This window comes from Thunnus maccoyii, chromosome 7, assembly GCF_910596095.1.
Source record: "Thunnus maccoyii chromosome 7, fThuMac1.1, whole genome shotgun sequence".
Classification (NCBI taxonomy): Eukaryota; Metazoa; Chordata; class Actinopteri; order Scombriformes; family Scombridae; genus Thunnus; species Thunnus maccoyii.
In genome coordinates, this window is record NC_056539.1 from 12,172,538 (window position 1) to 12,244,626 (window position 72,089).

Genomic DNA, 72,089 nt, shown 5'->3' on the forward strand with positions numbered 1-72,089 from the left:
CTGTTTCCAGCAGAGCTCTGCAAAGCTGCAACTGAGGCATTACAATATCATGAGGAAGGTGTTCACAAACAGCAGAGATGAGGTGGAGAGGACTCTGACGTAAAGGGAATTTCTGTCAAGATTCAGGTAAGATATGCTTTAAGATATTTGATGAATGATAAATATTTTAACAGCACTGAACAGATATAAATCTGTGACTTGATGCATTTCAAGGGTTATGGAGGTAATAAATGTGTTGTCAAATGTTGCCTAACAATTAACTGTCAGATATTAAAAATACAAAGTTGCAAGTATATAGCACAGTGTGGTGAATAACTGGATATTTTTCTAACATAGTGACTTAAATTGCATGAACTTTTATCATCTCTACAATAACTGATCTGAACTGAAGAACATCTCTAAAGTGAGGCCATTTCTCTTTCTGTGCAACACAGAGAGAATGATACACGCTTTTATAACTAGCAGGCTAGACTATTGTAACACTCTCCTTTCTGGTCTACCGAAGAATCAGCAATTAATTCAAAATTCTGCTGCATGAATGCTGACTAAGACCAGACGGAGAGCACACATTACGCCTATTTTAAAGTCATTACACTGGTTACCTGTTAGTTTTTGTATTGATTTTAAAAAATCTTATATTAGTTTATAAGACTCTACATGGTCTTGCACCAGACTACCTCTCAGAAATGTTTTTGCTTTATGAACCAGGAGGGCCCCTCAGAGCCTCCGGTTCTTTTCTTTCAGCTGTTCCACAAAGCAGAACAAAAACATTTGGTGATGCTGCTTTCAGCCATTATGCTCCAAGCTGCTGGAACAGCCTCCAGAGGATCTGAGAGGAGCTGAAAATATTGATATTTTTAAACGTGAACTAAAATCCATCTGTTTAGTTTGGCTTTTATGTAGTGTTTCATAATTTTATGTTTTTATTATTTATACTTATTTTATTTATTATCATCATTATTATTATTTATTTTTATACTATTTTGTTTTATCAACACTCTCCTGTTGATCATTATGATTTATTTTATCCTAGTTTATTCTATTAACATTTTACTGTTTTGCTATAATCTATTAACTTGTAGGCTATTTCACAGTTGTATTTATTGCTATTTTTATTGCTTGTATTATCTTGTATTATGTATCTTTTATTATCTTAACTACACATTTTTTTGTTGTGGTCTTATTCAATTAACTGTTTTTTTGCCTTTTTAATTGTTTCAGTGTGCGTCAGTCTCTTAATCCACTTTTAATACATTTGATTTGTTTGAAATGTGCTCTATAAATAAAGTTTAATTGATTGATTGAATCTGTCTCTGCATAAAGATCAATTTGTTGATTTTAAATAGAATCATAGCTGATAAAAGTATTTTCTAATCTGAGTAGAGTATTTCATCAAAATGGAAACGTGTGTGTGTGTGTGTGTGTGTGTGTGTGTGTGTGTGTGTGTGTGTGTGTGTGTGTGTGTGTGTGTGAGAGAGAGAGAGAGAGAGAGAGAGAGAGAGAGCATGTCTGTCTTCCTGTCTTGACTGTATGTCTACAATTGCACACAGAATGCAAATTGACTCCCTTAGCAGTCTTTGTCTCCCTCTGGACCTTCCAAACTTCCCCAAGCTGAACAGATCGAGTCAGGCTGCCTCCCTCTCAGGGTCCAGACTGGTTAACAAACAGCAGAATAAACGCCAGCCAGTTAAATTGTATGTAACTTTTTAGTTCACACTATGCACACACACTGTGTATGTGTGTGTGTGTGGTCTGTCATAGGCTACTTTTGGGGACAAATTTCTGATTTAGGACCAGTTGACTGGGGACGGCTTGTCCAATTGGGGACAAAAGTCGTGTCCCAACTGGAAAAAGGCTGATTTTTGTGTCAATGGTTACGGTTATGGTTAGGCAAGTAGTGGTGATGGTTAGGGTCAGGGTAAGTATCCAGGAAATGAATGTAAGTCAATGTAATGTCCCCAACAGTGACTATGGTCTGGTCAGACACTGACAATTCATATCTAAATAGAATTGCTCCACAACAAATAACGATCATGTTGACATGTTGTATGCCTCGATGGTGAATAAGAATGAAATGGAAAGAAATTGAATAGCATGAATTCATTCTAGCTACCTTTTTTCATACTTGGGAGAGATTAGAATGGAGATTGGATTACAGATAATGAAAAGTAAAAAGGCAGTGTAATCTGAAGTTAAAATTGGGAAGCTAAGAGTCGCACTGTCAAAATAATGGTGTTGCCAAGACAGAGGTCCAGAGGTTTTCAAAATGGGAGGCAGGCCTCCCCAAGGGGGCTCCAAACAGTTTCAGGGGAGGCTCAGTGAATGGAAGTGAAAAAATATTACATTAGTTATCAAAAGGAGATCACATAGAATAGCCAAAATGTGTGTGATTTGAAGAGATAGTTCAGATATATCGTAAGTTTGGGGAATTTTTCTGTTTTTCCCACTTCTCCAGAGTCAGAAACAAATAAATGCCTTCAGACAGACTTTTTTTTATGCATTTGGTGTAATCTGAAGTAGGTCAAACAGCAATATCAGGCTATCTTGGCTCTTTCTCTCTTGGTGGTAAGTGTCTATATTGTTTAATAGGAGCCATTTTCACTTTATAATTATTGCACTTTTCTATTGACAGCAGGTGGCGGTGAAGAGGCAAAACAAAATTATGGGTGACAATCCTGTGATTTCATCCAATAGGAAACCCCCAAATACACATGATTTCTTCACACTAGAGTGTAGACTGGCCAAGTCTAGCAGAATTCTACCTCTGATAAAATCACAACTGCGGTGTTTGTTACAATACATTTATTATTGTTTTTGTTTTGTTTTTTTCCAGGGAAAAAATGAATACATGTGTAAAATGATGGCCCATGCTGACATGGAACAGTATCAAACAGGTCCACCACAAATACTTTTCCCAAACTGATATAACACATTAATTATGTCTCTAGTCTCTACTTGCTCTGGCCAGGGCGGACAGAGAGCAGTTGCTGGCCGAAAATGGCAAGATCCTGCAGCAACAGCCAGGACCAAGACTGCGAGGTCCCCAGTCACCTCTTGTACCTCACATGGCAGCTCTCTCCCTCCCCAGCCACAGAAGACTGTCCCCCATGGCTGCTCCCACCACCAACTACCCTCCATCATCTGTCTCTCAGCTGCCTCTTCACCCTCCTTCACTCGGCTGCCTGCCTGCATGCACTCCCCTGTCAAAGTATTAACGTGATGATTCACTATTGTTCAAGCAGTGTCCTAATACCTTATCTCTTCTCTGAGCAGGTCACAACACCCCTGAGACTAGAAGATTAGAGAGGAAGATGTAGCTTGTGAAAGCAAGCCGGCCCTCAGGACTCAGAGGGCTCGGTGTCTTGGGTCCAGGGTGACAACTGTCACAAGTGATTTCACACCACATGCATGAAATAGAAGGTGGCAGAGGGGGACAACACATTCTCAAATTTGACATTATCTAAATTTACCTCTATCAATTTTTGTTTTTTTCATGTATTTTTTACAAATTATTAATTGTCATTGCTTAGATACATACTTATGCAATTAAATTAAATCATGGCCACATCTACTGAAGTCTACAGATTTAATATGAGTAAAATTATAGATAATTACATTTAACCCTTGCATTAAAAGGAATTACAGAACTGATTTCTAGCATTCATTTCACTCTTTTGTTGAATCACATAATGTCATTTTATTCAAAAAAGCTTTTGAAATGACATGAAACAGGGATTTTAACTGAAATTGTCTTAAATGAAACAGATAGTTGAAAAAGAATTTCTAATTCATGTTTTTTTTTTAAAGTCCAGTAGGTGGCAGTGTTGTCTTAAAAACAAAATTAACACCTCATCTCTGCGATTACTGCTGCTGCCTGTTTTTGTGGTGCATTTGAAAAATAAATATCTTGAATTTGAACCCAGTCACTTTGTAACATTACCCATGGTATTGTCAATGTACAACCAGCATGAATACATGTGTAATATTTTAAACTGGATTATAACATGGTATTATATATGTGCAATGTTAGAACCATGGAGATACTGTGGTCAGTACCATGGTACACAGACTAGTACTATAGTAAAACTGACAATACAATCTTGCACCATCATACTTATCATGACCCTTTTTATAGGGGGTTGTCCATGTTTTATTTGTATTGGTAAAGTAGAAGTACAAATGTGTGAACAATGAGGTCGTTTGGCGGGAGATAATAGGCATATTCATTTTTACACTGTATGAAAGGAACCGAAACGGAGGGATTCATTGATAATCTGTCAGTAAAAGGTGCACCAGTGCACTGAAACTCCATGAACAGAGCCCTACATGATTTATTAGCAGGAATTGTGCAGTAGCCTAAATTTTATGTTTTGGATACAATTTATTTTCAATGTGGCTGTGCAGGTCAGGATCCAAGCAGATTTGTGAGCAAGAAACTTACTTTTCCTTTGTAAACACTTAAAATTCACCACCAGTGATGGTTTATGGATGCCATTTAATGTGCTCAAAGTCTGATATAATTTGGCAACTTACATATAACAAAAAAGTCCACTCACAAAGCACTTTCACCAGTGTTGTGGTTTGAGATATTAAAAGGAGAAATTGCTAGTAATAGTCTGTACCTACAGAGTAAGGACTGGGGAACATTGTGAACTTAATAATACAGCCCGCTCCCTGTTGTTACCATGTACTTATAGGGTAACTAGTCTGTACCTACAGAGTAAGACTGGGAGAACAGCACATATGTTGTGGTTTATGTGTAATTAAAGAATAAAATCATTTTGCATAACTTCCTGCGTACCTTATTATTGTGTGATTAAAGATATACTATGTATATTATTACATTACTGTATGAAGACATAAGCATAATAAATCTCTTGAGTGTGGGTGAAGCTTGCCTGTCAAACACACGTGCATAAAAAAATGATTGTCATAACTGCCACGAGCAAAAACATTTGATTTTAGTACACATGTAACGTACTGATTCATACGAGAAAATTACACCATAAATTCCGGGAAGTTACATGGTAAATGTTGGGAAGTTACACTTTAAAACCCCAATTGTTATTCCCTTGTTTCTCGTTGTTTCGTTTTCTTCCGCTGTACCCACATTTAAGTACTAGTAAGAACCGGAAAGTATTTTATATGTACGGATTCATACGAGGAAGTTACACTGTAAATTCCGGGCAATTACATGGTAAGTGATGGGAAGTTACACCGTAAAACGCGGGTTGTATTATAAAGTGTTACTGAAAAGAGTCCTGCCCTGAACACATCCATGTGTCAAAATTGGATCTAAGTCATAGCGCCACCTACTGGCAACAGGAAGTTACATGTTTTACACTTTGAAGCCCTGTGGGTAGCACGGTGATCGGATCCACCTCAAATTTACCCAGGATAGCCTCAAGACCTTGGAGATCGTATATTATGAAGTTGGTGACTTTTCGTCGAAAGGTGTTGCCATGACGACGTGGTGAATTTCGATGTCTCGCCATAAAATTTCAAAGCCCTATAACTTGACTCCACATGGTTTGATCTTTTCCAAATTTCATATGCTTGTTAAGAGTCCCGGTCTGAAGACATGTAAAGGCCCATATTTAGTGACAGTCATAGTGCCACCTACTGGCAACATGAAGTATTAAGCGCCACTCTTGCAAACTACTCCTAGCAGGTTAGTCAGAAACACATAAAATTTGGTAAGCCAAGGTGTAAGACCTTGATGATGATAACTCCTGAAGCCTTTGAGTTTTCATCAAAAGCCGTTGCCATGGCCACACATTGTTCGCCACAAAATACGAAGCTGTTTTTAAGGGCCAAGACATGCTTGAAAACTCCTTGCACACACGGCAGGTCTTATAGTCTATAATATTGTATCGGTGGCTGGCATAAGTGTGGCAGAATGGCTCTACAGCGCCCCCTAAATAACATATCACATGAATGAAAAATGTTTAATGTTGTAAAATATGATAAAGTGGTTGGTTTTCTCGATTCAATGTAATTAACAACCAAAGAATAACATTTTTTCAACCCCTCCCACCCCTGTATTGGGGTCCCCTCCAACCCCTTGGTTGCGTCCAACTCATCCTCCCGCGTTTTTTCAAGCAGTCGCGGTAACTGCCGGTACAAAATGAAAGGAGGAGCGGCAAAAGACCAACCAACAATTTTAAGTTGTTGGTTGGTCAACAACAGCAAAGAGAAAAACCTCTTCCCAACAGGAGATATGCTACTGCTATGGCTCTACCACTCTTGAATCAAATAATTGAATGAAAGTCTTATTTTTTGCTGTGTCATTGTGTTAGCTGAACTGTAAGCTAGCCAGGCTAACGTTAGCTATCATATAATCAGACTACTTTTACTGGAGCTACTAGCTAGTTGCGATTATCTCGCTAATATTGGATATAACTAGTTTTTATTTCTAAATTGCATCTTATATTTCATCAGGTCCAAGAAGGTGAATGTAGCAGCCGGGCAGGCAGGGTTACCAGGTAATGAGGTGAAAGAGTTAAAGGATGGTTTATTAAAAAGTAATCACTTTGAGTAAAAATAATGTTTTCCAAAGTAGCGCATGTATCTTAATCCTGATGCCTTCCTTCATCTTATTTCTACTCCTCACAGGTGACGACTACACCTGCTGATGAGTTCAGTCTCTCCCCATCATCCCAGGTCTCGCTGTGCTAGGTAAGATTTTTATGTCTTTATAAGTAAGTCTTTGAAAATCCACAGACAAAGTCAATTTAGTTAGCTCTTGTGGCAGTTGTGCTTGTTATTCTATGTGCCTGTTTTTGGACATTTTATATTTATATTCATTCATTTTTTTCAATTCATTCACCTCATCAGTCATCTGCTTACATCTGTTCTTTTGTACAAACTCATTCAAACAATGTTGTTTCTGTTGTGTACGTTTCTTAGTTTCCACAGAGAAAACAGTACTTTAAGGTAGTAGAATTGTTGTCAATTCAGTGTTTGATCATTACTCAACAGGAGAACCTGAATCTGAGATCCTGTGAGTGACCAAATGGATGCTGTTGATGGAGATCTGACTTCACCACCACCTTGGCTGTCCTCTTCACATTTTACTAAAAGTTCACCATTGAATATCAGGAGGAAACAACATCGCTGGAGTCTGTTCAAAAGGTATTACTCATTAACATTTTTACGTCACATCTCATTTCTTTTACTTTTTTTACTTGCATTTTCCCTGTTATTGCTAAGATTGCTATTAAGATATCTTTAAAAGTTTGTTACAATAGGTAATTAAAATCTTGTTAGGTGTACCTATTCTACTTCTATGTTTGACAGTCGTAGATTGGTTATTACACTGACAGTAATGGTAAAACATTTTTGTTTTTCTCTCATCTACAGTAGCTGTCATTCAATTTGCTGAAGAACACGAAGCAGCAGTGGAGGATCAAAGTGAAATCACGTGGCTCCAGGCCTGCAAGGATCCGAAGCCTTTTGGTCCAGCGGACTTGTGATGCAAAGTGGACTGAGGTGGGCTTTTGGACTCTTTACAGACAAGTACACATGCACAAACACAATTTTAAATACCGTATAGACACCTGAGTACCTGGTGACTTGACTTCTGCCACAATTGAATATCTATGTCTAGATTACTCAAGTGTCTTGTATCAAGGAAATTATATTTCTATATATATCATAATAGTATATTGTCAAGTTAAGTGATTTAATTTATTTATTTATTTTTATACTTGTCGTGGGCTTCAGAAATTATGTCAGTATTTTTTTCATGAGTATTTGTTGAACTGTGGCTACAGATTTAAACAAGCTTTTTACAGATTGGATTTTTAATGTTGTCTTTGTAACATGTGCTAATGTTTGTAATATATACACATTTGAAATCTTAGTTGACCTTGTTAGTTACAGAATGACTTTAGAGGACAGAAAAATGCACAAGGTCCCAGCTACTTTTATGTCCAGAGGGAACATGGTAGAATGTTTTCACAAATTATAAGAACTGGAAATTGAAAAGAAAAAATTCTTATTTGCTGTTTTAAGTTGGTGCCCATACAGTCCAAACATTTCCTGCTGTTGCTACTTCACATTAAAAGCTTCTCACTGGTTATTATGAAGCATGTACAGGAAATGCAAAACTGACTGCACTGGTGCCATTGGTCAGTAAATATTGGTCTACACAGAAAAATGTTTTGTGCTGTTTGGTCAGCAGATCAGTTTTGTGTATATATAGAAAATAGCAACAAAAAACTAAATTATTGGCCAAGATACATGTGACTATCGCTTAGCTATTGTTTCAAAACCATGGACAGCGCTGAGAAAGTTTTTATGCACCTGCCCCTGCTGATTTTGACAGAGAATCGTTCATAAATTCAAAAAATATTTAGCACTCTGCTACTGCTACGTTTAAATGTGAGTGCTCTGTCTGGTTAATAAATGTATTGATTTTGAAACACTGGCCTTAGGACTTGTGTCCATGTAGAGTTTTTATTTCTCACTGTACAAGCACTTCATCTCAGCGCTCCCCAGCACCCTGCCACCACTTTTCTGCCAGAGAAAAACAATATATGGAGAAATACCCTCATGCTGTTGTTATTTAGCCTTTCTGAGGCTATTGCGTGGCTAAATCAATCAGTGTTTAGACCAAACCTACGTCCCTGCTCCTGTTGGTTATGCTACAACACTTCATTTGGTGCTTTTGAATAATTTGGGGGAATTTATTCAATAACTTCACTATCATACAGTGTTGTGTCCCCAAAATCACATTGATAATGAAAATTTATTTATTTTATTGAAGACACCTGCACTTTCAAATACTTGTGTGTGTGTTTGATGTTTTATTTGCCTGTTCTATAGTTCTGTAGTGTAATATAAAGGCTACTGTCTTTTCAAAGTTTGTAAAGATTTGTGACTTTTCTTCTATTATGTGTGACTAATTGCACAGCTCTGTTTTTCTTATTTGTATTTATTTATTTTAACAATAATGGTGAGATTGATGATGACATTTAATTCTTTCTTTCATTCTTTCTTTCTTTCTTTAATAGTCATGTGACCATGCTGCTGAATTGGATGCCTGTTCCTGCTGAGGATCCTCCCTGCTGACGTCTTTAGACTGTGGTTTAGCCACTCGGTTAAGAGCAGCATGGTAGTGTTCATATGGACTTTTGCTCGGGACGGAGGCTGGAGAAGGACCCTGAATGGAGCTTGGGACGGGACAATCCAACACCTGCAGCCCTCTTTCCACCACCTACAAACCACTTCCTCTCTGGGCTACTACCTCCAGTGTTGCTTTCTGGCTTGGTTTATTTGATTGATCTTGGTTTTCTCACAGTTTCTTCTCTGTTGGTAAGGTTGGTCGACCTCAGTTGTACAGCTTTTTTTTTTCTGCTTGCACTTGACTCACTCTTCTCTGTGGAGATGCTGGGAGAGGCTATGATTTAAAGTTTTGAACCGGGTTCCTCTCGGCACCTTCTTCACAGTTATTGATTGTTATTTATTGGAACAGTGTATAGTTTTAAACATTAAAGATGCACTGCACCGGAGTTAGCTCAAAGGTACCCCGTATTTGGTAGTTGGGTTGAGTGTTTTGGAACCAGGGGCAGGATGCTTGGATGGTGATCACTGCACCAAACCCAGTTTAGGCAAATAGTGAAAGGAAATCATGGCCGAATTCCTGAGCTGAACTCCTGAGCTGAACTCCTGAGCGATGATCTGTGGAGTCAAAAGCTTTTTCATTCTGCATTTGAGGAAACGCTTGTCCAGTATGCTGCTGACTGAGGGCCTCTCTATGGGGTTGTGTTTAAACAGATCTGCCCAGAGAGATCTCAGTTCTGGAGAGTAGTGAATAGACACGGGACAGAATGAGCCATGGATGATTTTCAAAAGTAGGTCTCGAATATTGTCAGCTTCAAATGCACGCTTAAAAGTGCACTTTTCACATAGTACACATCCAAGAGACCAAACATCATTCTTGATTGTTTACCACAGTTCTGTTGATATAATATATTTTTTATGATTTATGTATTATATATTATTATATCAGGACATCATGCTGTGTTTTAATCAGCTCATATCATGGCAGACAAGGCAAAGCCATCCTTATCAAATCAAAAGAGGGATGACAATATATAACTAAAGAAATTGACGAATCACAAATGTCAAGAGAGAAAAGGGAGCAATCTGCGAAAGAAGTTAAAGTCCTAGAAAAAATGAATCACCCTTATATTGTAAAATATAAAGAGTCGTTTGAAGAGGGGGACTGTCGGTATATCGTGATGGAATACTGTGAGGGTGGAGACCTCTTCAAGAAGACCAGTTCTCAGAAAGGAGTCCTTTTCTCAGTGTTTCCTTGATGAGCTGCATGTAACACAAAGAGCAACTAAAAAGACAATAACTGGAAAATAACCAGTTGATTTGAGTACTGTTGAAGCCACATATTAGCTCAAGTATGGACAAGAGGAATGATTACAGCCACCAAGTATTTAATCAATAAACATGTGAATGTTTTATTAAGATAGACTTCAATAATCTGAATGTATCATTTAAGCCTTTTGATAGACGTACATTTGAACGACAGTATAAATACCAGTAATAGAAACTTTTCACAGCAGCATTTTGACTTGTCATAGCAGGAAAAGCACAGGTGAAAGTGAAAACATCAACAATGGCTCAGTTCAATTCAAGTTTCCAAGGAAGTCATACCGGTGAACCATCATGCACTAAACTAATGTAGTGAATTACTAAAGCTAAATGGGATTCAGTCATAATTTATGTTATTAATTGCACCTGTGCTTTTCCTGCTGCTGCTCAAAATGTCTGCTGCTGTGAAAAGGTCAGTTTCTCTGTGTCAATAAGCCTCTGTGATTTACACACTGATAATAGACAAAATGGTTATTCTCAGCATCCATGTTGATCTTGATGTCCACATGACAATTTATATCATCATAGTTTGGGAACTGATGGATTGTTACTTGAAGACTTACTTAATGTTTTATGTTGAGAAGCAAAGAAAGTAACTAAAGACATTTACTCAAGTACTGGACTTTAGCACAGGTGAGGTACTACTTTAATTCTGTGAGGCTTTCTAAGTTTTTCCACCATGTTTTACTTTACATCAGCATTTAAACTTCTACATAAAGTAGTAAGACTATGTTGTCACAATAACTGAAACAGTGTAGAACAACTTCTGTACACATTACTGCCAATACTTGATGTTTACTTGTATTCAGCTAAATCTTTAAATGAAGAGTTTTTACTGCTTTTTCACAGCAGACATTTTGACATGTCACAGTATGAAAAACATTTATTAACTTCATGATGGTTGTCACGGTTACTGAGACACTTGAATAGAAAGGAGTCATTGTTAATGTTATTAGTAACACTTGTGCTTTTCCCACTATGACAACTCAAAATGTCTGCTGTGAAAAAGGTCTTATGGAAGATTTTTTGACAGTGTTGCTTCTTTTACTCAAGTAAATGATTCTTCCTCGACTGTTGAGAAGGAAACTATTTTACAAACAGGTACAGATAATCCCTGCATGCTTTTTGTCCTAAATTGAAGTACTTGATAAATGGCACTGGGTGTCGCTCCAGAGTGTCTAATATCGCTCCTGAACGCTTATTTCACAACTATCACCCCCTTCTGCCTTGTGCTGTGTGTGTGCGTGTGTGTTGTGTGTCGGATAGAAAGTCAGCCTGGTTTCCAGCTGAGTGCTTGCTCTCTCACAGTGTGTGTGTGTGTGTGTTGTCATTATTATCCACTCTGCTCCCAGCTCAGAATGGCCAGATTCACGCAGACTGAAAGAAGAAGGCAGCAGCATCCACAGCAGCCCCAACCCGCTCACTCCAGCCTGGTTTTCACCGGACCGGGGGCACCACCGAGCCAACAACCACTTCTACTTATCCCACATCAGCGCCAGTACCCTCAGATCACATTTCCGAAACCCATGAACGGGTCAGAACCCATTTCAATTCATCCGGAGAGCGGCAACATGAAAGACCAAGATGCCATTAAGCTGTTTATCGGGCAGATACCGCGGAACTTGGAAGAAAAAGACCTGAAACCCCTGTTTGAACAGTTTGGTAAAATCCACGAACTGACAGTTCTCAAGGACCGATACACCGGCATGCACAAAGGTAACGTGTCGCCCCTCAAATGGCTGCGAAGCCCCCATATAGCTTCATAATTGCTTATTATTAGCTGAACCTTTTCAACCGTGTTGAAATAGTAACGCAGAAAGTCTGGCTATGACTCACTTTTTACATTTTATCAGCTTAATCCACAAATCATTTCAGTCTACTGTTCCAAACACTTCATCACTATCATGAGCATCAATGCTTACATATTTTCATCTTACATTCATGGGCTTTGGCATTTTGTCCCAATTATGACCGTTTTGCTCATAAAGCAGCTTCTTATTCATTTTTAACAACCTAATATTTTCTACAGCTTTTGTATTTCCATCTTGATTTCTGATAACGCGGGAAATCAACATGTAATGTTGTTAATATTCTGATTTTATTCATTATTATAAATGATAGGGTGGCAAACTGTGTTGGCTGCGTTGTTTATTTTATTTTATTTAAAGCAATTGAACAGTATTTTCTTAAAACGCTCCTAAGTGGGGCAGAGGCGCTTGGAAAGGATGCATTTTTAAAGAGCCTCCTCTTGCCAGTCCCATCTTTTACGGAGGGGCGGCATCATTTATTCATCCACATGCTTTCTTTAACATCTTTCCATGTGCGAATGGAGCTTCCTGGGTGCAAAGCCGACACATGGAAATCAGTTCAATACCTCGATGGCTCAAAAGGGCGCATGAAGTGTCATAAGATGACGGACGTCTCCACGGAGAGTGGGCAGTGAAGCTGCTGCTGCTGCTGCTGCTGAAATGGAAGCTGAGGGAGGCAGAGGGTGTAAATCCACACCGCTCACTGTACACAGTGACAACTTCCACCTTCCATAATGAAGTTGGTTATCAAAGATATATGGCGGAGATCACTGCCTGGGTGGGAAATTAATTTCATAATACGTGGTCCCCCTTACAGTCGATCACGCAGTGTAGACGTTATCATCATCATCATCATCATCATCATCTTCGCCCATCACAACACTTGCAACCAATTTTAAATTTCTTGGATTACATTTTATTGGTATTTGCATGTAGCCACTTTGGACAAAGACCTTCCAAGTAGGTGTGTATATAGGTTGTAATAATCTAATTAATAATAAGTTAGTACAGGAGATAAAGGCTTTTATTGTGGTGATATTTAGAAAAGACAAATGACAATCTGTTGCAGTGATGCAAATGACATTTATAAACATTGTTAAAGTCTGTCTCCTGCTTTGTTATGATGGCTTCTTTGCCCCAGTATTGATCCTTAAACATTGGCAGAGTATTTCAGAAATAATTTATTGCATTTGTCACACTCATTAGGCATCGCACGCTGCACCATCACACATATACACTCTATAAGTACACACATACATCCACACAGGCAAACAGACGGTCCTTTGTGATGTGCTGTCTATGGATCTGTTTGACTGCTGCTTGGAGGCTAGTGTAGTCTATGTGAGTGAGTAGCAACAAATCAATGGCTGAGGTCTCCTACTCAGGGGTCAGAGAGGATACCAGGGAGGGTCCGGGGACTATTTTTTGCCCTCATGATGGGCACCTCACCGATGTTCCTCTGTGCTCTGCAACGTTCCTCCTCCCCCAGCCATTGCTCAAGGTGAGGTGATGATGGGAGGGGTAGTGAAAGGAGAAATGGAGGAGGACTTGGAGCTGGATGCAGGAGACATGAAGGGATGGAGTGATTTATGAAGGTGTGATGGAAGGGTGTAGTCAGGATCAGGAGATGGTGACTGAGCACAGTCGTTGGCTCTCTTTAAGGTGGCTGACATAATTAAGGTTTACAGGTTACGCTAGGCTGCTGCTTATATTACAGCACTCATTACAAGCCCATTAGGCCTGGGCAGAGAAAATATTGTTGTCAGAACAATGAGTGAGAGCATTTTGTAAAGTCCCTGCCAACTCCATACTCCAGCACAGAGATTAAATCACTTATTAAACCATAATTGTTACAAAAGAATAAAGCTTATTAATTAGATTATTACAACCTATATACACACCTACTTAGAGGGTCTTTGTTCAACAGTGGCTACATAAAATACCAATAAAATGTAATCGAGAAATTTAAAGTTGGTTGCAAGTGTTGTGGTGATGGGCAAAGATGATGATGATGATGATGATGATGATAACGTCTACACTGCGTGATCGACTGTAAGGGGGACCACGTATTATGAAATTAATTTCCCACCCAGGCAGTGATCTCCGCCATATATCTTTGATAACCAACTTCATTATGGAAGGTGGAAGTTGTCACTGTGTACAGTGAGCGGTGTGGATTTACACCCTCTGCCTCCCTCAGCTTCCATTTCAGCAGCAGCAGCAGCTTCACTGCCCACTCTCCGTGGAGACGTCCGTCATCTTATGACACTTCATGCGCCCTTTTGAGCCATCGAGGTATTGAACTGATTTCCATGTGTCGGCTTTGCACCCAGGAAGCTCCATTCGCACATGGAAAGATGTTAAAGAAAGCATGTGGATGAATAAATGATGCCGCCCCTCCGTAAAAGATGGGACTGGCAAGAGGAGGCTCTTTAAAAATGCATCCTTTCCAAGCGCCTCTGCCCCACTTAGGAGCGTTTTAAGAAAATACTGTTCAATTGCTTTAAATAAAATAAAATAAACAACGCAGCCAACACAGTTTGCCACCCTATCATTTATAATAATGAATAAAATCAGAATATTAACAACATTACATGTTGATTTCCCGCGTTATCAGAAATCAAGATGGAAATACAAAAGCTGTAGAAAATATTAGGTTGTTAAAAATGAATAAGAAGCTGCTTTATGAGCAAAACGGTCATAATTGGGACAAAATGCCAAAGCCCATGAATGTAAGATGAAAATATGTAAGCATTGATGCTCATGATAGTGATGAAGTGTTTGGAACAGTAGACTGAAATGATTTGTGGATTAAGCTGATAAAATGTAAAAAGTGAGTCATAGCCAGACTTTCTGCGTTACTATTTCAACACGGTTGAAAAGGTTCAGCTAATAATAAGCAATTATGAAGCTATATGGGGGCTTCGCAGCCATTTGAGGGGCGACACGTTACCTTTGTGCATGCCGGTGTATCGGTCCTTGAGAACTGTCAGTTCGTGGATTTTACCAAACTGTTCAAACAGGGGTTTCAGGTCTTTTTCTTCCAAGTTCCGCGGTATCTGCCCGATAAACAGCTTAATGGCATCTTGGTCTTTCATGTTGCCGCTCTCCGGATGAATTGAAATGGGTTCTGACCCGTTCATGGGTTTCGGAAATGTGATCTGAGGGTACTGGCGCTGATGTGGGATAAGTAGAAGTGGTTGTTGGCTCGGTGGTGCCCCCGGTCCGGTGAAAACCAGGCTGGAGTGAGCGGGTTGGGGCTGCTGTGGATGCTGCTGCCTTCTTCTTTCAGTCTGCGTGAATCTGGCCATTCTGAGCTGGGAGCAGAGTGGATAATAATGACAACACACACACACACACTGTGAGAGAGCAAGCACTCAGCTGGAAACCAGGCTGACTTTCTATCCGACACACAACACACACGCACACACACAGCACAAGGCAGAAGGGGGTGATAGTTGTGAAATAAGCGTTCAGGAGCGATATTAGACACTCTGGAGCGACACCCAGTGCCATTTATCAAGTACTTCAATTTAGGACAAAAAGCATGCAGGGATTATCTGTACCTGTTTGTAAAATAGTTTCCTTCTCAACAGTCGAGGAAGAATCATTTACTTGAGTAAAAGAAGCAACACTGTCAAAAAATCTTCCATAAGACCTTTTTCACAGCAGACATTTTGAGTTGTCATAGTGGGAAAAGCACAAGTGTTACTAATAACATTAACAATGACTCCTTTCTATTCAAGTGTCTCAGTAACCGTGACAACCATCATGAAGTTAATAAATGTTGTTCATACTGTGACATGTCAAAATGTTTGCTGTGAAAAAGCAGTAAAAACTCTTCATTTAAAGATTTAGCTGAATACAAGTAAACATCAAGTATTGGCAGTAATGTGTACAGAAGTTGTTCTACACTGTTTCAGTTATTGTGACAACAGAGTCTTACTACTTTATGTAGAAGTTTAAATGCTGATGTAAAGTAAAACATGGTGGAAAAACTTAGAAAGTCTCACAGAATTAAAGTAGTACCTCATCTGTGCTAAAGTCCAGTACTTGAGTAAATGTCTTTAGTTACTTTCTTTGCTTCTCAACATAAAACATTAAGTAAGTCTTCAAGTAACAATCCATCAGTTCCCAAACTACGATGATATAAATTGTCATGTGGACGTCAAGATCAACATGGATGCTGAGAATAACCATTTTGTCTATTATCAGTGTGTAAATCACAGAGGCTTATTGACACAGAGAAACTGACCTTTTTCACAGCAGCAGACATTTTGAGCAGCAGCAGGAAAAGCACCGGTGCAATTAATAACATAAATTATGACTGAATCCCATTTAGTTTTAGTAATTCACTACATTAGTTTAGTGCATGATGGTTCACCGGTATGACTTCCTTGGAAACTTGAATTGAACTGAGCCATTGTTGATGTTTTCACTTCCACCTGTGCTTTTCCTGCTATGACAAGTCAAAATGCTGCTGTGAAAAGTTTCTATTACTGGTATTTATACTGTCGTTCAAATGTACGTCTATCAAAGGCTTAAATGATACATTCAGATTATTGAAGTCTATCTTAATAAAACATTCACATGTTTATTGATTAAATACTTGGTGGCTGTAATTTTCCTCTTGTCCATACTTGAGCTAATATGTGGCTTCAACAGCACTCAAATCAACTGGTTATTTTCCAGTTATTGTCTTTTTAGTTGCTCTTTGTGTTACATGCAGCTCATCAAGGAAACACTGAGAAAAGTACTCCTTTCTGAGAACTGGTCTTCTTGAAGAGGTCTCCACCCTCACAGTATTCCATCACGATATACCGACAGTCCCCCTCTTCAAACGACTCTTTATATTTTACAATATAAGGGTGATTCATTTTTTCTAGGACTTTAACTTCTTTCGCAGATTGCTCCCCTTTCTTTCTTGACATTTGTGATACGTCAATTTCTTTAGTTATATATTGTCGTCCCTCTTTTGATTTGATAAGGATGGCTTTGCCTTGTCTGCCAGGATATGAGCTGATTAAAACACAACATGATGTCCTAATATAATATAATGATATAATAATATATAATATATAAATCATAAAAAATATATCAACAGAACTGTGGTAAACAATCAAGAGTGATGTTTGGTCTCTTGGATGTGTACTATGTGAAAAGTGCACTTTTAAGTGTGCATTTGAAGCTGACAATATTCAAGACCTACTTTTGAAAATCATCCACGGCTCATTCTGTCCCGTGTCTATTCACTACTCTCCAGAACTGAGATCTCTCTGGGCAGATCTGTTTAAACACAACCCCATAGAGAGGCCCTCAGTCAGCGGCATACTGGACAAGTGTTTCCTCAAATGCAGAATGAAAAAGCTTTTGTCTCCACAGATCATCACTCAGGAGTTCAGCTCAGGAGTTCGGCCATGATTTCCTTTCACTATTTGCCTAAACTGGGTTTGGTGCAGTGATCACCATCCAAGCATCCTGCCCCTGGTTACAAAACACTCAACCCAACTACCAAATACGGGGTACCTTTGAGCTAACTCCGGTGCAGTGCATCTTTAATGTTTAAAACTATACACTGTTCCAATAAATAACAATCATTAACTGTGAAGAAGGTGCCGAGAGGAACCCGGTTCAAAACTTTAAATCACAGCCTCTCCCAGCATCTCCACAGAGAAGAGTGAGTCAAGTGCAAGGAGAAAAAACAAGCTGTACAACTGAGGTCGACCAACCTTACCAACAGAGAAGAAACTGTGAGAAAACCAAGATCAATCAAATAAACCAAGCCAGAAAGCAACACTGGAGGTAGTAGCCCAGAGAGGAAGTGGTTTGTAGGTGGTGGAAAGAGGGCTGCAGGTGTTGGATTGTCCTGTCCCAAGCTCCATTCAGGGTCCTTCTCCAGCCTCCGTCCCGAGCAAAAGTGCATATGAACACTACCATGCTGCTCTTAACCGAGTGGCTAAACCACAGTCTAAAGACGTCAGCAGGGAGGATCCTCAGCAGGAACAGGCATCCAATTCAGCAGCATGGTCACATGACTATTAAAGAAAGAAAGAAAGAAAGAAAGAAAGAAAGAATTATATGTCATCATCAATCTCACCATTATTGTTAAAATAAATAAATACAAATAAGAAAAACAGAGCTGTGCAATTAGTCACACATAATAGAAGAAAAGTCACAAATCTTTACAAACTTTGAAAAGACAGTAGCCTTTATATTACACTACAGAACTATAGAACAGGCAAATAAAACATCAAACACACACACAAGTATTTGAAAGTGCAGGTGTCTTCAATAAAATAAATTCATTAATAATTTTCATTATTAATGTGATTTTGGGGACACAACACTGTATAATAGTGAAGTTATTGAATAAATTCCCCAATATTATTCAAAAGCACCAAATGAAGTGTTGTAGCATAACCAACAGGAGCAGGGACGTAGGTTTTGTCTCAACACTGATTGATTTAGCCATGCAATAGCCTCAGAAAGGCTAAATAACAACAGCATGAGGGTGTTTGTCCATATATTGTTTTTCTATGACAGAAAAGTGCAGAAAAGTGGTGGCGGGGTGCTGGGGAGTGCTGGGATGAAGTGCTTGTACAGTGAGAAATAAAAACTCTACATGGACACAAGTCCTAAGGCCAGTGTTTCAAAATCAATACATTTATTAACCAGACAGAGCACTCACATTTAAACATAGCAGTAGCAGAGTGCTAAATATTTTTTGAATTTATGAACGATTCTCTGTCAAAATCAGCAGGGGCAGGTGCATAAAAACTTTCTCAGCGCTGTCCATGGTTTTGAAACAACAGCTAAGCAATAGTCACATGTATCTTGGCCAATAATTTAGTTTTTTGTTGCTATTTTCTATATATACACAAAACTGATCTGCTGACCAAACAGCACAAAACATTTTTCTGTGTAGACCAATATTTACTGACCAATGGCACCAGTGCAGTCAGTTTTGCATTTCCTGTACATGCTTCATAATAACCAGTGAGAAGCTTTTAATGTGAAGTAGCAACAGCAGGAAGTGTTTGGACTGTATGGGCACCAACTTAAAACAGCAAATAAGAATTTTTCCTTTTCAGTTTCTAGTTCTTATAATTTAGGTCAACTAAGATTTCAAATGTGTATATATTACAAACATTAGCAAATGTTACAAAGACAACATTAAAAATCCAATATGTAAAAAGCTTGTTTAAATCTGTAGCCACAGTTCAACAAATACTCATGAAAAAAATACTGACATAATTTCTGAAGCCCACGACAAGTATAAAAAATAAAAAAAAAATTAAATCACTTAACTTGACAATATACTATTATGATATATATAGAAATATAATTTCCTTGATACAAGACACTCGAGTAATCTAGACATAGATATTCAACTGTGGCAGAAGTCAAGTCAGTAGGGACTCAGGTGTCTATACGGTATTTAAAATTGTGTTTGTGCATGTGTACTTGTCTGTAAAGAGTCCAAAAGCCCACCTCAGTCCACTTTGCATCACAAGTCCGCTGGGCCAAAAGGCTTCGGATCCTTGCAGGCCTGGAGCCACGTGATTTCACTTTGATCCTCCACTGCTGCTTCGTGTTCTTCAGCAAATTGAATGACAGCTACTGTAGATGAGAGAAAAACAAAAATGTTTTACCATTACTGTCAGTGTAATAGCCAATCTACGACTGTCAAACATAGAAGTAGAATAGGTACACCTAACAAGATTTTAATTACCTATTGTAACAAACTTTTAAAGATATCTTAATAGCAATCTTAGCAATAACAGGGAAAATGCAAGTAAAAAATGTAAAAGAAATGAGATGTGATGTAAAAATGTTAATGAGTAATACCTTTTTAACAGACTCCAGCGATGTTGTTTCCTCCCGATATTCAATGGTGAACTTATAGTAAAATGTGAAGAGGACAGCCAAGGTGGTGGTGAAGTCAGATCTCCATCAACAGCGTCCATTTGGTCACTCACAGGATCTCAGGTTCAGGTTCTCCTGATGAGTAATGATCAAACACTGAATTGACAACAATTCTACTACCTTAAAGTACTGTTTTCTCTGTGGAAACTAAGAAACGTACACAACAGAAACAACATTGTATGAATGAGTTAGTACATAAGAACAGATGTAAGCAGATGACTGATGAGGTGTTTGTGGTTAAGCCAAATGAATATAAATATAAAATGTCCAAAAACAGGCACATAGAATAACAAGCACAACTGCCACAAGAGCTGACTAAATTGACTTTGTCTGTGGATTTTCAAAGACTTACTTATAAAGATATAAAAATCTTACCTAGCACAGCGAGACCTGGGATGATGGGGAGAGACTGAACTCATCAGCAGGTGTAGTCGTCACCTGTGAGAAGTAGAAATAAGATGAAGGAAGGCATCAGGATTAAGATACATGCACTACTTTGGAAAACATTATTTTTACTCAGAGTGATTACTTTTTAATAAACCATCCTTTAACTCTTTCACCTCATTACCTGGTAACCCTGCCTGCCCGGCTGCTACATTCACCTTCTTGGACCTGATGAAATATAAGATGCAATTTAGAAATAAAAACTAGTTATATCCAATATTAGCAAGATAATCGCAACTAGCTAGTAGCTCTAGTAAAAGTAGTCTGATTATATGATAGCTAACGTTAGCCTAGTTAGCTTACAGTTTAGCTAACACAATGACACAGCAAAAAATAAGACTTTCATTCAATTATTTGATTCAAGAGTGGTAGAGCCATAGCAGTAGCATACCTCCTGTTGGGAAGAGATTTTTCTCTTTGTTGTTGTTGACCAACCAACAACTTAAAATTATTGGTTGGTCTTTTGCCGCTCCTTTTCATTTTGTATGCCGGCTTGCTATTGTTGGCACAGGCAGTTACCGCGACTGCTTGAAAAAACGCGGGAGGATGAGTTGGGCGCAACCAAGGGGTTGGAGGGGACCCCAATACAGGGGTGGGAGGGGTTGAAAAAATGTTAATGCTAATTATGTTACATTGAATGGAGAAATTTATTTATTTATTCATTGTTGTGATATGATATTTGGGGCGGGGGGGCAAGCTAGTGCCAACTTGTCCCAGTTTAGGATACCAAGCTAGCGCAAATACCACTAAAAAACTAACGTTAGAAACTACATTTGCTACAACACATAACAGTACACTAAATATAAAGCCTACATTACTAACAAACGGTATAAATGCTTACATGACATTTACCCACCTGAAAGTATACCTAAAAACCCAATAGTGAGACGAGATGTTAAAGATACTAAGTGGCCATGTTATACAGTAAATGCTACTAGTTACAAGGGCATTCCTTATAAGAAAATGCTATCGGCAATCAGTCATTAGATTGAGTCAAGGGACCAGCAAACATTAACCACAATAAGGAGACTCACTGTAAGTACTTTTCAAATAGCAAGCAGACTAATCCCCCAAGAGAGGTTTTATTTGCATCATTTGCCGTCTCTTTGCAGACACTGTCAGCAGCACTCTGATCCAAATCCATCATCAACATAAAATTCTCATTTAACTGTTACTGAAATGAGAAAAACACTGACAAACCAATGCACCACAGACAGTGTAGTACAACTTAGCCACAACCCACTCTCTTACTAAAACACATCTACTGGACAGATATCTAATTATAGCTTACTTAACAGTGGATTAAATAAAGTGATATACTGTCTGACACTGTGTGACAGCAGGCTCAAGGCTGCAAGGTGATCAATACTGCTGCTGACTGCTGCTGCTTCTCTTACTGAGGAGGGATCCCACAGCCCACCCAGAACCTTGACTTACAAATGGCTGCGTCACTGTGTGAGCTGGCCCTGTTGCTTTGGATTGAGCAAAGTTCAGTAAGTGCAAGTGTAGAGGGAAAGACATCAGCAGGCAGGGATACACATTGACATTACCGGTCAATAAAACAGTGGGTGGCAGCTTCATAGACAAAGGGCATTTTTTATTGTAAACTTGTTCTTTTGAAATGTGAATATAATTCTTTCAAGCAGTAGGTCCCAGAGTACCTTGCAAGACATAGTTTCCAAACTGTTTCCAATTTGCGTGACCGAGTCGCAGTGTTATTTTATGCTCTGTTCATCGTGTTATAAATGTATTGATTAAAGAGGCAGGGTACTCGCTGAACGTGGCTGGCCATCTGAATGGGAGTTGGCGGGGACAGGATCAAAGTCTTTGGTGGATGGCTCAGCATGTTAGCCTGCTTACATCTGTAGTGAGGAAACAAACAGGGACGCGGGGCAGCTCATATCGAATAAGAGCACTGAGCTGTCATACTGTAGCACTGGCTCATCGGCCTCTGAGGGAAAGTTGAGAGGCTATTTTTAGGGATGTGGTCAACACAGGGGGAGGGGTATTGAGAACTTCCATTTCATGGGTTTTTATTGACCAATGCCATTAGTGTTTTGCCAAGCTGAAGGCAGAGACAAGAAATCAATGGAGGTCACACTATTAGTGCGAACTAAAAAGTTACATACAATTTAACTGGCTGGCGTTTATTCTGCTGCTTGTTAACCAGTCTGGACCCTGAGAGGGAGGCAGCCTGACTCGATCTGTTCAGCTTGGGGAAGTCTGGAAGGTCCAGAGGGAGACAAAGACTGCTAAGGGAGTCATTTTGCATTCTGTGTGCAATTGTAGACATACAGTCAAGACAGGCAGACAGACACACACACATGCTCACACACACATACACACACACACACACTCCCTAATTACCAAAATTCAACATTATTCTCCACAGCAATGCACATAGGCACAGAAAGCATACAGTGCATGTTTGCACACAATTTAACTTGCCATATGCCACGAGATGAAGTCAGTGAGTGAATGAAGAACTTGACAAAACAGGCTGTGCAACACTTCAGGGAAAGGTTCTTCTCTGCTTGGGCTGGCATGGTGAAGTTATGAAACTTTAGTTGTGGTTTAATAAGCGGTAAGACTTGGAGTTGTCCCCTGGTACCTAATTCACCATTGTGCTCTGGTTATGCATTGCAAAGCATGTCCGTTCAACTGTAAGGTGTTGTGCAAGAAAATTAGGGTGTGATGTGATGATGGCCTATCACACTGGAGACAGTTTTATGGACCACTGACTTAACAGGCAGATGTGACAAGAACAAGCTGAACTGCAGGGTGACAGTGCTGCACCTTTCTCTCCAGACCACCAAAGAGAGACACTCCAGCATGTTGTTTCTAATGTCGGGCCACAGACTGAAAGGGATAGGCTCTGTTAAATATGATGAGGAAACTTCCACTTAAATAACTGAAAAAGTTACTGTCCAGCATTAAGTGATATTCCACTTCAAAAGCTGGATTTTGTTCCAATGGAGCTTGGAGTCAAAATAGTAAGGAGCAGCACCAGCGAAGGATTTTAAATTCTGCTGTTTATATAAATGTATAAATATAATTGTCAGTGGTGTATAAATAATCAATAGATAATCAAATAAACAAAATGCAAAAGCATTTGAGCACCCCAATCTCACCCTTTCAATTCCAGTTTATGACATGTAAAATGTGAAGTGTTAACTTTTGTCTACACAAACACAACCTCAAATTAAGATGATTATCATGGCTATTGACTAGCATATTTACTGTAGTCTGTAGTCACTGTAGTCTACATTCTCACTATTATCACAACACAATATATAAGAAAATTAATAATCAAAGAGAATATATATAAGAAAAACAATATATATATTACGACTCACTATATAAGTGAGTCGTAATCTGAGGTTGAATTTGTACTTACAGGTTTTAACCACTAGATGGAAGCTACATTCCACTGATTCTCTTTCCTATCCTTACCAGTCATGTAAGGACGGTCAAGACCAAATAATGACTAACCTCCAATAAATTATTGCTGGTTCCCCTAAAGCTTAAATATCTCATTTGCTGTTGGTAATCCATATCAACAGAAGTCATACTCATACAGAAACTGTCAGCCAAACAAACAGGGCTTAGTAGATAGCTGTCGATATTTGGCCTTCTTAGCTGGCTGGTTATCTCTCTGCTTTGGCACAGTGTATGCAGATGAAGCTTTTGCACAACTTTTATAGTGTGTTACTAAAAGCTGCAGTGATATAAAACTTTATAATACCAAAGTACATGTGGAGGAAGGAATATTAGCGTATAAAAGTGTTGGTATTTGATAGCTTACATAAGTAACAATGGTGAAGTGTTTGTGTGGCTCTGTTGAGTTTAGGCAAATTAAGATGGGACTGTTTCAGGGCCACTGAGCAGCTGCTGGATCTTGGCCTCAAGGAGAAATCGGTGGAAGGTGCCCCAAACACTCCTCCCACACATATGTCAATATTTGACAGCATGTTTTGCAACTTTCATTATTTCTATTTATGTCCATTATTTCCACACAAGGTTTGGGTTATTCAAGTGTAGACTACTTTAATTCCTGCATGATATAATGACAGTGGCACTGCCTAGAGATTCAAAACACGTTTCAGTTAATGAAAGCAACAGCAAAATAGATAAATAAATGAGTAAAAATAGAAAATACTTAAGAAACAATTTATGAATCAATAAACAACAACAATGAACAGAACATAACATGTCACTAACCAGAAAATGTACATACTGTCATCATTGTTCTAAACTCTGACTGGATCTATTTACGTATATCATAGATGTAGGACAAGGTGCATCCAGTTTCACATTAGCACTTTGATGTCCCTTGATGTCCTCACCGTCAATGACCGGGATGGACACCTGAAAGAGTGAACATAGATAAAGAGCTGTCTGACGTTTCTTCATCTGTCCTTAATTGATATAAGAAAAATACTTTTAGAGCTATCTTTCTTTTGACTTGAACCTGTCCATAGTGCAGCATTGTAAATTCACAAAATAAACTTTGTATTTCGAATTTCAAAATGAACCTATCTGTAGGCAGCATCCCATGAAATAGTGCAACTACAACCTCCGAACCGGTCGACCTTTTGCTGCGATGAACGGTGGGATAGATTTTATGCCGGGAGCATCGACTGCATTATTGCTAAAAAGGAGGAAAAACAAGTAAACATATAAACTGGGACTGAAATTCACTTTGTTTGGCAGTCATCTCTGGTGATTCCCATGATTCTGTTGTTATAATTTATCTTTAATGATTTGCCACAACATGAGGTGGAGTAGTGATCTTTCCACTAAGTTCACTGTTGTATATATCAGGACACCATGCTGTGTTTTATTCAGCTCATACCATAGTCACTTACCAAAGAAACTGTTTATATATTCAGATCATCGTTTTTCTTTGAAGTTTGCTTGTTTGAAGCCAATTTAAATCCTGTTTTCAATAAGTTAATTTAAAGGTGCAGTGTGTAGAATTTAGAGGCATCTAGTGGAACGGACTTGGCAGAAATTGAATATCATATTCAAAAGTATATTATAATTAGTTTATAATCACCTGAAAATAAGAATAATTTTGTTTCTGTTACCTTAGAATGAGCCCTTTATACCTGCATAGAGAGTGGGTCTTCTTCCATGAAGCCTGCCATGTTGCACCGCCATTTTTCTACATTAGCCCAAAACGGGAAAACCAAACACTGGCTCTGGAAAGGACCTTTCGCATTTTTCGCAAGTGTCATGGCCACCATAGGTTCTCCTACACACTTCGAAGGGTACGGGTGGGGGGGTATTCAGTTGGTTCTTTCCCTTTAAGGAAATGCAAAAAGCAAAACAAAACTAACATCCATTCTTATAGGCATTCACTGTGACAGGAGAGCAAAACAACCCAGCAACCCTGTTCAGCAGAACCCCCTTGAGCTCTGCCGTGATTGATTCCCTGACATTCCCATACAGCTGGGAGGAGTCCCTGCAGCATGTTTGTGGGCCAGCCCAAAGCAAGGACCAGTGGTGGAAGATGTACTCAGATCCTTTACTTAAGTAAAAGTACCAATGCAGCAATGTAAAAATACTCTATTACAAGTAAAAGTCCTGCATGAAAAATCCTACTTAAGTAAAAGTACAGAAGTATTATCAGCTTTATGTGAAGTATTAAAGTAAAAGTAGTGTTTTTGTCCCTCTGACTGATGACATCATTTGATTATTAATACTGAAGCATCAGTGTGTAAGCAGCATGTTACCGTTGTAGCTGCTGGAGGTGGAGCTAGTTTGAACTACTTTTTATACAATTAGCTAGTTTAGTCCAGTGGTTTCCAACATACGGGCCGGGCCCCTCCAAAGGGTCACAAGATAAATCTGAGGGGAGAAGAAGAAAAAACAATGTTCTAATACACAAATCTATTTTCAGTTTTTGGTGAAATACTGTATCATTTGAACATTTATTGAAATTAAACCATGTGAAAAGTTTAGATGGTAAAATCACTATTTGGTGGTGCTGTTAACAACTCACAGACATCTGAAATGTGACCCTGAGGTTGTTATTGTATCCATTGTGTGAAATCTTCATCTGAAAAGCAACTAAAGCTGTCAAATAAATGCAACGGAGTAGAAAGTACAATATTTCCTTCTGAAATGTAACAGAGTGGAAGTATAAAGTTGCATCAAATGAAAATACTCAAGCAAAGTACAAGTACTTTGAAGAATTGTACTTAAGTACAGTACCTGAGTAAATCTCCTTAGTTACTTGGCAAGGACTCCTGTCTGCATGGGGCAGACTTCCTCCTGCACAATGCAGTGCTTGAAGCTATAGAAAACTTGATTTCAGAGAAACTTTCTTTCTTCTTTTAAGCAATTGGTAAAAAAAAAATAAAAAATAAAAACAAACACCTTCCTCTCAGGCAGATTTACTCTTGCAAATATAAACTTAATTTCTCTGAGACCTAGTTGCGTCAATGAGGTGCATACAGACAGATGGGCATTCGTTATTTTTATGCAAATGACATCAAGAAGTCCACTTAATTCATGCGAATCACCTCTAGACCTCACACAAACAATCACACGTGGTTGAGGTTGCTAGGCTACAGTGGTTGGATAACTTCTACATTATGAGGGTAACAGAAGAATCCTATAGCCACTGTATGTATGTTTAGGTCAGAGTAGCTTTAACAGCCTGAACAACCTGGAGGAGCTGCTGAAATTACTGTGAAGCTCACCATGTTAAAATGTCTTTATTTTCAAAACCAACAGAGCATTGATAGACATGAGAAGTCGAACCAATTTTATGCAATGTGCCCAAAGTGGATTGAACAAAACAGCCTAACAAATGTCATACCTGAAAAGGCCTGTGCTTCATAGTCTTTGAGGCAAAGAGAGACACACACAGAAGGAGAGACATAGAAAGAAGCATTCACCTTTCTGAAAGCACAACATTTTGACTTGTCAAACGCAGTGGCATTACTAATGGCTAGATTCCGTTAATTGTGGCATTGCCAGGGCCCTGGTAGTGCACTGGTTCACGGACATGTTTTACAGGTAGAGTGAAATAAAACTAAGCAAACATTAATGTTGTTTATTACACCTGCTCTGAGTCAAAATGGGTCAAAATGTCTGATGTGAAAAAAGCCTGACAGAAAAGTTGTGATGCTAACAAGGTGGTGGGAAGCTGCGTTATCACAACTCTGATATACTATCAGCTCATCATGTTCTTATGGCTAATGTGTTGTCTAGACATCCACAGGACGCAGAGCAACACAAGCATCCCATGTTTGTCATACCTGATAAATATAAGTCAAATAATTATCATATTTACTAACTAATTATGATTAGTAGCTTTTTAGCTTTGGCTTGATCCACCAACTCCTTAAAAAATATTGGGTGCTTTAGATTTCAAGATGACTCTCTCCACCAGACGTTTCTGTACTCTAATTGATTTTGCACTTGACATAGTGCAATCACATTGTCTGAGTCAACCATACAGACCAGTGAGCCACAAAATAAATGAGTGGAAAGAGGCTCACTCCAACATGAGCAGTTCAGGCTTCTGTTGTTCAGGTTTGAAAGTTACTTGCATGGTTCTCAGAAACTGTAGTTCCTCTTTACACATGATATTTTTAAAGATATCGAACTTGGTTCTCAGCTTTAAGTTCAGTTGCTTTTTGCTGCAGTGCTACTTGTCACTAGAAAAGAGAGAAGTCACTAATTGGATGGTGGTAAAGTGGCACAATGAGCCATTAATGCCCCAGTGCTAGGTTTTCACTCTGTGATTCAGCATGGCCTTCCTGATGTTGGTGTCTTATGAATATTTCCCAGACGGTATTAAACAGATCTCTACTTCACCTTTATTTCAAGAATCCTTGGATTTAAGGCTCAAACTCAGCAAAATGAATTGCAGTGAAAGAAGTCATATGGTACAAGTCAAACTGTCCCTTTAATATCACAGTCAGCTCATATGAGAAAAATATCCTTAACTCACTGTTGCGCTACAACAGTGTTAGTATACAATAGTAAATATATATAGTAGTATATATGTGGAAGAAAAGATGTTCAATATATGAATTTATGTTCATAAAGGAATGTTCTAATTAATCTAGAGGGCGTTTCTGGCCTTCATGGTCTCTCACACAAGATGTTTTATGTTCTGGGCCTGGATATGAGATGAGGTTGTAGCCTTGGATGGCTAATGAAGCTAGCCTTATTATTTTCAATTAGAGTTCACTGTGACCCAGAGATGTCCTCATTTCTGCCCTCCTAGGTGGCGTGATCTAAGCCACCCTATAAGTATTATTGTTTTACTGTATGTGTTAAGTTTTTGGTGTAACTGTATCCATGTTTACGCTTCTCTGATATCAGATACTTGTTTTGTAATAAACCTCATATATTCAAGTAAGAATCAGCTGGAGCCTGTAGGGTGTTTTTCATCTTTATTCATCATCAAAGTGCTGTTAGACAGTTATTGGATAAAGTACAAGTTTTCTTCATCAATATAGTAAAGTCCTTTTGGAATATTAGAGGAAAACAATAGAGGACCGAGAATGATAAACTCAGTGAACTTACTCTATCCATCATTTTCTGAACAGTTTATCCTGTTCAGGGTCATAGGAGGCTGGAGTGTATTCCAGCATGCACTGGCACCCACTGGCCACATACAGTAGGGCTAACACAAACAGACAATCACATTCACACCCACATTCACTGCTACAGGTAATTTTGTGTTTCAGATTCACCTGACCTGCATCTCTTTTGACTGTGGAAGAATTGAAGGAAGTGTAGACACAGGGAAAACATGCTCTAAGCTGCTGTTACTCTGTTAAGAGTAAAAACAACTAGAAGGTGTTTCCCATTGGATGTGCTGTTTATTCTCAAAGAATATGACTTCTTTTGGCCAGAGGCTCATGCATGTCAAGGTGAACTAAAACCTTATCACCAACTGTGATAAGGCTTTAGTTTATATGGCCAACACACTCAGCTCATTAATTTTAAGCAGCCCTGACATTTAACTCCTTTACTGCTGATAACTGTGCTGATATTGCCAATGTTGATTGTGACTTATGATACAGTTTACTGCCAATGCCATGAAACCACTTGCCAGAGTGTGTTTGCATAATACATATCCCAGAGACTTGTGTTGTATGGACTCTCTCCCAGATATGCTCTTTTTTGACAAAACAGAGACAGAAATTTGTTTCAGTTAAGTTTACCCAGTTGCATAGGTTAAACCAAATTATATATATGCCCCATATCCATATAAGAAACAGAAATTACATTCCCCATCAAATATTTTCACCTTCACAATCACCTTTAAATTCAGTTCCTTTCTGTTATAGAGATTGTGGTGAGTTGTGTGTGTTAATGAGTGTGAATAGCTTAAATTCAGTTCAGTCCAGTTGTATGGTGTAATGTATATGTGTGTGTTTGATTGTGTCTTTGATTAATTATCCATTGATCAAATAATTGACTAATCTATTCAGTTGATCTAGACTCCCACAAAAACATCACACAGATCTCGAGTTATTCATTCAGCCTTAATGTAAACCTTAACTCACACAAGACTTTAAATGCAAATGAACCTATTATCACATTGTTGGACTGATATGCTAATTGTCTCTGAGAGACAGACCTTGAGCGGTACTTGGCATGCTTGGTAGATGCATTATTATCTGCCAGAGTATTTTTTACTTCCATTATTTAGCTAATTGGGTTGAAAAAAGAAGTCTCAAGATACACAAATATATTGTAAGATTAAGCAAAATGCTGCCTTATAATCAGTTTAGAGTAAAAGACAGATCAGCTCAGCAAACTCTTAGCTCCCTTTCATAAAACATTTCAAACAACTCACTGTTAAACATGTCCCAGTGGAAACAACATGCATGACTGAAACATCCCCATATTATAAAAGTGAAAGGTTAATAAGTGAGAAATCAATTATGGTATTCATGTATGCACAATATGTTTTAAATAAACACATCCACCAAATGCCACATCTGTCAGCCAAGCTATCATGGCACAGCCAGATTATATTCCAAATTATGAGTTTTGGATTTTTATTTCAAATTATGCATGCCCTCTGAGAGGTCTTGCAGTGTGACAGTTGTTGTCAGACTGGCATTTAGTGTAATTATTGGCATTTGGTCTCCAGCATCTGTAGCTCGGTGCAGTGTTGTTTTTCTCCGAAGGCTCATTATCATATTTTTCCCCCCAACTTTCAATTATGAATGTGTTGTCATCTGACCTTCATTTTAGATCTCTGGGATATGAAACACAGTGCTGAAATGGGGAATTAATAGTGCTCTGTCAAATATCAACTCATCAACAACAGCCGCTGACTCTATCCAGTTCGGTCATAATGCACACTTAGCTTTTTTCCCCTACAGTGCTCTCATCACTGCAGAGTGATGGCAGCTATCCTCAACTTTAAAAATAAGAGCGGTCCCTCAGGAATTGAGATGGAGCAGTCTGACATACAGTAAATTAATACAAAAGTAGGTGTTGTAGTAACAGTAAATCAAGTACCTGACTGCATCCTCCCAGACACCTTCAAATTAATATTTCACACTGCTGTCAGGCTGCTGACCTTATACTTTGAAGGCAGGTGTCTCCTGAGGCACAGGTGAACGTGGCATTTATGCATCCCAACCCAACAACCACTTTACACCCACAGAGAGACTCACGCAGCGATACTGTGTGCAGGTTGGCTAGCTGTTACTGACTGTAATAAAATCTGAGTTTTGGATTCGTGCTGGGGAGGGAAGTCATCTAGAATCACATTGCTTTTGTTTGGTTGTGTTTAGTTTGTTTTTCCTTCCTGTGTACAGAAACTGCTGGATTGAGGCTGAGCATGTAAACAGTTCCAACAAGCAAACTCAGATTCAGCCAGGAATAAGTTATTTAGCTGAAATCATTTTTACTTGTTTTATTTTGAGAATACATTTCACAAAGACACAGTGTAATCACATTTGTCTTTGTTTAAATTACAGCTGCATGGAAAAAAAAGTTGACAAAACTTGGCTCAATATAATCTAATTAACTGGTAAACAATTAAGAAAAATTTAAATAAATTCCTGAGTTCCTCTTGAGTGATGACAAATGAAAATAAGATTTCCTACAATCACGACACTGGGTGTCAGTCACAAACACAAACAGTGAGAGATAGTGGGAAGAACTAGACACTCTCAGTACACATGAAACACGTATCTGTATCTGAAGATGCTAACCAAGATGAAGTTGAGGCAGCCAAACTTGACCTTAACAGTATTCTACTGTTCGCTCATTCTGTATTTGTATTGAACATTTCATTTGATAAGCCATTTTTCAGAGTTTAAGTTTTCAAAAACAGATTGTGGAGTAATGAAAGAGCTTTTGCCCTTTGGAACCTTCCTCCATCAGATAATAAAGCAATAATGATTATGTAATGCTTCTTCTGTGGAAGCTCAATAGACTAGTCCTGGCAAGACACTCACACTTCATTCTGTGCTGCGTCAGCTGACAGCTAGCTTATCATACCCATCAAATCTCTGCAGTGATGTGGTGGTCTTTTTAAAAGCCTTCATGCTCATACTCCCTGTTGACGCTTTACTGCTGCTGCCTCAACAAAAGCCTCCTTCACCGTAGCCTCCAACTGCTGTGGCTTGAGTCTGTTTTATCCTCCCTGCTGAGGTCACACTACTAGGTTAAATATGGGACTATGGTTTGCTGCATCCCCTTCAAGTTATTTATCATGTGTTGTCTATTCTGTTCTGTTATGCTGTACTGCGGCGACAGAGGGCCTTTCCGACAGCAATTCCATGCTGCCAAGTCAAATAAGCTATTGCCATCTCTAACTGCAATACATGACATCAGTGACTAATAAAACGATAGTTACTGTCAGTGACCTCATTCTACCTTTCTACATGGTAGTGAGCTCAGCTCAGAGAGGATGTGAGGGTGAGTTTTTGGGTAGAACAGCAGAAACTGGTGGTTCTTGTGCCTTGCAGGCCATATTGTAAAGATTTTCACTGTCAAGCAAAGACTGAATTATTTACTCACAGGTAAATAATTAATTTATTATTCACGTCATTTTTTTATTGGTTTATCTGACAGGGACAGTGATCATTGATCAACAGACAAGCCTGTTGTCCCAGCCAGTGGTTTAAAAAGGCTCTCTAAATATAGATATATCTTATAAAATTCAAATTCTCACAGTATAACACAGTAATCAGCCACAGTTTATAGGCTTACTAAACCTGAAATCCACCAGTGATGGAGACATTGGTGGATAAACCTTCAGCCTACTGTAGGGATGCTTTGACACTTAAAAGAGGACCCAATTTAGCATTGCACTCCTATGTCATTGTTGGACTGACGATAGATCGTTTAAAACTTGATGCAGCAGAATCAGAGATATTGTCTTATCAAAACCTGGCACCTACATTGCCCACAATGCAACTTGACTCAATTCACTCAGCTGTGCAGATTCTGATGTGTTATGCTAGTAGCAGTTAATGTAGCCTCCATCTGCTGCCCTCAAGCAGAAATGTGGGGCGAGCTACAAAAGTCTGGTAACTTCATTTCTTTCTATCTCAACACCCACAGATGATCATTTTCAAACTTGTAGCCACGACTCACTTGTGACATCATTAGAGGTAATTTATATCAGACTTTGCGCAACTCTCACTGGAGTCACAAACCATATGTGATATGCAGTAGCACTCCTCAAGACTTGTTAACAGGCTTTGATGTGTAAAATTGATGGAGCTCCCCTTGTTCATGTATTTGTTGAGGTACAAGCAGAGTTTTGAAGCTTTGTTGGAAAAAATAGTTAGATCCTCAACCAAATCACATATATTATGTGTTATTTATTATGTTTTCATTCGCTTCTTTGCAGCACATTCATGTTTTTAAGCCTCCTTAAAGGCTGATTTGTGCCTCAAGGGTCCTCAGGCCTACTTGTCCTCTTCTACAAATAAATTATTCCCTTAATAATCATGTTCTTTCAAGAATTACCATTATACACTAATATGCAAACTATGTATATTTAGTTATTTATTTTTCTAACAACTAAATGTAACATTTTATTAACTTCACAAACTGGGTTTAAGATAAACACATATGGTGTATGACAATAATTTAATAAACAGCGCTATTAGGGCTCAGTAGAAATGTTTGTATTTTATATTTTTTAAAACCAGTGTTGTTTCTAGAACCAGGCCATGATACATTCATTGTGTTATGAATATATGCCAAAGGTCAGATCTATCTCTTTGTCAATACGCTATCAAAAAAATAAGAGGAAAGGAAACAATAGACTTTGACCTTTCTGATGTTTTACATCTTAGTGGAGACTTAATGTCCGTACTAGATAGACCAACTTGTGAAGTTCTTTCATTGTGTGTTCTAGGCTACCAATCAGATTATATCTTCTTACAGCCAATTGGGACAAAGTAGGCTAGCTGGCTGGGTGTGTTGGAGTTTAAACTTTGGACCTGAGAAGAGGAGCTGAGAGATACAGTAGAAACTCTTTAGGAACAGAGAGACAAAGCTTTTACACAACAAAGTAAATTGGATATTTTAACTAGATCTCTGTTGTCTTGGGAGTTTCTTTGGTGTGCTACCCAAGCAGGGAAACTATGGAGCAATACGCAGATCAGGTGAGTAACAAAATATTGTCTTTTTTATTGGATTGTAGTATGCCAGTTATGGGTTACAGTGAGAGTTAAAACTGGAAAGTCCCGCAGAGGAAAGTTCAGCTTGTCAGCACATCTACATCTAAAATCTACCTTACTCTAAAGACAAATGCCTGTTTTAGAATAACAATGAAACAACAGAGTGTCATAAAAAATTGTCAAACTGATTCAGCCCAGAATGCGGAAAATATTGTACAGTACATTGTGCTCTGGGAGGATCGTGGTGAATTGTTGGCAATAAAGCAGTAGTCCCCAGCTGTGGCAGCATATGAAACCTTTATCATCTTGTTGTCTTTGTTTCTAAAAGCTTTGTTGTCATTAAATGTCATGATCTCATTTCAGGGTTGCGATGGCATCGAGCTGCTTGACTGGCTGTTTGATCAAAATGATGGAATCCTCCGTCATGAGGAACCAGGACACCATGGCAACCATCACACCTGGCCAATCCAGGACCCAAATGTGCGTGTGGCTGTGGGACCTTTCATGTCACTCATACATACATACAAATAACTGTTTACTTTGTATATACTGTACAATAGTTCCTCCTTCACAGATTGCGTGTTATAAAAGACTGTCCCATCTCTCGCCATGTTGTCACCTCAGACAGACAGACTAATGATAGTTCTTTGGGTTTTCACCCAGCAGATGCTGCAGCCGGCTGAGCAGGCGGACGATGACTTCCTTAATGCCCTACTGAGTGGAAATGATTCTGTATCGGGTTCGCCTCTCTGGTCTCCCTCTCATAGTGACAGTGGGATCAGCGAGGACCCTCCCTCAGACCAGATGGACAGCCCTCAGCGCCCTGAGAGCCCCCCTGGGGACGCTCACTACTTCAGCCCAAGGCCACAAACCAAGGCAGCCCTGGAGGCCGACGTCTCCATTGACCTCAGTAAGTCACAAGGAGAACATTCATAATGGGAAACATTATAATATCAATCATTTAATATAGATTCAACTTTATGGAGAAGTGTTTCCAATGATGTGAGTCGAAAAAGAAAAAGATGGTGAATTAGGAATTTCAGTCTCAATATCTTCTGGCTTTGTTCCTGGACATGAATCCCTGAATCCCCTGTATCACAGATAATAAAGTAGGATAACATAGATTATTTGGGACTGTGTACAAGACTATTTAAACTATCAAAGACACTGACGTTATGAAAAACAAAAGTACCCATGTTGAGGACTAAAAAGAGTAACTGGTATTTGAGCATTGGAGCAAGGCTCCAACTGTCATTTCAAGGTTTTTTATCATTGTTTATCGCATAATCCAAACAGTGACACTAGCATGTCTTATTGATCTTTGTTTGCATTTACTCTATCTGTATCCTTGTGTCTGTGCGGGTGCAGATGGCTGGGACCCCAGCTTCCCAACGGGCAGGACAAAGATTACGCAATATCCTTCTGATGTACATAGACCGCAGCTGTCCTCTGGCTTTCCTCTAACTGTCAAGGATCTGCTACTGTCTGGCACACCAGAGCCAGTAAGTATGTCCTGGTTGTGTTGGGAGTTTGACAGAGTATGTGTGGGTGGTTGTAGTAGAGGGGCAGCGATAGTGTCTTGTGGGTGTTTGTGTATATTGTTTGTGTACATAACCTGTTGTTTACCTTTTGTGAAAGTTAGTGTGTGTGTGTGTGTGTGTGTGTGTGTGTGTGTGTGCGCGCACATGTGTATTTCAGTAAAAAACAAGTGGGTGACTACACTTGTTGAAATCATGGATTTACCAGGGGGCGAGGCCTTTGGAATTTCAAATGAAATATCTATTTTTAAACATTTGTGTACAGGAAGCGTGCAGCAAATCTTCCCAGCTTTGTATGTTGACAGAGGAATAAGGAATGTGACGAAACATTTAAAGGATGTAGGTCCATACATTTTTTTCAAGTCTGTCTTAAAATAGTCAGGTGCCCATATGAAGACTGAAACGGGTTTTTCTTGCTGTACTGATTCCTTCTGTTCATATTGGCTGTTTAAATATCCCTTCATAATGTGTTTTCAAATGTAAAATACTAACCTGCGAGGCAATTTTGTCTGGAGAAAGAAGAAAAATACTGACCTGTGAGATAGTTTGATGTGAGAGAGGCTCAATGACACATGAAGCAGGTTGATCAGGTGGGAGGTCATAAATACCAACGGATCTATAATACCAACGGATGAATAGATCTATGGGAACTATAAACCAGTTTAATTGAACAGTGGGGCAGAATCTTTGATTGCCTATAAGCAGCAGATAAGTTTACCTCAAACTAGGCTGTTCTGAGTCACAGCAGGTGGTAAGTCTTTCCTGGATAGCACTTTAGATCTCGGTGCTATGACAGTTATTCTTAGTTTGAATAAATATAAGCAATCCTAGACATAACCACCACTATGTGCCTGTGACATTTATGTTTAATGTCCTACAACATTAAAATGAGACAAATCAAGTTAAATAACACTCAAAAACACTGAATTGATTGTTCTTACTGTTGCATGCTGGGAAATCTTGAGGAGGGTCAAACCAGTACTCTGTAGTATCTTTTTTTTTTTTACATTTTTTTAAAGACAATTAAAAGACAAAAGACAAGTGTAGAGTAGCTTATGAGTGTGTATACAGGCTTGTAGTTATTCCTTTTGGATTAAGTACCACAGGCGTGTCGGCCCTCTATGAGTGCTTTGTTTGTTTCTTCTCTTCTCTTGCTCAACTTTTGCAATGACTGCAACCAAAACACACGTGGGTCAGTTTTTGTAACCTGTGAGTCACTGGAAGGGCAGAAAACAGGGCAAAAAATATTCCTAAACCCTACTGACAAAAAGTGGGAATTTTTGTACTAAAAAGACTAACTTTGGAAGATATCCACTTGAGTTTACTAACTGACTGCTGAAGCCTCATATATGATTCAGATAAACATTTGAATACATTTTTGCACAAAACGAGGACTGTGGATTTTTAAAGCACATTAGGGAATCTTTCATGGTCAGTATGCACAGGAGGAATGATTACAGCAAGAAAAACCTGTTTCAATGTTTTTTGTCTTAAGACAGACTTGAAAAGTTGAGTACCCCAACGTATCCTTCAAGTCAGTATTCGGTTGAAGTTGATATTTTCCTTAAACTTTCCCATAAATGTGTTACTTCCTTTGGAAAATGCAGTTATGTGAAATACATAAAATGCATTTTATTGAAGAAAAGTTTATGCTGCATCATCTTAAATGGCGTTTGTCATTGGATTACAAAAAGAGTCATCAGTGGATACAGCAAATGACCACAAGCAGAATATAGTGTTTGTGCATTTATGCCTCTCAAAGTTTAGGGTTTGCAGTGTTTTGGGTTTCAGCACACTTCAAGTACTGATCCCATCTTTGCAGACCACTTTAATAAGAAGAGGGAGAGAGTGGCAGAATGCACCTTCTCACACCATACCTGCTTTGAGTTAGCCATGAAATTAGAGTGTTGAAGGTGGACGGATATTCTGGACTCATTTAACTACTTCTTGTGAAGCCCTACGGAGAGGAGGGATGGAAGAGACATGGGGCCAGAGAGAAAATTTAATCAAACAGCAGTGATGATGTTTTAAATATTAGTATTCATATCTCACCTCCAGCCCCCACAGCCATCACAACAGTCAATTCAAGAGTTGATTCTCAATGAAGACGAGAAGAAGCTTTTGGTGAAGGAGGGGGTGACTCTACCCACTCAATTACCTCTCACGAAGGTAAATTTCTATCAATGTTTGTGGGTATACAATGAAAACAATTAGCAGCTCTCAGAAACTATTCTGCAGAGGTTCAGACTTAAACATTCCTTCCTCTGTGACCAGTATGAAGAGAGGATTCTGAAGAAAATACGCAGAAAGATTCGCAATAAGCAATCTGCCCAGGAGAGCCGGAAGAAAAAGAAGGAGTATATTGATGGGCTGGAGAGCAGGTAAGAGTCTAATTTAATTAATCTCATTTACACAAGAGTGGCAAGCAAATGTAGAAAAGATGATGATTTTACATGTTTTAGAATGTTAATTACAAATTCAGTATGCTTTCCATTACTGCAAACCCTCTTCCAAAACTTAATGTAAGTCTCTTGATAGTTTTCCTGCTGCACCCTCCAAGCAGTCATTGGTCAGTCCATTTCAATTCAATTTTTTCACTTCAATTCAATTTTATTTATAAAGCACCAAATCATAACAAAAGTTATCTCGGGGCAATTTTCACATAGAGCAGGTCAAGAGCGTACTCTTTAATTTACAGAGACCCAACAATTCCCCCATGAGCAACAGAGCAGCAAGGAAAAACTCCTCTTTAACAGGAAAAAACCTCAAGCAGAACTGGGCTCTAGGTGGGCGGCCATCTGCCTTGACTAGTTGGTTTGAGAGAGAAAGCGGGAGAGAGAGAGAGGAGAAGAGGGAGGGGGAGATACTTTCATAGTTTTTCAGAAAACTATGAAAGTCCATGATGTGCCATACTCATGTAACTGTGATTCCAGGGCTTGATTCTGGCCTTTGTCATTCATCATTCCCCTCTCTCCACATGTTTACTGTCTATTAGTTGCTGTTGAATACAAAAATGCCAGAAAATAATCTTAAGAAACACGCTTCAGGTAACATCACGGTGAACATTTCATCTACAGTTTTGAGTAAAAGTTAGGAGTAGTTTAGGAGCTTAGACTGTTTAAAAACGGATGTGCTGAACAAGTGGGAAAGGAAACCAATCGTGAACATATGTTATACCTTGGAAAACTGGATGTCAATAATATGAAGTGCATTGTATGCCATTTTAAATGGTTAACATGCAAAATTATCTGTATGGGCCTCTAAATCATAAACTAAATGAGATTAGCACAGTTCTAAAAGTCATTCTGAGCAGGTAGCGTGCAGCTTTTTTAACGATTATTTTTCGAGTATTTTTGCATTTAAGTATAGTATGAATTGTATATGATAAAGAAGAAGACAGGAACTATAGAGAGGTGAGAGAGGTCCCCATCCAGAGTCAAACTGGCAATGTTGCAGTTGCCACAGTGCACATTTTAGTCCCTCAGCCACATTGACACCCTCATACACTTTTACAGAAAAACATCACTTGTAGTTTTGGGTGCAGTAGTACAGTTGTTGTTTTTAATGTTAATAAAAATAAATATAATGGAGCTTTAATGAAAAAGTTTGATTCCACTGAATTCTAACTAGAGTGATTTCACTGTGTCTGCTCCCCCTCTGTGTTATCTTCTCTAGGATGGCTACCTGCAATGCACATAATCAGGAGCTGCAGAGGAAAGTGTCGCAGCTGGAGAAATGTAACGTGTAAGGGAATTTAAAAGTGGGACTTCTCTTTCCCTTTCCGATGATCAATCACTCATCCCTCTGTAATCTCTTGGCAATGGTTGTAATGACATTTCTTTTATTGTTTTTTTGTCTTTCCTCTTTCCTTTTCCCACGTCCTCTCCACAGGTCACTGATGGAACAGCTGCGCAGACTCCAGGCTCTGGTCATGAATACGTCTAACAAGCCAGCCCAGACTGGGACATATGTAATGGTATGGCCGTCCTCTCTCTCTCTGTGTCTGTGTGTGTGTGTGTGTGTGTGTGTGTGTGTGTGTGTGTGTGTGTGTGTATGTGTGTGTGTGTAATGCAGGTAGACAAACTACCCTGACGCTCCATATGACTCATTGTTAAAAGAAAACAAATCACCTTCACAGCAACCTAAAAAGCAACAATCATTACAGCTGCTTTAGCCACTACATTTGTCCACAATGGACAAGACATCACAAAGGACACAAAAAGGCACAGTCCCCATAAAGAAAAATACACTGTCTGAACAGAAGCCATTTATTGCCTTTGATCACTCCAATGGAATAAAATACAAGGCCTGAGGCTACATAAGAGGAAAGATTTTTTTTAATCTATAAATATGAATTAGTCTCAGTTCACAGTCACAGAATACATATTCTCCACAAGCGCAGCAAGAGCATGATTACTCTCTTTATTCTGAGCATTGCAGCCTGAATGCATATTCACAGAGGGAATATCTGAGCCGCTCGCCATACAAACGTCCAACGATGTAGAACACACTGATTTTCAAGCACTAACTTTCTTTGACCCAAACTCACTGCGAATGATGTGTTTTCCTCCTATTCTGGCTATTCTTTATCTAACTCTTTCCCTCTTTCTTTTGCATTTGATTTTTTTTATCCCATTCTTAGGTGCTGCTGCTGTCCTTCTCCCTAATCCTGTTCCCCAGCCTCAAGCCGTTCTCTGACACCAAGGTCAGCCAAGGAGACTTCAGCCCAGTCAGAAGTGAGTAACCTTCAGTACTAAAAAGCTTTCTGCGCCCACCTGCCAACTAATCCAGCACCTCTCTGTCACCACAGAGGAGCTTGTTAGAACTGCAGTCTCACCTGCCGCTGAAAAGGTTTTCACCCGCAGAGCCTGGCTAAGGATTTGCAGTCAAGTTTAAAAATCAGATTCAATGCACAGAGAACCACAGCCATGTATTATAATTACAGTTATTAAGATACAGCTCTGTCAACAGCTTCTGAAAAATCACCTTTAATCATTACTTTGTTATTAAATTTATTGGCACAGCCTCCAGAAGTCAATTTTTTAAATTAAGAGTGTAAATTAGGAATTTCACAGCACTAAGGTGTAATTTGTTACCATAAACTTTTTGACAGCCTGTTAAACGTTTTTGGAGATTTAGAGTCTTGAATTTGATGTACTCTGCGTTTATGTACACAACACACAAAAACTGGCACACACTTGCTTAGCACAGTGCCAGTTTAACTGAAGAAAACAACACAATAATAAGCAGAGCCGCATGTCCGCAGAAGCTTTAATTTGTTTATCTTTCCTCGGTGTCTTATTCTCACACAGTCCAGTCACGGTCCCTGCAGAACCTTCAGGCTTCACGCGTGCTGCATGTCATTGACCCCCCATTCTCCGCCGAGGATGAATCAGAGTCTCTGCACCGGCATTTCCCGGGAGACTTGGGATTGGAGGATATTACCACGCTGATGGGGAAGCTGAAGGTGAACAAACAACGGTCCGGTTTGGAGCCCGTGTCTGTAAACAGCAGTCAGGAAGAAAGGATGGGTCACTTCCACATAGACCCAATCACTGGTCACGTAGCTTCCGTGACCTTGGATCCCCACCGCTCTGCTAGGCTGCGACCAAATGCCGATGACATGTAAAAGAAATGAAGACACATGAATTCCCCAAAGTGTCCTTCTTCTAATAGAGCAGGGAATCATCTGGGGCTGCTGTTTACATAGAAATTAAGTTTTAATCATTCCTGTTTTGCCTTTCATATACATGCATGTCTGTTTGCCTTTTTTTCTTTATTTGTGATACTGTTTTATATCAATATATAGATTTGAATGTTAAACTGAAATTGCCTGTCGAAGTGAACTGTGTATCCTTTGCCTTCTGGTTTTGATAAAATGCCAGTGTAAATTAGTGTGTGTGGGTAAATAGAGCGATGATGATGTGTACAGTTTTGATCTCAGCAGATGATTTGTAATATGTTTAAGGCTTTTAAAAGCATGTTTTCACTGAAGAATTGATTAGAACTGTTAAGATTCATTTATGGATAAAAAACCGCCTCAAATAAAAGATGTCAGAAAGAGAAATGTGGTTCAAAATACTGTGGATGCATTTTAGGGCTTTAATAATTAAAAAAGCCACTCCAAGCACAAGGTACAATATTTCCCCTGATAGTTCTGCCTCAAAAGATATGGTCCAATGTCTAGACAAGCCATCCCCTAAAGGTCGAGTACAGTAGGTTTGATGTCAGTGGAGGCATGGTTAACAGAGAGAGAGACAGAAAACTAGGCCAAAGGTGCAAAAGATGACCTCTTATCTTTTGACTCAGACTTCTTACCTAATAACTGACATGTTGATATATTTACTCACTGAAGACAGGCTGCTGCTTGTGTCTACAGCACTCATGTGTCTGTCTTGTCAGTGCAGACAAGTGCTGATGGGATGAAAGTGTTCTTAAGCCTGCTGCCTCTCAGACCAGAATTTCATCTAACATTTACGGTCTGACTTGTTCAGGTTGACATTTTCTGTGGCTGGCAAGACTTAACTTCACCGGGGAAGCAGAGATGCACTTGTGAAATTAAAAGACTCCACTGTAGAAACTGGCTTTTTTTTGACAGCATAGAGTAATAATTGAAAGAATGTATAAATAAAACACCAACATGGTTCATATTAAAACAAAAAATCATCCTGGAACAGGAATTTTATGTGAAATTATTTCATCCTTTACACTTTTTATAACCTTGAAGGCACAGAAAACATTATTGTGAACTTTCGTTTGGGGAGACATAACATTTCATTATTCTGTTTTTTGGGGAGGCATTTTCTGCCTTTAGTAGATTGTACCAGTAGAGAGGGAGAGAGAGATGCAACACAGGTCTCAGTCAGACTCAAATCAGGAACATTGCAGTTCATGGTCGATGTTGAAGACCGGGGGTGCCGCAGGGTTAGTTCAATAAAGCAATGGAAAGACTTTCAAAAACAGATCTGTGTTTCATAACACATTAAAATGGATAAAAAGAGAATTCAACAAAGAGAATTTTACAACTCCCACAATACTTTTTCTCTAACTTGAGGCTCTTTTTTTAAGACTCCTGACACACCAAACCAGCAGTCGGCCGCCGGGCATCTTTGGTTCGTCTGTGACTCACCAAACTGACTGTCAGCAGTTCTTGCAGTGCGTTAGTGAGAACATTTTAACAGCAACTTCAAGCAATGCGTTGATTTTTACTGGCACTAGTTCTTCGAAACTGGTGTATTAGGGTCCTAAAGATGTCAGTATGCAACACTATGAATGCCCTCCAGGGTCTAGATTGTGTAAAAGTGTGTGCCATTATCCTCATTTTTATACGATGATTGCATCTTGCCCCTCTCTGTTACAGCCGGCTCAATCTGCTTTCAAGTGTGGCTTTTCAGAACAACTATAAACACTTCTGCCTTCAAACGTGGCCAGACTGCACTTTGTACAAACTAGTTTAGAGACACAGCTGTTGAGTTTTAACTTTTGTGGTTATACTGATATTACTGTACTAAAACTGAGGATAAAATCAGATTCTAGTTGACATTGTTTTCTAATATTTATTTTACTTTTATGTATGATTAATAAAGGATTAAACTATGTAGTCAGATTTCATTCCTCCAATCACTACAAATATAATATATTGTCATCTTTATATTTATCAATGACACTCAACTGCCTGCACAAGAGAGGACTGTGTATTCTGTAAAGTCACAGTATTAAATCAACATCATAAGTTATGCTACATGAAAGTAATAAGCTTTCTATATGCCTTGAAAAACACAATATGATGTGTTGACTTGTCTTTCTATCTCTTGTCTTCATCTGTTCCTTTTCCTCTTTTATTCAACTTTGTCTTGTTTTTCCTTTAATCAGGGTGAAAGTCTCTTGACCCTCAGTATCTCTAATCAGCACCTTAACCCCTTGCTTTGATTATCCAAATCCCCATGGAGCCGACAGCCCCTACACATAGATTGGCTACCACTGAGTTTGTGTAGCCATTAGTGGAATGACAGGAAAACTGAGTGTCCATCAAAGAAAGCCCTCTTCTTCTTTTTTTAATCTACAAATTGGCTTTTATTTTCAATGTGAGGTGTGACGCTGGCCCAGATAAACTTGGCTTCTTACTTGTTTGGTGGAGGATTCCCAAGCACCTCCAAACTTTGGTATTAACAAAATTGTTTTTCCAATTTCAGCGAGAGAAGGAGGAAATTAATATACCCCAGCACATACTCAAGCTTCAGAGCTGAATCTTTCATTTTAAAGAGGTGCAAGAGCAATTAAATTATGTTTTCTTTTTTTGTCTTGTTTTCTTGTTTTTTAGGCATGTCAGTGCAGTTCTCTGCTGCAGCACTAATTTGACAGTAAGTCTAACTAGGAAGACACCAGCTGCAGTATTTTGATTAATAGAAAATATTGAAAGCAATATATTTTGTATACAGCCGTGGCCAATAGTTTTAAGAATGACACAAGTATTGGTTTTCACAAAGTTTGCTGCTTCAGTGTTTTTAGATCTTTTTGTCAGATGTTACTATGCTATACTGAAGTATAATTACAAGCATTTCATAAGTGTCAAAGGTTTTTATTGACAATTACATTAAGTTTATAGTGTCAATATTTGCAGTGTTGACCCTTCTTTTTCAAGACCTCTGCCATTCGCCCTGGCATGCTGTCATGCTGACATGTAATGCATGTCAGTGGATTCTTAGAAAGTCCAACACATATAATTATCTAGCATAATCTGTTTACAAAAGTTAAGGGTGTATTACTCAACATGAGTGACTAATCTGTGAATCACAATTAATGCTTGAGTTAATGGAATATGCAGATGTGAGAAATTTGTGTGACTCTAAACAAATAAGAAAATGAGTCATAACCTGGTTCCTATTAGTTTGTGCTGGTGAGAGTATCTTTGCCCATAATGATTTGGCATTGATTAATTTTGTAAACAAGCAAATTTAATTACAGTATGAATTCAATGGTGGCACTAGTGAGTGAATTATTTATTTGTTTGTGTAGTCTTATCATAAAGTCTTAACAATGCAAGAACTGAAAATTGATTTAAACTCCACATCACAATCACATTTAATCATCCCTCTTTGCAGTCAAAAATAATGTCAACATGTTTTTTAAATGTGTTGGTCATACTTTCGTATTTAAGAGAACGAAGAAAAATGGTCTTTGAGGAAATATCAGAAATGCTCTTTTTTGTCTCAGCTGGCTGGAGGGGCACATGACAAAGTAAGCAAACTGCTGTAGCCGCAAACCAGAGACAGGGATTTTGAAGAGCAACAACCAGCATCTAACGGGTCCGAAGTTACATTTGCAGGAATGTTTTACAAGCTGTTTACTGTGCTGCAGCTGAGCAGTTAATTAGCTAGTTGATGTTAGCGGCGCACTTTGTTTGAATGTTTGGTTGGTGGCTCTTCCGAATGGCTAATGCACAAGACGTGTGTTCATGTTTGAAAGTTAGATAAGGAGACTTTAGCAGACAAGCTAATGTGGGATGTTGTTCAGAGTCTGAGGCTCTTGTGTTGCGTAGCAGGATGCAATCAGGCTCAGTGTGACTGTCAATCAGTTTCATTGATTTAATACAAAACTAGGGGGAGCCATCATGAAACCAGAGAATTTAAAATATAATTTTTTCCATTTTGGTTCTATTTCAATTGACACATGAGCTTCACCCACAACTAATAAGAAGAAAACTGAGGTGTCGTGACCGTCACAATATACACAATGTCTATTTCTTTCTTGTTTCTCTATTCAGTTTTAATTCGACATACTGACATAAGGACACAAATCCAAGGAGGAACCAAATACAAGCAATTACCAAATCAATAAAACCACAACTGTCTCAACAGTGATTGTACCAGAAATGTCTTCAACAATGTAACAGTAGTGGAGAGTTTGTATTTGGTGGAAAAAGATAAAATTATATCACAGTCAGTAGCTGTAAAAGCTCGCGCTGGGCTGGATGGAGAAATCTAAATACATTCTGAAGGCACCAACAGTTTCTGTCTAAAGATGTCTGCAAGTCACTACAATTACTTCTGCCTCTGATCACTGTGTCAAAACTTTAGTAGGGTGAATAGTGTTAAATGTTAGCAGAGCAGACACCTCGCTGTTAGTCGGAAGCATTTTACATCAACTTTGGATCCAGTCACCTTAGTTTGTAATTGATACACTCTAAGACTCAAGAAGGTGATTTAACACAAACAATACTCATAGTTCTCCCTTTTTTGTTTTATTTTATTTTGATTGGCATAGTTGTAATCTTCTGGTTCTTCAATTAAGCAAGGTAAATGTTAATTTATTGTAATGTCCAAGACACCAATCTGTGTATTTTTTTGATCATTATTGCTGATTTTAAGATGATGTGAAACTTCAAAAAGAAAACTCCAGTTGACAAAGGAAAATACAAGAGCAAAACAGGCCACACCTCAGTTCAGTCAGCTCTGATGCAGCATGATAAAAGTGCATTTGGATGGAGGCAGAGGGGGTGGTAGCGGGCTTGAGTCAACACAAACACAAACACATGCAGTGCAAACAAATGAAGGTTTCATTAACCGGGCACTGTGTCACCCCAGAGCTGGTGGCTTCACTCCACATTAAAGCTGATTAAAAAAACCACTAAATAAATTCTGTGTCCCATACTGAGCAATTGACCTCAGTCTTTAAAGTCGCTGTAAGTGCAAAGAGATGTAATAACAGCAGAAATATGTCAAGGATCTCAAAGACTAGATGTAAGTCTGGTATTCCATATAAACTGATTCTTGTGTATTTCTCTTAAATTATTAAATAAAATAATACATTTTTGAAGCGCAAATAAAAGGAATCTTACCCTTGCTTGTTCTGAACAAAGGGAACAAAGGAATCTATTTGTGGCTCAGGATTGAGAATGGTGCTTTAAAAAGCATGAATTTAAATAATCTTTAAATCACTCTGAACTCACATGGAGGTGTCTGGTCATAGATGAATGTTTGACAGGAGAATTTCATCCTGAGAGTTAGGTCTACACCAAATATTGGGCTAACAGATGAAAATCAAAAATTATTCTTTTTCGGCTCCAGAATACTAATCATTCTCAAGGTGAACCTGACTGTGAGCCTGAAGCCAGCTCTATGAATTAGTGGTGTTATGGTTCTGTATGCAGTCTGACTCGGTGTCCTAAGCTAAAGAGGTCAAAACTCCAGCAACACTTGTAGTATACAGAACAAGTTTATTGTTTGACCAATGTGTTTCGGCTTGTGGCCATCAGGGTCATCCTGTGTCCCTAGCTGCCATTCTCTATCGGTCCTCCAGAGGCCCTTCTCCAGAGACTTTTATCCCTTTTTGTTTGGACTGAACTGAGTGGGAGAAAGCTGATTTAAGTTATAAATTTAAAGACTTCTGGCATGATATCTTAAGTTGCCTTTATTAGTTAGACTGTATTCATTGTGTTTTCGGGTTTTTGGTCCTGTTTGCTCTGTGTTTTTCCTCCTGTGTTCATATACTCCTACCCAGCCTGCTTTTCTCTTCACATCTGCCCTGCCCTTGTTTCTTGCCACCTGTTACTGGTTGTTTCATTATTTCAGTTTGTATTTAAGTCCTGGTTTTCAGTTCATTATTGTTGGATCCTTTTGTCGTCTCTGTTTGTGCTGCATTCTGTTTCAGTTCTGTTTCACGCTTCTATGTGAGATGCTGCCATCAAAAATATATCAGTATGCAGTCAGCTTCATCTCTGGCCCCGCTGGGACAAGATAGTGAACTGAAATGGCGTACTGATTGATCAATCAGGAGAGCCTCAACAACCCCTAGCATGCCAGCTGTCTAATTACACCCTAACAGTTTATTTACTTTCTCTAAGCAACTAAAAGAGCATCATGACAACTAAGATTGTTACCTATGGTCCTTGGCGTCCCTCCAGATGTGGCACTTTCCCTCCGACTATCTGGATGACAAAACGCTTCTGTTCATTCAACAATGACAAATTGTTGCCTCTGACTCAGCACACACATGAAGCGAGTTTAAGCTCTCTTCATGGACGAGTTTTGTGCGTGACTGGATCATCCTGACAGGAACTCTTGTTGGTGTTTTCCAGCTTCCGTGATTTTACAAGAACAATGGCAAATGTGACCACACTTCAGAAGAAATCCAGCTTGTTTTTTGCACCTGTGGTCAGTAGAGTTTTTTGCCTCACTGCAACACGGTATATCTTAGCTGTGTTTTTTTGTTTTTTTTATTGGTGAATTTCACATAAGCTGACTGGCTTGGACCCTCCAAACTCAGAAAGCAAAATATGGTTACCTCAACAGCTCTATCTTTGCTAAAGTCTGTTGAATCATTGGTCTGCTTTATTTTTTTACCCTCTGCTACTTATACTTGTTTTATTGTATTTTGTTTTTGAAAAGTGTATTATAATTAAGTTACACTGGAAGTGACCAAATGGTACAACACCAGCTCTGCAACTTCACACTTGTCACTGTGGGTGCATCAAGTAGACTGCTTGTTAGCAAGCATTGTGTAAACAGGCAATCTGACTCTCTCCAGCAATTTGCGCGCCTTTTGCCGAACAGCATTTCATTTTGTTTTTATCTGTGATCTTATATACAAGGGACACACAAACTACAATAAGGATCTCACCTTCACTGATATTTATGCATTGCTAAAGACAAAACTTCCTAACCCACTTCCCACTTCCTGCATCACTTTTTCTTTGTCTGCAGATCAGTAGGGGGTTTCCTGGTAAATTTAACCTTCATTTTCATAAAGTTTTTCTCACATTGCATTGTATGTTATTCCAAAATGCTTTGAGAGTCAATTCACTACAAATCTATATCAACTGAACAGAGTAAACTTGCAGCGCAGTGCACTGTGCTCATTAGGTCTTCTTCAACCTTCGAGGGTAAAATGCAAAATAAATGTAAAAAAAAATGCAGGTTACACACTGTAATCTCAGTCATATGAGCATAGCTGGAGCCCTTCAACTATGACAGGGTGGTTTTACAGTACAATATATAGGCAGCGATGGGAACATATGGAGTGCTCATTCTGACTGGCCAACCATTAATATTTCAGTGTTATTCTGAAGGGGTAACAGGTCTACAGAGGGCTCCATGTGTGCTCCTATAACCTTTATTATACACACAAGCAGGGGACAAAAACAAACTGTGTTTACTGATATGGTAAGTAGTCTACTTTCCATCAGCCATGGCAATTACTGCTGGTTTTATCCTAATTTCAAACACAGCATTAATATGGGGTGTCCTCCGAGGAGATGCAAGGTGGTTTTGCTGTGCAACCTCTGAAATGTCAGGTGCAGGTCACGCAGACTTATTATACATCACAGATTTGGACACTTAGAACATTAAACCAGCCATACTGTCAGCCCTTGCACATTTGGGGGTTTAGGGGTTGTTAAGATAACAAGTGGGTCGCAAAGGATTAGAACAGTGTAGATTAATTTTTTTCATCCACTCATGTCTTTCTAATTTTCTCGAAAACATGCAGGGAAGGATTACTTACAGACAAGGGAACTTATTCATAAACTCCTGCTCTTTTTCAGAAGAGACGTTAACTCGGCTACATTTTGTTTTCAACTGTTTGTGCTCTTCAGTCTACCTAAACTTCACTGTTGGAAAATATGACAGAAGCTATTGCACAGGTTTCTCCACTTGATGCCGGCTGGAAGCTGGACTGAAGAAAACAGAATTTTGAACAAACAACTGTTTTTGCATCAATTAATGAAGCCACTAAAAGCATATTTGAGTTCACAAAAAAGCACAAATAGAATAGAAAGAGATATTTCAACAAGCACAATACAAAATTAATTCTGAGCCAGAAAACATTTTACAATCAGTCTGTTGGGAATATCAACAAAGAGCTCAGTGAAATGTTTCACCCTGTCTGTAGCTATTCCCCAATGATTTTATTTTTAAGATATTTACTTTACTATTTACAGTGATTTGTTGTGGGGTAGTTTTAGGCAAAACTCACTGTTCTGAATACATATGATGAGCTGGAGATGATACAATTCCTCAGTGAGTTTATGTCTTATTTAATATTTAATCTATTTATTCTGATGAAATTACACTTGAGATGACTAAGACGCTCATTTCACTGTCAGTAAAAAATAAGTAGCTAAAATATTATAAAGCATAATAATAATAATAATACATATTATTATTATTATTATTATTATTATTATTATTATTATTATTATTATTATTATTATTATTGTTGTTGTTGTTGTTATTATTGTTATTATTATTATTATTATTATTATATAATAAATATTATTATTATTATTATTACATCTTTATGTTTTTTTAAGCAGATTCATTTTTATGATGCTCCTGACCTCCAGACGTTTCTTTTCCCCTTCAAAAAGTTGAATTTGTAAGAATAATTTGTAGAAAGCACATATATTGAGGGTGATAATAGGAATACGCAAGATTTGACTTTATCCCATGAAATTTATTGCCAGAGCGCAATATGAGACGATGCCCTTTAAAAAAACAAAACAAACAAAAAAAACACAATCCTCGAGTAAAGGTTCACTGTAGCCTTATTATTTTGCGTGTCCTTGATCCTTCTCTTGAGCCCCCTCATCAGATGTGTGGAGCGAGAACATCAAACACAGCACTGTGTAAAGCATCCGCTCCACACCTTTGCATATTTTACGCGCATCATTGTCTCCACGTCTCCAAAGCTGCCTATAAAACTTGCACAGCACAAACATGATTATATACGAGGTGCCGGTGTTGCGTCAAAACACATTAAGCCTCACTCTTGATGGACATGCTGGGAGACTTTGATCTGGCTGTGGCTATCAGAGAGTGGATTCGCTCTGGTCCAATCATCCTGCTGGTGAGGAGAGGAGCGTCGCCCGCGCGACTGAGCTTTGCGCGTTCATGTGAAACCTATAAACGGACGCAGAGGCGCGCAGAGCTGTGAGTAGTCGTGGAGAGAGGAGAAGAGGATAATCGTGGCAGAAGAGAGCCTCTGTATCGCTGTGGGAGGCAACCTGACACAGATATAGAAGGGATGCTCAAAATACCATCAACACAAACTTTTTTCTCTCTCTTTTGTAACACACAGCTTTCCAACTTTGCTGTGCAAGGTGATGTGTGATCAAGAGAGTCCAGCCATGCAGCTGAATGAGACTGAAGTTCAAACCCTGGCTCCAGAGCCATGTGAGCAACAAATACTACAGGAGGACAATACTGGAAACTGTAGTGGAGGCTCCACCAGCAACCTGTCGCTACACTGCTGGCTGCAGCTCCTCACCAGGGAATCTATCATGGAATTTCAAGGAGACAGCTCCAGTCTGGTGGTGCGTGTGATGATAGCATGTGTCTACTCTATAGTCTGTGCGCTCGGGCTGGTAGGAAACTCACTGGCTCTTTATCTGCTGCACTCACGTTACAGGCAAAATCAGTCATCCATCAACTGCTTTGTGATGGGACTGGCTATCACAGATTTACAGTTTGTTCTGACTTTGCCTTTCTGGGCAGTGGACACAGCCCTGGACTTCCGCTGGCCATTTGGCCGTGTGATGTGCAAAATCATCAGCTCTGTCACCACCATGAACATGTATGCCAGTGTTTTCTTCCTTACAGCTATGAGCATGGCACGCTATTACTCTATCTCCTCTGCACTGAAGATGCACAGCCGGCGAGCAGCAGCCACCAGGGCCAAGTGGACCAGCCTGGGAATCTGGGCTGTCTCTTTGCTGGCCACGTTGCCTCATGCCATCTACTCCACAAGCGCCCAGGTATCAGATGAGGAACTTTGCCTGGTGCGCTTCCCGGACTCAGGCACCTGGGATCCACAGCTTCTTTTGGGTCTATACCAGCTGCAAAAGGTCCTGCTGGGCTTCCTTATTCCTTTGATCATAATAACTGTCTGCTACCTGCTTCTATTGCGCTTCATCCTCAGCCGACGCATTGCGGGCACTGCGGGCCCAGAGGTGGAGCAGTGCCGGCAAAGTCGTCGCTCCAAAGTGACCAAATCTATTGTCATCGTGGTTCTGTCCTTCTTTCTGTGCTGGCTTCCCAATCAGGCACTGACACTGTGGGGAGTGCTCATAAAGTTTGACCTTGTGCCCTTCAGCAAGGCTTTCTACAACGCACAGGCTTATGCCTTCCCCCTGACTGTGTGTTTGGCACACACCAACAGCTGCCTCAATCCTGTGCTCTACTGCCTGATTCGCAGGGAGTTTCGAGCGGGTCTCAAGGAGCTTCTCTTCCACACCACACCATCCTTCAGGAGCCTTACTCATCTGCTGCGTCGCAAGGCCAAAGTGGCTGAGGCACCCCCTGTTCTGGTGCTGGTCCAAATGGATGTCTGACTGGATGACTGATTTTCTGTGACTGAGGAGTTGAAGGAATGAATGACTCACAAAGTAAAGAAGTGAGAGCAGCTAACAGAACTTGATTTGGAGTTGTTTACCATGAAGGTGCATTCATCTCAACCTTGTCAACACAGAAAATCAAATATCTTTTAAGCTTCAGAAAACAATATAATGATAATGGACCACCCAGTGGGATGTGCCCCACTTTCACTGCGTGCGCTAAGAAACACTCTGTCACAAATATTTTCACTTGTTATACAATGACTCTCTCTTTCTCGCAGCATCTCTGTTTCTCTCTCTGCCGCTGACAGGCAATACTTGTAATGCTCCCAGTGTAATGTTTAATGAATATGTATAAACGTCATAGTTGCAGCAATCGGACACTTGTCTGAGAGGAGCTCAGTTAAATCCTCAATTAACATTTGCCACTCCATCAACATCATGTGATTAACCATTTTTTCACACTCATGGAAGGCTGAAAACATCGCATGAGTAGTGATAAAACTCTTGATTGACTTGGATAAAAGAAGAGCAAATCAAGATCAAGAAGTTGTAAAGAAGAACAAAACACAAATAGAATATATGTAATGGGGAGGTGTCCCTGTGTGATGGTTGCCGTGTTTGTGCTTGTCCTTTGGTGCAATTGTGTGCATTGTCTCATAAAGTAAAGGTAAAATGAAAAAAATAAACATAATTTTAAAAGTAGGATAATTGTGCATAGTAATATTTGCTATATCTAAAAGACAATGAATGAGCAAAGTACCTGAAAAGTCTATTGGTGCATATTTTTTTAAAACTGTAAAAATGGCAAGGTCAAGCCCAGTAAAACATGTGTGCAATTTATTTTTCTGGGAGCAAAAAAAAAGAATAATAGTTGTTTGGTGCATTGTGTTGGAGAAAAGCTTGTGCCTGAAATAATGGTGAAAAAAAGAAATTAGTAGAAGTTACAAGAATCTTTCCTGTTCTTTTTCAAGATGACACTAATTCATCAAAGGGTTCAGTATAACAAGTGTATAGTTAGTGAGATGAAGGCTGTCCTTGAGAATGACTGAGTTGAGGTATAATATGAGATTCATACTCCTGTGCAGTAAATCCTACACTACTCACACGAGAGCTGATAATATATATTGTACTGTACGCACACAAATAGTAAAATTTATGTGCACTATCTCCTTTTTTCTCTCTCACTGACCCTACACAGCTACAAACACACACACACACACACACACACACACACACACACACACACACACACACACACACACATTGTACATGTATCTGCAGTTTTCTCATCGCTGTAAATTGAACCACAAAATTAATAATTTAGAATTTATGCAGATTTGTGCATCTTTGCAGCATATTTAAACCAGGCCATTCATAAAAAATGAAGCATTTCTCAATGGATAGTCCATTGCTGCCAGCACCTGCCTCTCCTTCTATGTTAAAGGACCAGTGTGCAGGATTTAGTGGCATCTAGCGGTGAGGTTGCAGATTGCAACCAACTGAATACCCCTCCCCTCACATTCCCTTTTCAAGTATGTAGGAGAACCTATGGTGGCCGCGAAACTCACAAAAAACACAAAAGACCCTCTCTAGAGCCAGTGTTTGGTTTGTCCGTTCTGAGCTACTGTAGAAACATGGCGGTGCAACATGGCGGGCTCCATGGAAGAGGACCTGCTCGCTATGTAGATATAAAGGGCTCATTCTAAGGTAACGAAAACACAACAATTCTTATTTTCAGGTGATTATACACTAATGAAAACATAATTATGAATATTATATTCCATTTCTGCCAGTAGATCCACCTAAATCTTATACACTGGTGCTTTAAATTACACAGTCAGGAGCACGTAACTGAGTAACACTGACGTGATAATGTGATCTTGTATGAATATGTTGTCTCTCTGTATTCTCTCGTGATTGTGACACTCTTCATGATCTTTTATGGAAGACATTTGTTGAACTAATGTTTCAATGGATTTGTATGGATGAACACATTGTAAATTAAATTAAGCAAAGATTAAAACTTGAACTAACTTGAACTATTTGGTATATTTGTGCAAGTCAGAATTCAGAGCACATACAAAGGGAGATGAATTAGTTACTTGTGGGACAAATGTTATCCTCTGTTTTCACTCGTCTGTTCAATTTTTAATGGGATTTAATTTTCTTATTCTGTGTTAGTGCTGCACCTCTTCAGTCACTAACAACATCATTACTGTGCTGCACAAATAATCCATGACAGACGTGCTGACATGTTGTGCCGTTAACAACAATAGCTGTCAGACAGAGAGAAAAGCTTTTCTTAATCCCCTCCAATGAGCTGTGATGAAATATTTATTTTGATTTTGCTATTGATCAAAACTCCTGTGTGAAATTAAGTCAGAGAGTCCAAATATGACAACGTATACTGAAAATATTTTAATATCAGTACTTTAAAATACTTGCATATGATTCTACAACAGAATGTTATAGGTGATATTCATTTGGTTAGACATGTTTTTTCAAATATTTTTGTTGCATGTTCATATGATTATATGATGATATATGATTGTTATAAAAACAATAGAACTAAGGCTTGATTATAGACTGGGCAATGCAAGCAACTATGCTTTAGCTGCAGAGACCACCAGGGCCCCACTAAAGCCCTAGAGTCACTGTTTGTTAGTCGGTTTTCAGTAATTAAATTAATTGCTAATTTGTGTGGGAATATACTTCACTACATTACTAATTAGCATTAAGGATTGTGTGTTATGACCTGCATGCCCTATTTTGTAGGTGAGCCCTGCATCAAAACCTAGTTTTAAAAGCTTTATAATTTTTTAATATTGTGCTTACATGGTGAATATTCAGGAAATAAAATGTGTTAAATCAAATTAAACTATGACACTAAACTATGCTGACACACAGCAAATTGGAACCAGGCAGTATTTCAGCAAAGAAGTTCAGGTTGGTTTCTGGAGCTTTTGGCAAAATATGATTAGTCTGCTGTGTGCACTGTATAGTGGTGGAGTTGTAGAAGTGGGCCTGAAGCTTTCTTTTTGATCCAGAGCCCCTAGTGGGTTAATCTGGTTAATTATTTTCAGCAAAAAAACTAAGTTAAAGACTTCTGTAACCTTAAATCACAGCTGTCCAACAGAGTAGATGCAGACTAGAATGACCACTCAAACTTCACTTATTGTCATGACACTATTATTCACCATCTGGCCTGGCACAAGCAAATTCTGAGATCTGTATTCCTCACAGCATTGATGATTCTCCATGAAAAACCACCAGCTTATTTTTATACACTTGGCCCATTGTTTTCACTCTCAGCGGTGGAGGATCGCCTTTGTAATTACCCATACCTGTATGACTGAGATTTGTAGCTTCAGCTTCCTGTAAACCCTGCTGAACAATCCACGGAAAACGATTCTGGGTTAGCGTCATTCCCATAACGACTGGCAGGCCTCCTGGCTAACAGCCAAATGGCCCGCAATGGGAAGTCAGCATGCAAAGCTCCTAAAATGATAAACAAGTGCCATGCAGAGAAAAACTGTTCAGCATTAATGTGTTATCCTTAATAATCTACTCTCCCCAGACGGAGGACAAGACAAGAAAGAGAATACATTGCTTGTTTGTTCTCTTTATTACACCTGACCCGTATTTTGCCCAACCTCATTATTTTTGTTTTTGTGTGGGTAACGACATCCACAAAAATAATTTTCACACAGTACTCTCTGCCCTCAGCAGCTCAGTTTGGCCACATGCTCAGAATACAATTCTCCTTGATAGATTTTTTTTTTCATGAATCTCGTCGGTATGTGATGTATATGGATGAACTGAGCAAGAGAATAGATGTAGATGGATATGAATATTACAGGGACTATAACAGGTCGGGGGTAAGCAAACCAACACTTTCCATTTCCATGTTCAAGGCAACGCCTGAGAGAAAATGGAGCAAAGACTTCTGGATCTTCTAACAATAAGAGGGGAAAGACACCTGTAGGGCAGAACATGGAGGGCTGGTGGACTCAGAGAATCCTCTGCAGCAGAAAGACTTTGAGATCTTATTTTATGACAGTACTGTCACATTTATCTTTCATATAACACTACACACTCTTTGGCTTTAATTCAAAGGACTGACTGATTTTCTTGTACAGTCCCTCAGAATGCACTACAATCTGAGTTCATTGCACGTCTAAAGGGGTCATACAGAGTGCTAAAACATCTTTTTTTCTCAAAGAACCAAATCAGATATGTGGAATTACACCACCTAACAAGGGTTCATGGAGTTTTGACAATGAGCTAATAGACTTGTCAACACACACTTAAAAGAGCACGCACACCTCAACTATCATTCATCTTGGGCTGTTTGATCAATACTCCCTGGGCGTCTCCTGGGACAGGAAGTGGTAGTAGAAGGTTGCACGACACCCTTGGTGCTGACCTTTCTCTGAGGCCTAATGATGGCCTGACGACACTTGCATCTGTAGAATATTTAATTGTGCCTCATTAGCGGCACACAGGCACACACTCGTCAGACGCAGAGTTGACTTTTTCAGCCATAGATGGGATTATTTAGAAGCAGGTGAGCATGTTAATGCCACGTAGTTTCCTTCAAAAGCTCCTGAGGTGAAAAAGACACCATACAAATAAATTGACTATCTATACTTGTAAGTCAGCACGCTGTGTGCCCACAAAATATCTGAGAGCTGGGGGTATCATATATGCAGGAAATGTGGGGTGCTCATTATTAACAGTGTAGAGCACACGGAGGCTGTTGTGGAAAATGCCAACAAACAACAAATAAGTGAGACCACAGCCACCATAAATAATTTTCAGAAATGTTTGAAAGTGTGTCAGCTGTTCTTCTCTCCTTATTTCTCTTTGTTACTTTAATCCTTTACCATTTATTTATCTTTATGGCCTCTTGTCTCTCAATTATAATACAAACTTCCCTTATCTATTCCTTTAAAATTATAGCCCCCTAGAAATTGAATCCCCTGTTCATAATCATGTATCTCAGCAGCACAGCACAGCATGCCTAAATGAGAAATCATATTCCTAAAAAATACAAACTTGCTCTCTTCTTTTTTTTTTCTTTTTTTTTCACAAATTCACCAGGCTACAAATTTTCCTTGTTACATTTCATGATTCAACATTCTGCCAGATTTTCTGCCCGGTGGTTCCTCGCCCTGCGTGTGTTACTGTCTGGCTGTGATCTTAACCGAGAAGGGATCCTTTTATCATTTTCATCTGGCAAGCTTCGGTCATTCGTTTTGCAGCCACCCACACAGAAGCTCGAGTCTAAAGCTTGATCCGTGGCAAGCTTTGACAAAAATTAGAGAGAGAGAGAACAAACACATTGTTGTATGTATCTTATCAGGGCACCCAGATTACTGCTTGTTTGAGTCACTCAGTGTCTTGGGAGTTTTATGCCTTGCATGATGCAAATATACAGCAGGCATCACTGAGAGATAAGATTCAAGATTTCTGATTTTTTTTTTTTTTTTTATTGAAATAAGTCAGTGTCAAGAAGCTCCTCTGTGAAGCTGAAATCCTCATTGATTATAAAGGTATGTTGCCATATGGTGTTGTTCAGTGAGCGTCCTGAAATAGATCAATGAAATTCCCCATGTAAGTCGGAGGTTACATACACCGGGCTCAGCATGAAATATGTCAATATGTCAACCAAAAAGATATGAATCAGGCTGCGCACAATGATACTTTTCAAACAGTGGAATCAGATTTTGTGTGTTCAGCTGATGATGTCCTCTTTAGTGGAAAACCAGGTGGTATATTGAGAGAAAGTCTGTGTCAGAAATTGTCTAGAAATTGTGCAGTTGCTCAAAAAGGGGAAATAGACGGTTCAGAGTTTTGATGTACCTTAGGAAATCAGTTTTAATGGATGCAGATCAGACCTGTTAAATTTTATATCACAAAAAGTCTCTGGTCACATGCAGCACCTCCGGAATGAACTCAGCCCCGTTAGCTGTTGCAGTCTCGCTGACCTTTCCCTGCTGATGATGATCTTTCTCAGCCTTGACTAACAAAAGATTAGCTAAAATACCAGCCAGTGTTTCAAGCTTTATCTGTTCTCTCTTGCAATGTAATGAAGCCGGGGTCAAGACAAAGAAAGCTTTAGATACACCAGGCCAAAACGGGACATATGCTGTCATCCATGTCTGGGGTCAGTATTATCAAACACACCAGGCTGAGCTGAGGAGGCAAGCGCAGTGGGCACAGATCAACCTCACATGCCTGGAGATATGGTTTGTCAGCTGTGAGGCACAAGTGTGAATTTTTGACACCTTGTCATCTTGTTTGTATGAGTGAATTTTGAAAGTGATCACGCTGAAAAACAGGAATTTGGTTTATATATTTTTAGCTACGCTAGCAGCATGGCTTTATAGATGTTGGTGTTGGTTGGTTGGTCAGTCCACCACTTTGATCTAGACTGAAATATCTCACCAACTATTGGATGAATTGCCATGAAATTTTATACAGACATTGTATGGTTCCCAGACAATGAATCCCCTGACTTTTCCTCTAAAGTCACCATTTGTGGCTTTTAGATGAAACATTTCAACAAGTATTAGACTGAAATAAAATGTGGTCCAGACATTCATGTCCACCCCAGGTTGAGGTTTAAAAACTATAGTGGTCCTCTGCCTTTTCTTCTAGTGCCATCATCAGGTCAACATTTTTATTTGTCCAGTACTTTGGCTTATGACCGCATCCCGTCAGCCTCAGCTATATTTATGTTTAACGCTAATTATAAAATCTTAGCATGCTAACATGCTAAACTAAGATGAAGAACATGGTAAACATTATACCTGCTAGACATCAGCATGTTAGTACCATCATGGTGAGCAAGTTAGCGTGCTGACATTAGCATTTAGCTCACAGCACCTCATAAACAGCCTCACAGATACACAAGCATGATTGTAGACACTTAGTCTTGTTATGTAAAAGTTAGGGAAGCCTTTAAAAATGAAGGATTAATTTCTTACATTAGTATAGCAATTATTGTATTCATGGTTCATATGTCTTCAATTAGCATTTTTAAATGTGAACAAAGGATCACTATTATAACAGCATTGCTGTCGCTGTTGCTGCTGCTGTTAATGATGATGTTCATGATGATGACTGCCAGCACCATAATCATCATCATCACGTACCATGGGTCACTACCACTCAGTGATATTGAAATGATGCAGTGTTCAGGTGACAGGTCCAAATGAAAAGCAGGTGCTGATGATGCATTAGTGGAAAAAAAGAATCCATAAAAAAATTACACGGCCACTGAATATTCATCAGAACCCTGATCCATTTCAAGAACCCTGAACCAGAATCAGCTAGACATAAAGCAGGTGTGATTAAATAGTATTTAATACAAGGAAAATATTTGTGAAAAGTTGCAACTTTGATGCCTAATATGCCAAACCAGGGGTTATGGATTATCGTTGCTGACTGATTTTTAACTGTGCCTTATTTCAGTAGAAATAATTGATTTGATTTACGGCACCTAACTGTAAGGTGTAACATTAGGGATCAAGGTCTGCAGTTAGTGATGCACACATATACAGATATAGCACTCCTCTATGACATTCTGAGACAAAGCTGAAAGGTGACATTAGAAGGTTATTTTCAATCCATCTGAGAAGCATGGCATTTGTCGCCAGCATGTTTCAAAGATGTTGACCTACTTACCGTGTACACTGGCTCATTAAGAGTTTTGTGCATTCAGATTTTCAAGAAATTGAAAAGCCTCACAAACAAACACTGACTGATTACAGGTAATTAATGTATACTTCTTATGTATATTTACAGAGGTGTTGACAGACTATAGAAGTTTATCACTGCTCCTATAGCACAGATGGTGATTATGTTAATGATTTCAGAAAGCATACATGTTTACTGTGGAAACAGACACACTAGGAAGATTGATTAGTGGTGAAAATGTGTTGCTCATCCCCAGATTATTGACAGAAACAGTTTTTTTTATTTTGAATGCCATGGTAACCAATCCATGAATATGCCCTTTAAATGACCTTGGATGTGCTCATTTGTGTATAATGTCAGCCTATACTGTATTTGCATGCTAGTGAGAAAACACATTGCAGAGTTATAAATATTAATTACTAAAATAATTGGCACATTTCCCCCACTTAGCATCCTCCACTTATGTACCTCTGATCTTTAAAATTGAAACACAAGAGGGTTGCTGCAGTTATTCAATTTGCACTGACACAGACAATATTGAAATTCCTCACCTTTGCCCCAACACTGCTTTTCAGCCTTTAAAAAGAGGACAGGACTCTCTGTGAGATTTTCCACGGGGCTTCTCAAATAGAGAATGATTCACAAGTCAGATTCCTCCAGAGACTGAAAGCATTGCAATGTAGGTCAGGCAGTTTCTTTTTTCTTACTATGACTCAAGCTATCTATCTATCTATCTATCTATCTATCTATCTATCTATCTGTCTATCTATCTATCTATCTATCTATCTATCTATCTATTTATCTATCTAATAATTATAAAACACACATGCAGGCAAACACACTCACACTGAAACATTTCAGGGGATTAAAAAAATACAGCTTAGTGATTTTCAGCGGGCACACAAGTGAACTGAGTTTGTCCTTGTTGTGGGTTTGTTTGTTATCTCTTACGAGAGACTTCACAGAATGTTGAGACGGCGTCTGGAGAGTATTGTGTTTTATCTTCAGTCACTGAGAGAAACCAGATCTACCATATCTGCTGTGCAGTGTTAACTGGGGAGATCCAAAGCTCACTTGCAAGAGAGATGAAACAAGGTCACCTCGGGAGGGAAAACAATTTTGATGTGGACCAAGATTGATGCACATTATGTGCTCATAACCAGGGTTTCATTGAGCAGTCTGCTTTCCATATGTTTATAACAACATTTACATCTATATCTGTCTAAATGAAAATATGTAAGATGTTTCTATACACTGATCAAAACAACCAAAAAAGTTTAATGAGCAACTATTTTGCATTTTATCAGAGCAAGTCATCCAGCAGGGAGCTCTCATCTTTGCTAAATCCCTCTAGTTGGCAAAACGCTTAGAATTAAACAACCCTAAACTACTTGGTGAGTTAAACATTCAAAATATCAACATCATACTTCTGAAGCACAATGTTCTCACTATGGTAACAGTCAGTACTCTGTAAAACAAAAAATGAGCAACATGACAGACCTGTGTGAAAGAAAAAAAACTTCTCCTCTTCATCTTCTGTTTGCCCAGATCTATGAAAATGTGTGAAATTACTTTTACATGCAGTTGAGTTTTCAAAAGATAAAAGCAGCATACAAAGTTGTATGAAAGATAGAAAAGAGACGCAGCAGGAGGAAGCAGGCAGGACACGAGAGAGAGGAGGGCTGCACAACTGATCAGGGAAAGCAATTTGTTTCTGTATTTGTAAGGTTAGTTATGACAAGATTCAAATATCCTTTCTTTTGTGCTGTCTTCAAAATTTGAAATGAAGATGAAAGATAAGATATGATTTTCTACGAGTTGACCAAATTTTTCCCCTCCCCCCTGTATACTCAGTGTTATTGTTTGTCAAAAGAAAGTGCCATTTCAACTGCAAGCTGCTGTCTCTTCCTCTGTGTTACAAATGTACCACTCACGACACATTCACACAAAGTCATAAGACCTGGCCTCTGAATAGTCAGACATGTGACCACTCCTAATGCATAAACTATATTTGCTATCAGTTATCATTATTATCATTTTACTGACTTGCAACTAACTCGATCCATGGCATACAGTGTGTCTGTCACATGATGGTCAAGCTTTGCATGGTTTGGGTATGTGTGGACATATTTACTAGTGCTTTAACAAGGTGGTAGTAATATTTTTACAATTGTGTCTTGTTACTTTGTGCTACATAGCTTACATGATTAGTGTCTGATATTGCAATTTTACCAAATTTTAAAGTATTAAAGTTTTGATCTTATTAACGATTAACATCTCATCATGATCAATACTTTTTACTGTAAACTATACTGTTTACTTTATGTCCTATTCCTCTGCATGACTATGTGTGCAAAACATTATTAATAAAAATATTTTGCATGGCTGCATGTGTTGAATAGTGGATGTGGTCATTGTAGTGTTCAATCTTCAATCTTTTGCTTCTTCCTGTTGTTCTGCATGATTTGTGTGCTGTCTTGTGCATGCTGATTTTGATGCCTTTGTTGTCATTTCAGTGTCTTTTTGTCTCATGTTTCTAGTTCTTAACATGTCATTTCATTCCCAGATAGCATACAGAAGTGGGCCACTTCAGGCAATGATGCAGCACTGCTGGTCTTCTTCTGGCCTGGACAAAATGGATGTGAGCCTGAAATGGCCCACATGTAAAATAGCAAATATGGCCCAAATATCCCAAATCAAATGTGAGCCTTTTTGGGAAAGATGCAGTGCACTCAGGTATGTGTATTCTGGATGTGGGCCAGTTCTGGTTTATCTGGTTTGTTCTTGGTTGACATATGGCTTGCTTGTGGCTCAGATCTGGGAAACAGGAGTGGACCGCCCAAGTGCCATTATTCCACTGGGTTTGTGGGACAGATGAAAGTGCCGAAAGTGTCGGGTGTGGCCTAGATCTGGGTCACAGCAATTTTGCTTTCTGGGTTGGTCTTTGTAAATAAGGAAGTCTAATGAAATATAGTCCACTGGAGGAGTCTTCCTGGTGAATTTAAGCGCTAATTATAGAACACAAAGCTATGTGCTTTCATGGATAAACAACAATCAAAGGAACTTTTTATCACCTGGCAACCTAAAAGTTACACCTATTCATGGCGTGTAAAGCGTTAGTGAATTACTTAATAATCATTTATAAAGCAATCAGTTACAACTTATAAACATGTGAAGGGTTACTTATTGGAGAGTGGTACCAGTTTGAACATATACAGTACAATGCAAATGTTCTAAAAGACAAAAACTATTTTCTTTTCTATTGCACCTGTTGATTTAGATGTTGTTCAGTATGTTATCTCTAAAAAATATAATCTGTGCAAAATATAAATGCTCTCTTCTAAATGAACCTTCATCAAATGTCCCTGTGATTAAAAGCCAATCAACAAACAGTTGGTACCACTTTGTAAATGGTAAATGGACTGCAGTTATATGGTGCCTTTCTAGTCTTATCAACCACTCAAAGCGCTTTACAATACATGCCAGCATTTACCCATTCACACACACATTCATACACTGAAATGGCAGCTTGGCACCTGCACCTTGCATAGCAGAGGCTGACATAGGCCGCGATGCAAAGTGCCAGCCTGCTCATGAGGAGCAATACAGCACTTCTTATCCAAAGCGCCGCATAATGTTTCTGTGCTCACCCATTCACACGCACTCACACACCGATGGCACAGTCATCAGGAGCAAATTTGGAATTCAATATCTTGCCCAAGGACACTTCAACATGCGAATGGAGGAGCCGCTCTACCTCCTGAGCCACAGCTGACCCATAATAATACATACAGTATGTATGTACCATTCTGAATCAATGTTGTCAGCCACCATTTGACCTTTGGACTGAGTTAAAGAAATAAATAAAGTACTATATGATTATAATAAACAAAAAAAACTCAGGAACACTCAATGTGTCCAACATTTCTATAATGGCGCTGGAGCCCAAACCCCCTGCCGTCATCCCTGTCAAAAAGTGTCAATTTCCTCCCTCCCCAACACATCACATCCTGTGACATTTAACCTTTTCTCATATAAGCTGCTGACTCTGCGACAAACTCTCGCTGGGATTCTGAGAGAGCCTGCTTAAAGTGAAGATGTCAGAGTGCTGCCATGTTTGAATGATACTCTGTTAGCAGGGACACTTAATCAACCATTATCATGGTGTCCAGGGATCGAAAAACATTACCGTTTATCAACAGCAGCGCTGTACATTTCCAGTGTGTGACAAGCGTCTCAGGACAGACTCCTCATCCTGTCTTTACAGGAGCCTGGTGGGAGGAGTTGAGTCATCAGGGAGATTCAGCTCACATGGACTGAAGATGGTGGCAGTCAGTCACTTGTCTCTCTCCTCTGGCTTCCATGTTTGGTTTTGGTTGTGTTTAGTTTTATTTATCTTTTTAGTTATGTACAATAAATCATTTTTAGTTACAACTCGTGTGGTCTCCCCTCCTTTGTCCAGCTTTCAGCCAGTCTGTGACAAGGGAGTCAGTCTCTAGCAGGCACTCAACATGACAATATTTTTCACAACCCTTTCTTCGTCTCTCTCTAGACACAACTCATTTCAATGCAAAGGGTTGGTTATGAGTAATGGAGTCATTAAAGAAAGGAATGAAGCAGAGCCATGATGGCCAGCAATATTATCAACTGTAATTTATCTTGGTGTTAACAAGTTTTGTTATCTGAACAGAAACATTGGCAAAGAAGAAACATCTCAGTCTGGGTGTCTAGTGATTTCATTTCCCTGAGTGCCTGGCATGAGAAAATTGAGATTTCTATGCATGTGTGGCCTTGTATTGGATGCTATTTGCTATTCATAGAAATCTACAGTCCTTGGTAACTGCTGTTTAGCCTGTCAAGGATTATGTTGTAACAGATTTCAGCTGCCTGCCAACCTAGGTAAAAATTGAACCCTCTGGCTGTGACAATATTTAAGATCTGGTATCTGGTGCACTCATATACTCTCCCTCATAAATACAACAAGTCTTCCTGAAAATATGTTGACCAAGAACATCAAAAGAAAAACTACAAGGAAAAAAGATGAAAGCTAGTTTAGTTTTGCTGTAAGAATCTGAAATATGTCAATAATGAAATGAAGACAAGGACAGTCATGACAGGAGAAAAAATGTCTTTGTGTGAATGACTTTAATTGTGAAGAGGAAGGAGCAGATTAAATCTTTACATCTGAGATTTGATCTGACTTTGACTTTAAAGCTCCACTAATCAATAATTTTATATTAACAATAAAAATCATGTATATTGACAAACCCACAGAAAATTATCCCCTGACTCTGCAGTTCCTCTCGCCTCTACAGAGCATTTTAGCATCTTTCAGCTCATCGTTTTGGTTTTATTGCTTTGACTAGCTCATTGTTCTCATCAACCTCCTTTCCAGCAGCAGGACAAACTTTTTTCCCAGTTGGTTGAGAGCAAAGCAAGCTAAAAGGAGTGAGAATATTGGATTTGCATTGATCAGGTGGCTAGAACACATGACATGAAATAAACGTTGTTTCTTAGTGAAGCGTGGTAACTTCACTGGGTCTTGACATCTGCATGAGGTTGCCAGGAGTCCCCTGTAAAACCACAACTTGACATTTTTAAAACTTTGGTTCTTGTGTGGATTAAGCAAATGAGATACAGCATGTTAAGATGATAGCTTTAGAGAAGCTGGTAGGCATAGTTTTGTTACCTTTAGACACCTTACCTTTAGCTTCATATTTACCATATAGACTTATATGGTAAATATGGATATATGGATATCTTGTTGAACTTTTCCTTTAAACCTAGATTTACAAACTGCATGTCTTCCTACACATGAAACTAAGAAAATCTTAGCTTTATACTGTATAAGAGAGCTGTTGATTCAATGCTGATCATCGTTATAAAATGAGACATGTTGCTCTCACATTTCATACACTTTTTGTGTAATAAATATTAAGAATGAGGTACTGGGGACTGAGGAAAATTTCCTTGAACTCCTGCAGTTTGTTTACAGAGCTAAGAGGGGAGCTGGGGACACTGCCATCATTCAGCTCAATCTCCCCTCAAAACATCTGGAAGGTTTAAAATCCCCTGCCACACTGAATATAGAGGATGATGTAGTAGCTGGCATGCAGCAGACGTATGGAACTACGTGCCAGTATTTTGTAAAAAGGAATCGTAATGCCAGTTTTATTTCTCAGGAGGGGAACTTCATTCCGTATCTTCACACCAATAATGCTTCTGATGGCTTGAGCTTTCTGCATACTGCGCGGCTTGATAACCAGTCGGTCACAAAGCCAAAATGATAAATGCAACACAGGTGCCAGGAACACAAGGCATCCATCCAAATGTGGCCAGTAAAATCACTCAGGTGAAATCATCCACTCAGAGGCAAACCTCTCAGAAACCGTCTCTCTCACTTTATATAGAGACCAAGTCAAATGGAATTTGATTTGAACGGTTCTTTTGTTGCGGAGCCTTCACGGTGAAAGTTCATGCTTCAAAACAGAGCAGACTGCATCCAGGCAGCCTATAATAAGATAAAACATAAAAGTGGCAGTTATTGCAGTTAGGTTGTATGTTAGTAAGGGGGATCCCTGCTGCTTGCAAAATGGCTTTCTGCTTTAGTGATTTTTGAACACTGAAGCAAAAAGCTGAGTCTTGAAATAAGCTCTCAATCTTTGAGGACTGAAACCCAAAACTTTCAGCTCAAGTGAGAAGTTTCAAATAGCCTGAAAATGAACTGATCTTAAAATCCAATGTAAAAATCCAGTTTAATTAAAGTAGTTCAAAAACCATGTAGCCCAGACATCCCCACTGTAACCCTGTCTCCTAGAAATTACGTTTATAATCAACTAAATTGTTTTCCCAATTGCATTGCGTTATCAACAAGACACAGGACTCTGGCACCAGAGACCAGGATTTGCATCCTGACTCCTGTTTGTGGTTATGTTTAGGCAACAAAAGCACTTTGGTTAAGGTTAGTGAAACATCGTCATTTCATTTAAATGTTAATAAACATGTTATGATCCAAGTCATTACAGACTTTTTTCTGTATTAAATGAAGACCATGATCTTTCCCTAACCTTAAACCAGTGCCTAAACATAATATATAAAATATAAAAAAGAACTACGTTGTCTCTGAACATTTCACTCATACGTTCAGTATCAACGTTAATTAAGGCTTTTCTAGTTTTTGCTACATATCACAACCTCTGGACTTGCTACATTGCAAATTTCTCAAAGAACATCAGTTCTGAAGCAGAAGCTCTGTAAATGGAACAACATCTGTCATATGAGGCACTTATCTCCTGAATGACAATCTTATCACTGTTATTAGTCTTTGGAGCCGTTTCTGAACAGACTACAGAAGCCATTGCCTTCGGGCAAGGGAACATGTCACCCACTGCAATGGTGATGTGTTTTTAATAGCTTTTGGACAATGGAGGTCTACAGCACAGAGGAATAAAATGTACCAGACCTTGAATACACACACAATATATGTAAATAGATCTATTCATTCTTAATTTAGCTCTGATAAATTAGATTTGTTGACAATAAGAAAAATAAAGAAACTCAACAACCTTAACCTTTAACATTTTCTCATTATGTTGAGAGAAAACAAATTCAGCCAGCATTATGTTTCTAGCCAAATGGATTTGCTGTTGCAAGTTAATAGTATATGAATTGAATGAACTGAATGAAACATTAACATTATCAGTAATAATCAGCATAGAGATTGTGTACAAAGAGCTGTTGTATGTTACTGCATTGTCACAAAATGTGACTGTTACTGCCCAAACATAATTTGCTTGTCAGCTTGTTTGTCACAGTGCCACACTGTGTGCTAAATTTTGGCTACAGTTATATAATTATTCTGTCATCTGCTCAATATTGTCTGTGAAAGTGTAATAGCTAACTGGGAACACCATTAAGTCTTTGGTAAAGATCTGCTCTCAAATTCAGTGCTGTCTTTTTATAAATATTGGTTGCCACATACCTTGTCACAGGAGACACTCCCAAACATGCACCACGCAGTAACAATTCTGAGATGCAGAGAGAGAGAAGCAGCTGGAGGTAGGGCCCCGTACCCTGCACTTGTCAATAACAAAATTGGGACCAATTGTGAGAAACAGAAAACAAGAATCTGTTTGTCAGAATGTGAAAATGAAAACCAACATGTGTGGCCTCTATGTGTCTGTGTAAATCGTGCACAGATGTTCAAACGTGTTAAATGAATAATCTTGTCATTAGAAAAAAGGACAATGTGCTCTACATTTGTATCAGCAGTCAGATAAAGATCCATCATTTTGTTCCATCATCTTTATTTTTCAATATAGCGGCCAAAGAGAAGCGAAAGGAAATACCTCAGAGCACGTTGTCCCACATTGCTCAGATATCTGTCTGTCTGGTAGATCAATGTAATCTCAAGCGGCAGAGAATGATAAAATGCTTCATGATGATTCTATCTGTCTTTTCTCCACATCTATCAATCAGTGTGTCAAATAATTTCTTATCATGTGTCATAAAGACCATAAAAGACAAAAGCAATTTCACTTAAACTTGCTGTTTCAGACATGATAACAATATTACACAAAATTCCCTCCAGGGGACTCAGAAAACATTTCATACACTTGAGACATAAACATGACAGACTTTCAGCAAAATGCAGCATTAAACAGCTTCAGACAATTGAGAATGATAGCCAATAAAGAAGCTGCTTATATAGTAAAACAAAATATGAAACACTAACACTAATTCTGCTCTCCATAAATATCAGACTCTAGTTAATATTGTCTGGTTTTTATTCTTGGTACCAGCTTTTAATAATCATCCTTTGTAAATGACACTTCATTTTTTAAATTTGTGATACTTCCATCAACATTCCATCAATTATCAAATTATCATCTTCTGATAATTTTACTTACTTATGATTTACTGTACATTAATCTATAGAATTTTGTATAATAAATCAGTCAAAATGTTGAATGACGTGACATCAGAGAGACAATCTGATACAAGAAACAAGAAATATAAATAACAGTGACAATTCTTCAATAAGAATGTGTCAAAATTATGAGATTTTGTCTTGGGGGAAAAAAAACTTTTCTAAGTATTTCCTTCCACTGTCCATGTACTGTATTTTGATTCACTAAAACTACATTTTCAGCTGCTTTGTTTGAGACAACTTTTACTACTGTATCTACCTTGTCTCCTACAAATAGGAGGCCACAGCACATGTGAGGAAAACCTCCAGTTGCTGTGTTTTTAATCTTTTATTGTTTAATAGACATGTCAAAAACCAATACACTGAGGCATGAGTGAACCTTATGTGAGGTAAAGCTCACTGAATTGGTGTAGAGCAACTTGCTTGAAAATCTCCCAGTCGGGAATAAATTATTTTAATATTTGACCAGATATTGCAAATTGAGATAACAATGCCGTTTTACTTGGCAGTCCAGTTGCACTCTTGGGTATTCTCCCTGCAGAGGCAATAATCCACAGCAGCACGCACTACATACCAGCGTGATGAATAATATGCAGGCAGCATTGCAAATAATCCCCCAATAGCAATTACCTTGGAAATGAAGACCCTCCAGGGTGAATAGAAAGAGCGAACAAGAGAGAACTGAAACAGGTAGAACATGGGATGCAGCAGCACTAACAGTAACAAAGCACGTACCAGTGTTCAGAGTGAATACAAGGATTAAGACCTTTAAAAAATCGGTTGAGTGAAATGTGATGGGTGTGGCAGGTTTGCTGTCAATTAACACAGCACAGCATGGCATCAAAGCCCTTTTCAACATGGACAAAAGCTGGCTTAAAGTCAGCATGTCAGCAGCTTTCAGTTCTGTGTGTTAACCCCAGCACTCCAATAAGCCACCATCTGGCCACCTAGCTTGCTCCAAGCCAGCATTTGGATTTTGAAAAGCATTTTTGGCATTTGGTGCAAGTAAAAATCAACACCCAACACTTCTTTTCTGCCTCATCAAACAGAACATCAAACTAAGTCCATACTCATTGAATACTCACTACACAAAACTTCCTCCACCTCCAGTGTCATCTTTAACAACTGATCACTGCAAACATATGCTTTAGCGTCCTGACAGCATTGCTAGCAACAAAAGATGTAGTTGTTTGAGAGTAAGGTGCATGCAAATTGATGCTCACAAGTGTGAATGTGTCTGTAACTGACAATGCTGCATTTCAATAAAGCCTTTTGGCAGCATTTCCTTGTCTGAAAGAGAACAATCTCCTGCCAGAATTGGGTCAGTGGTTATTTTCAATTTTGGGGATTGTTTCAAAATGCCATTCCATTTTTTAAGCTTCTTTGCATTGAATTACTTAAACCCCACAAACAAAAAAGTGACATTGGAAAAAATACAAGCTGTAAATCATTCCCACCTGCTGCCATTACCTTTCCAATCAGCGGTCTGTTTCCCCTCTCCCACCATACTTATCACAAGTGGTACCACCTGCATGACATAACAGCTTTGTACTAACATGTTGTTTCATTCTCCCACCTCCCTCTTTACTCCTTCCCCTGCCCACACTCCCCTCTGCTTTTTTCTGTCATCCTAATCTCTCTTGATCCTCTTTTTTGTTCCTCTCTCTTGTCTCTGATCCTGTCCTCTCTCTTCCTGGCTCCTGTCACTCTTCTCTGTCCTCATCTCCCTACCAAGTGGTGTTTGATTTTGGCAGGCCCGACAGCCAACTTCACAACAGGATTTTAGCTGATTTATCATGAAGATATTTGCCTCAACATCATCTGCATTCTTACAGAGGACACATATTTCATCAGACATCTTTTCAGTGTTTGGTTTCGGTGCATTAAGGAAACCAATGAACACAACAGTAACAGTACGCAAACCACAGTCTCCAGTTATCCTGACCTGTTTGCACTGTGAGACGAAAGCACAACTCCAAGAGGAAAACCAAATAAAAACAGGGAGAGCATGCAGACTCATGACCCTCTTACTGTGACATTTCCATATTGAGCCACTGTGTCATCCATGCAGTAATGTGCTTGATAGAATTCACTGGCTCAAAATGTTTTCAGCCATTCAGTCCGCATCGGTGTCACAACTATGCAGTATAGATGCCTTTTAAAAGGCAAACATACAGCTGATCCACTAAAAAGATCCCCTCCAGACATGTATTAAGACATATAGAAATTCTCTGCTTGGAACAATAATGTGTGTATGCTATAAAAAAAAGTAAAATGACCATAAAAATCCTTAAAATTGCTTCTACTCCCTCTCCCTCATTAGAAAATCCAGAATCTATGAATATGCAAATACTTTTCATTTCAAAAGTTTAACTGCTGGGCACAAGATGTCTCCTGCTTCACTGTAAAATCCATTCTCAATGTTTGTGCACTGGAAGTTTCCACATCACACTTGTGTAAGTTGAATATTGGACCAGGATTGACCTTCAAACTAGTCACAAATCCTGCTCATAATCTCGCCACCTAAAAATAAGAATGTGAAAAGTAGTTCACCTCCAAAAAAATGTGGCTGCCATCCACAACACTTGGAAATACATGAAATTTGTTTAAATATCAAATTTTAATACACATTCTCATCATGAATAGACACTATATAGTCAAACAATATCTCTGCCTACATCAGAATATAAAGAAGAGGAGGACTTACACAATATCAACCTTGTAAAAGAGATTCTTCAGGATCTGAGAATACACTGTGGACAACAGGTGAGGAGCTGTTCATTAAACAGTGAATAGTCAAAGTCCAACAGCAAAAATTACAGAAAGACCAGATTGTATTCTGCATTCAGGCCATTAGGTTCTAAAGTTTTCAGTATATATCCAAAGGCAAAATCCATGATGTCTTCTCATTTGTGAGGTGATATCTTTTATAAATCAACAAGGTGGATATTCAAAGAGCCTATTAAAAGCAACGTCAGAACAAAGGATGTGCCAGTGTTTTTGTTGTGTGTTGTTGTGGATTTTATGACTTGAGTGAATTTATTGGATGTTAGAATGCGTTTCATAGAATATGGTCTATAAATTTCTCCTTCTTGTTGAATAGACCCTTTTGTTCTTTGTGAGAAACAGCTGGCTTATGGCATGCTTCCGGATGTGCTTTATCTTTAAAACACTGTTGCATGATTTCACTTTGTTCTTTTTCTGAACTGCAAAGTTTATAAAATTGACTTATCCGCAAACTCTTTCAAATTTCAAAAGGTTGCTTTTTATCATTGTTAACCATGATATTTGGAGAGAAACCTAAATCCTTCACAGGGATGTTAGAGCATTGTACAAGAATGAACTATGTGACATTTCAAGTGAGTCAGACTGAGTAACTCT

General features: G+C 38.8%; 2 protein-coding genes and 2 long non-coding RNA genes across 7 annotated transcripts; 3 read left to right on the forward strand and 1 right to left on the reverse strand.

Moving 5' to 3' along the window:
* The first annotated feature begins 5,653 nt into the window (after window positions 1-5,653).
* On the forward strand, window positions 5,654-9,537 carry LOC121899863. Of its 3 annotated transcripts, XR_006096797.1 has the most exons (6): window positions 5,654-5,671; window positions 6,442-6,493; window positions 6,616-6,678; window positions 6,982-7,134; window positions 7,363-7,491; window positions 9,018-9,537. It is a non-coding gene; the product is annotated as an uncharacterized LOC121899863 (long non-coding RNA). The 3 variants fall into 3 exon arrangements; XR_006096796.1 differs by lacking the exon at window positions 5,654-5,671 and having other exon boundaries at window positions 5,961-6,485; XR_006096795.1 differs by lacking the exon at window positions 5,654-5,671 and having other exon boundaries at window positions 5,962-6,493.
* Window positions 9,538-17,823: 8,286 nt separating this feature from the next.
* On the reverse strand, window positions 17,824-21,121 carry LOC121899874. 2 transcript variants are annotated; one of them, XR_006096806.1, is made up of 6 exons: window positions 20,962-21,121; window positions 20,695-20,738; window positions 20,502-20,564; window positions 20,049-20,201; window positions 19,692-19,820; window positions 17,824-18,235 (listed from the first exon to the last, which is right to left on the reverse strand). It is a non-coding gene; the product is annotated as an uncharacterized LOC121899874 (long non-coding RNA). The 2 variants fall into 2 exon arrangements; XR_006096805.1 differs by having other exon boundaries at window positions 20,687-20,738; window positions 20,962-21,120.
* Window positions 21,122-32,452: 11,331 nt separating this feature from the next.
* On the forward strand, window positions 32,453-41,801 carry creb3l3a (cAMP responsive element binding protein 3-like 3a). Its single transcript, XM_042416943.1, has 11 exons — window positions 32,453-32,486; window positions 33,135-33,184; window positions 34,568-34,684; window positions 34,871-35,114; window positions 35,573-35,706; window positions 37,801-37,911; window positions 38,017-38,123; window positions 39,418-39,486; window positions 39,634-39,718; window positions 40,385-40,478; window positions 41,055-41,801. Exons 1-11 carry the CDS (start codon window positions 32,453-32,455, stop codon window positions 41,369-41,371), a joined length of 1,362 nt encoding a protein of 453 aa, XP_042272877.1. The 3' UTR covers window positions 41,372-41,801.
* Window positions 41,802-50,698: 8,897 nt separating this feature from the next.
* Window positions 50,699-52,627, forward strand: rxfp3.2b (relaxin family peptide receptor 3.2b). Its single transcript, XM_042417500.1, has one exon. It carries the CDS (start codon window positions 50,843-50,845, stop codon window positions 52,067-52,069), a length of 1,227 nt encoding a protein of 408 aa, XP_042273434.1. The 5' UTR covers window positions 50,699-50,842; the 3' UTR covers window positions 52,070-52,627.
* Window positions 52,628-72,089: the final 19,462 nt, after the last annotated feature.

Bases quoted from the DNA above. Each gene is read 5' to 3' on its own strand.
- creb3l3a (XM_042416943.1), top strand. From the start codon at position 32,453: ATGGTAGTGAGCTCAGCTCAGAGAGGATGTGAGG. The intron at 33,185-34,567 runs GTAATTTATATC...ATCTCATTTCAG, and splicing joins CACTTGTGACATCATTAGAG to GGTTGCGATGGCATCGAGCT. The intron at 38,124-39,417 runs GTAAGAGTCTAA...TATCTTCTCTAG, and splicing joins ATTGATGGGCTGGAGAGCAG to GATGGCTACCTGCAATGCAC.
- rxfp3.2b (XM_042417500.1), top strand. From the start codon at position 50,843: ATGTGTGATCAAGAGAGTCCAGCCATGCAGCTGAATGAGACTGAAGTT.